The 72,089-nt window shown below is 41.6% G+C and overlaps 1 protein-coding gene across 2 annotated transcripts; it reads left to right on the top strand.

Annotated features, from left to right (window-relative positions):
* Window positions 1-15,920: 15,920 nt before the first annotated feature.
* LOC131255383 (exocyst complex component SEC10b-like) lies at window positions 15,921-64,120 on the top strand. 2 transcript variants are annotated; one of them, XM_058256079.1, is made up of 26 exons: window positions 15,924-16,051; window positions 19,084-19,166; window positions 20,749-20,862; window positions 20,966-21,208; window positions 21,298-21,372; window positions 24,232-24,333; window positions 24,932-24,982; window positions 25,097-25,202; window positions 26,412-26,531; window positions 26,627-26,718; window positions 32,719-32,887; window positions 32,976-33,052; window positions 33,199-33,297; window positions 33,396-33,486; window positions 47,051-47,136; window positions 47,245-47,418; window positions 48,090-48,143; window positions 48,246-48,374; window positions 48,520-48,612; window positions 48,698-48,844; window positions 53,949-54,046; window positions 54,142-54,226; window positions 54,899-54,957; window positions 63,086-63,184; window positions 63,292-63,375; window positions 63,500-64,120. In XM_058256079.1, exons 3-26 carry the CDS (start codon window positions 20,749-20,751, stop codon window positions 63,573-63,575), a joined length of 2,523 nt encoding a protein of 840 aa, XP_058112062.1. In that variant the 5' UTR covers window positions 15,924-16,051; window positions 19,084-19,166; the 3' UTR covers window positions 63,576-64,120. The 2 variants fall into 2 exon arrangements, with proteins under 2 accessions (XP_058112061.1, XP_058112062.1); XM_058256078.1 differs by lacking the exon at window positions 19,084-19,166 and having other exon boundaries at window positions 15,921-16,051.
* Window positions 64,121-72,089: the final 7,969 nt, after the last annotated feature.

The raw sequence follows: 72,089 nt of genomic DNA, 5'->3' as shown, positions 1-72,089 counted from the left end.
CAAGCCTCCAATAATACAGTAGAATACGAAGCCCTACTCGTCGGACTTAAGCTAGCAACCAACATGGGGGCTCAGCATCTCGAAATCTTCAGCGATTCACAATTGGTCATCAATCAAATAGCTGAAGCATACTAGGCCAAAAAGGAACGCGTGAAAGCGTATATACGGAAGACCAAAGAATTGATCAGAAAGTTTCAAAAATGCAGTGTGGCCCTGATCCCTTGGGTTGAGAATTCCAAACCTGATATGCTGCCAAAACTAGCCACTGCAGATAAAGATGACATTCCAATATCCGTCCCACTAGAGTTCCTTATGCGACCTAGTATCAACGAGATCAACCTCGCCATAGTACTTCTAGTAAGCTCGAAAGCAACTTAGATGGACCTAATCATCAACTATCTCAAAGAGGGTAAAGTACCCGAAGATCAGATGAAGGCACGTAGGTTGCGAACTAAAGTGGCCCGATACGCCATACTTAACGACGTTCTCTACAAGAAAGGTGTCACGCCCCAAACCCGGAAACCAAGCTTACAAAACTCTCAATCGCCGAATCCGGTGCCGATAGCCTCCGTAGTACCCCATTCTCGACTCTCAGCGCGTATCCACTAGATTCCAATCCTGGGATCCTACAAGGAGGATTTTCCAACGTACATTTATCTCATAAGAAGCATAACCATAAGTTTACCTAAATCACAAAAACTAACATCATCATCACATATCCACTAATATAAACATTTGAATACAATGTTGAAAGGGAAATACATATGTAAAAATCAAAGTGCCAGAAGTCAGCTACATGCTCCAAGCTCCACGCTGCTGCAACCTAACATTACCTACCCGCATCTATCGTGCATAAGCTTATAGAAAGTTTAGAGGGTGGTGTAAGTGTGTGTATAAGATGAGTGCCAAGTATACAACACAATGCCATAATCATATAATATCGAAAATACTAGTAAGATCATGAATCATACGATATCAAAGTAAAGCGGAAATACTGATAAGTCCGTGGGTTAACAATATCAGAGTACGCAATACAGATCAGCTATGCAAATGAGGAATCATAAAGAGCCAAATATCAAATACTGAGGATGCACTGCAATATACAATTCCTGATGAGTTCATAAATATCGTCAGCCGTATCTAGACCATATAAATGCAAAAATAAGTAATCTAAAATGCTAAATGTTGCTAACACAATTCAATATGCGGTGCGAATGAAATGACCTTGCTGGAGTGTGAAGTCAGGATGATAGTACGTAGTATCGCAGGCTATAGGGTCCATCACAAGGGACTTCTATCCAAACTAGTCCCATACCTAATTTGGATAGTTAGACACCATGTGGTAAACTCCTAATCTCAAGTTAGTCGCACGCCCCAACTGAAATCCTAGCCATTGTAAATGTACACGTAACCAACAGTTGCGCACCACCAGCCCGAGTAAATAGTGAATGAATGTATGAATGAGTATGCAACTCCTACTCAATAAGTCCACATATCAGTATTGTACACCTCTGGGATCATCACCGGGGTTTAGTACACTCTACATGCAAATCGTCGCCCACTGACGCCCGACGATGCAAGTGGAAGAGACCTCACTATCCGCCTGACCAGTAGTCAGCCATTATCTACCCGACACGTCGATAGCGGACACATTCACGAGCTAGTCAAACTCAGCCTAGCTATGCCCCCTACGCTCGGGCAGGTAAGGCCGCACCCCCTTCCAACCGACCACGACACAGTGGGAGACGCGGCATCCTGGTATTCGGCACTCAGGCGCTCATGTATCCACTCGGTCTCGATGTTGGGGCATCTCCTGGCCATGGAGGTGTAGGGACTTTCACCCACGGACATCGAAAGTGCCCAGATGCTCGAACAAAATATTTTCAGTGTCCCATCTAACCATCCATGACATGCCTATGGGGGCTACGACCCTGATGTCGTTAGGCCGTACAACAATCACCATCACACAATGTGAGATGCATGAGTCACGCAGTCCGATCATGCATCAATCCTGCACATACCATGTGCTCATGTGAAATAACTGCGCCTATCAGGGAGTCTCATAAACCATCTGTACTATGGCATATGCAATGGTCAATCACATCTCATAACAAACATGCAGATGATGCGTATGGGCATGTATCATGATGCTATGCTGTCACATACTCATAATCGGTATCAATAACTATCATCAACAATCGGCCTCGACAATGTGGACATTTAACCAACATTGCCTCCAAGTAGTGACCCAGATAGAGCCTAACATGTAGCGGACCCATGGCCTCACTCAAGGGTTAGAAATACAATACCATGGGCCTCCCTCAGGAGCTTAATACACATCACGATGGGCCTTTCACATGGGCCTAACATACATCACAATGGACTCGTTCGCTTGGCCCTCAAATGCATCATGATGGGCCTCATATACATCACATTGGGCCTTAAACACGGGCTGAATACACCTCACAATGGGCCTCAAATATGGGCCCCATATACATCACATTGGGCCTCGACAATCGGAATCGGCAATCGGCCACAATAATCGGCCTCGATCACTAATCGGCAATCGGCCACGACAAGCAGAATCAGCAATCGGTCATGACAATAAGAATCGATCGATAATCAGCCTCGATAATAGGAATTAGCAATCGGTCATGATAATCGGCCTCGATCACTAATCGACAAACGGCCACGACAATTGGAATCGATCGATAATCGGCCTAACCTAAAGGCCTAATGGAAGGCCACATGAGGACTTTCAACCGTAACTGCCCATCAATGTAGACCTTTAACCAACATTGCTCCCAAGGAATGGTGCTCATAGGGCTAATCGTTTAATGGGCCCACGACCTCATACAAGGGCCTAATATACATCATCATGGGCTTTCTTATGGGGCATATACACATCACATTGGGCCTCATTCATGGGCCAACATATATATCACATCGGGCCGAATCAATTGGGCCAATCAAATGGGCCAAGTTAAATGGGTCGGTACAAATGGGCCGATCAAATGGGCCGAATCCATGGATCGGTACAAATGGGCCAGTACAAATGGACAGAATCAATTGGGCCAATCGAATGGGTCGAGTCGAATAGAATGAGTCAAATGGCCGAGTCAAATGGGTCGGTACAAATGGGCCGGTACAAATGGGTCGAATCAATTAGGCCAAATAGAACGAGTCAAATGGTCGAGTCGAATGGGCCGGTACAAATGGGCCGGTACAAATGGGCCGATCGAATGGGCCGAGTCAAATGGGTCGGTACAAATGGGCCGAATCAATTGGGCCAATCGAATGGGCCAAGTCGAATAGGCTGAGTCAAATGGTCAGTCGAATGGGTTGGTACAAATGGGCTGAATCAATTGGGCCGATCGAATATGCTGAGTCAAATAGGCCGAGTCAAATGGCCGAGTCGAATGGGTTGAGTTGAATTGGCCGAATCGAATACACCATTCATCCATCTATAGAGATCATTATAGTGCATAAAAAAAATGAATCATATCCAAGGATCATCTGGACCATACCACAAATGGCAATGGTGATAATGGTTTCCAAAGTTATATTTCCAATGGGCCCACCATAGTATTTATTTTCTATCCAATCTAAGCATAAGGTCACAAAGACGTGGATATAAAGAAAAACAAATATCATATTGGTCCAAGACTCTATAATCCCAAGGGGTTTTTAACGATGGATGTTCATCCCACTGTTTTCTGCAGCGTGGTCCACTTGATATTGGATCTGTCTTATTTTTAGTCTCAAGCCGTGAGACGAGTGGCCCAAATAAATGAACGGTTGGGATATAACACATGCATCATGGTGGGGCCGTACCTGGCATGGCCAGTTTGGATCCAACAGCGTGGGGCCCACGGGCGCACCAGATGGATGGACGGCATGATATATATATACATACATCATGGTGGGTCCCACATCAGATGGGCCCCACAGCAGTTGACGTAAACACAACAACTTTTTAGCTGTGGAAGATGCAGCGTCAGCTGCTGTTGACGGTACAGGTGGGTCCCACGTAGGGCCCACCACCATATATCTTAAAGTACATATATATATAGGGAAACGCTCACCTGCGAACCAGTTCGTACGTACTACGTACGAACTTTTTTGGGAACCCATCATATGTGAGGTGGATCAAAAATCTGAACCGTTCATGTGAAGCAGCACCTCCTGAAACCCCCTAGGTCCAAGTTTTACTTTGATCTAAAACTTTGATGGGCCATGAAATCTGAAAACAGTTTCCTCCCTTGATTTGCATTTCTCTTTGCTATGGCCCACCAGAATATTAGATCGGGGTGAAAATTTGTGCTATAGGGTTTTATGGGATTCCGCATCACATGGACCGTTCAGATTTGACACTCATGGCACGTGTGCAAAGGTGCGTACGTGCATAGGTGCGCAGGGGAGCATGACTCTATATATATATATATATGTATATATATATATTAATATAATATAATATAATATACTCTAATATCATATATTATAATATAATATAATATAATATATTATATTATATTATATTATAATATAACATTACATAGATAAAAAGAGCCACCGTCCAGAGACCCTTGGATGCTCTGGACGGTGCTGATCTAACGCACCAAATCAAGTGGGTCCACACGTGTGAACCACCTCAACGTACTGGCCTTGTATAGATATTTTATATATATATATATATATATATATATATATATATATATATATATGTATGTATATATATAATTTAAATATTAACCTCTCTTCTTTCTCTTTTATTTATTTATTTTTTAAGGCTGCTTATGTGATTTCCCTTACACATTCCAACAGAGACTGGACGTCCAAGGTATGGATGCAATACCTTCGTCAAGGTGGCGTCCACGTACTCGTGGCTCACCAACCACATATATGTATAGAGGTGGCCCCACTCATACATGGTCCTCAAATGGACGGTGTGGATCTAATCCATTCATCACGGTGGGGTCCATATGTCCCAAAACGGATGGTATGGATATAATATATATGTCATAAGCAGGCCACACACTCGTCATCAATATCACCAAAAGAAAAGGAGAAAGAGAGAGAGAGGGAGAGAGATCGGTGTAGTGGAATGAACCTCGCCACTATAGGCCCCTCATATGATTACATCACATAAATCAAATTGGGTCTCATCACAAGTGGGCCATTAGATTAAAAATCAACGGTGGATCACCCACCTATCGGCCTTCTTCCTTAGTTCCTTGGACTCCTAAGCTCCTTGCCTTCAATTTTAATGGAGGTTGATGGAGATTGGAAGGTTGAGATAGGACATGAGGAGGTGGGCCACACTTAGTATTTGGGAGAGAGCTTGGACGTTTGGAATTTGTTGCTTGGGAGATTGTTTAAGAAAAATGAGGGAGAGAGAGAAGTGATGGGATGGGTGTTGTAAGGAAAGGGGATGGAGAGGTATGGATGTGTTTGAAATTTTGAAAAATGAGGGATGGATAGGGAGAGAGAGATTTGACTTAGGGAAAAAGAGTGATGGTTGCTTGTACTTGTGGTAGGTTGAGGTGGCATGGGGTATGGATTTGTGTACTTGACTTGATTTGATGTGACATGTCGTACAGATTCTCTCAAAATTCACAACGCGCAGTGTTTCTTCGGAATGAACGCTGGCCCACATCTCCTGGCCGGGGTATCGGATCGGTGCGCGAGTCGTGGCGTTAGAACCGCGGCGACGGCGTGGTCGTTAGGGTACGAGTTTCGGGTCAAGCCGACTTTGGTATGCATGATCCGGCTTAGGATAGCGCGTAAACGTCGGATATAGGTCAAGGGTTGTCGAAATTCGACCGAGAGGATTACGGAAGTCTAAGGAACGGTACAGACTAGGATACGGGTCTTACAAAAGGATTCTATCTTCGCTATCTCATATGTCTCCAACAAGAGGAAGCGGAGTACGTCCTAAGGGAGATCCATGAAGGGATCTGTGGGAACCACTCCGGAGGCCGAGCTTTAGCCCACAAGGTCACTCGATAAAGTTATCATTGGCCGGCCATCCAATTCGATGCTCGGCAATTCACTCATAAGTGTGATAAGTGCCAACACTTCGCGAGCATACCCCGATAGTCACCGAAGAACTCGCCCCTATCACCAGACCATGGCCGTTCGATCAGTGGGGAATCTACATTATTGGTCCTCTCCCGACTAGTAAGGGTCAGACCAAGTTCACTGTAGTAGCAGTCGATTACTTCACAAAATGTGTCGAAGCTAAGCATTGGCGAAGATAATCGAGCAAAATTGTAATGCCCCAGATTTTCAGGGGCCAAGTAGGAACTCGGCTCCCGAATTCCCGAGTGCCACGTATGCCCTAATGGGCTCCAAATTCCAATGCATTTTGGTTTATTTATAAGCAATGATGGGTTAGCAAACCATAAGCATGAGAATATCATAAAATATAAATACGGGCTGCTAAACAAGTAAGATATCCAAAATACAGTACCAAGAAAATTCAACTGGGAACTAGACCCACCCAGATAAATATCCCACGATAACTAAGGCCATGGCCCATGTATCGCGACCATCCAAACATAAACTAGAAGAAACAGTCAAAGTCTGGAAGTGCATCCACTCCTCATCATCGTCTGCACCGACATCGTCCAGCGCATCCCGCTCCACGGTACCTGGTTTTAGAACACCGTCCCAGAGTGGGAGTGAGTAGCTAACTCAGTGGTACCATTAGCAATAGACATACAAATTATCATGCATAGGATACATTTAATGAACAACAAGAAACATATAATCCTAACACTGTTGTTAATGCAAATGCATGGTTATGATATGATGCATGCTCCTCACCAACCAGCGCTCCCTTAAGCGACGACATCTAACGTTCGTAATGAAACAACACTCCCTCAAAAGCGACCTCGACTACATAATCGCCAACAAATATAATGCAATGTCGTAAAATATGTTAGCTTGGTTGATTAGTTAAATTCATTCGTCCAGCAGGTTGGGGAAACCAGAATACCCTTAGTGAGGTTATTGCCCTAATCCGATCGCGCAGCTCAAGGACCGTGATCATGTGACTCTTGCGACCCTTAGCCATATATATTGGGGTCGTCAATCCCGAAAGGAGGTATAAATAGAGACAAAATCAATTGGAACTTAAATGTCTCACTCGCGGTCACTGTAGAGAGGTCGTCACCCCAACACAGGCCGACAGCACGGGTACAGTATCCCAGACCACCGTTCCCGGCTCATGAGTCTAAGTGCTCAATGGACACTAAGGGGAGGCTCGTCACCCCAACGTAGGCCGACAGCATGGGTATAGTATCCCATATCACCATCCCCGGCTCATGAGTCTTGTGGGCCGTAGGTTACGATTAATAGTGATTGCAAAGGTCTTAGGGTACTTCGAGTTCATACAAGCATGATCAAATATGGTTAACGTACAAGGATGGCCGACCTAAGAGTCAATATGCCCCCACAAGTTGAACTATAAACTGAACGGCCTGAGACAATTTACAGCTTAACTAGTCAGGCCAGATTTACCTGTGGGCTGATCCAACAATGGGATTCCCAAATAATTTCTGGTTATTAGCCAATCCATGAGAGGACAAGTTCATACATGGATAACATAAATTCAGCAAATTCAGGAATAATTTCACAAATGGCAACAAAATCTATCATTCTAAGTATATAGATAACAATACACCAATCTTCACCAAACTACGAGGATCATGTCCAACATATTCCAACAATTGTAACAAGATGGACAGTAACATGCAAAGCTCCCCCCAAATTGATAGATTATGCATATCATAATCCAGCCTATACATCACATGGGTAGTCATATAACAATATATCGAAGTTTATCTTTCATGGATCAATCATGAAGCACTCAATTCAGTCGTACAACGAATATTAAGGCAAGTAACTCAACCAGTCAGCCAATTTACAACATTCCATGCCTTCACCCAAGCATAATTAATCACAAAATCAGAAAATCAACCACCAATCAACAATTAACAACATTTCATGCCTTCATTCTAAGCATAATTAACACCTAATCAGGAAATCAACAACCAATCAGCAACATTTTGGAGAAAATTAATTATTTATACCCTATATGAGCATGCAAATCAACAAGTCATATATTTGTGGGTATTAGAGCCAAACCCCTTCACATAATTTTAACAATTTGTAGTCTATTAGGAATCTAAATGAAATTTCAGCAACATGCACTAACATTGCATCACACACATTCATTAAACCTACGCTAGGCATGATACTCGGCCACCTAAAGGTAACGGTACACACCTATTGTCGACTGAAATCCTTTGCAAGCGTCTTAACGTCATTGGGTCCGCAAACTCGATGTGTCGGGGCCTTATGTTGCAAGAAAATGGAGGTAGGATGCATGCATGTAACTAGAATTAAAGGAAACATGATTTGGAGCCCTATCTCACCTTAGATTGGGCGGAATATCACTCCAACGGCAATTTGGGTTGGTGTTTTCCGGCAAGAGAGAGGTGTAGGTGCTGGGATTCCCAAATCCCAAGCACCAAGATCAAATGCACACCCAAAAATCCTCTCTATCTCTCCTCCCTTGCTCTCTCTCTCTCTCTCTCTCTCTCTCTCAGATTTCAGCTGCTGGAAATGGTGGAAATGAAAGAGGTTTGGGCATTAAATATCTAGAAATTAAGTCATTTAGCCCCGTGTTTCATTAAATGCCTCCAATGGCCTTGTGTGGCCCATATCGGGCTATTGGGGCTGTCTTGATGGCCCCCTAGCCCATCTAATTTATGGGATAGGTGCCTTATGGCCAAATAAAGGGCTGGGCAAAGTTTGACGGTAAACGGATGCGGAGTTTTACTGCAGCAGCCCGATTTGCGATTACTGTTCATCGTTTCACGATCAATTGTTAGATTTTATGGGCAAGGGGAGGGAAATATTTCTAGCCTATGGTGTAAATTAGGGTGGAATCCGATGGGTGAAATGTCCTACTTTATTTTCATAAGTGGCGGGGCCATTTGTCTTAAAATTCAGATTTTAGGCCTATGCTAAGGCGAGTTGCACTCAAAAGTGCTGACTTGATAGCGTGAATCGTCTATTTCCAAGCGTCGTCCGAGTCTGTAGTCCGCGATGGACCACAAGCCCAGTGAGATGGACATTACTCTATAATTTCGAAACTAGCAGCCCACTAACGAGCGGTCTAGAGCTTGTTCGGGTAATCAGGGCACTTCTGGAATAAATTGGATAGAGAGATTTGTTGGGCGCAGTTGTTGAGGTGTTGATTAACTAAGTTCACAATATGGCCTATTTGAAATTAGTGAAAGTGGAGATCTGGTCATAATCACTCTAAATCGTCAGTTTTAGGCTAAAAGAGTAACTGAGTTAATTTGGTCCATTAGTCAAGATTTGGGCCTTTTCTGACTCGGCTTCGGGTAGATCTTTTAATTTAGTTATGATTATCTTGATTAATCAGTGGTAGGTCGGTTAGATTTGGGCCCTATGTGAACAAATCATGGGGATAAACTTGATGTTTAAGTGATTGGTTGAGTTCATTGGTTATCTACGGTTGATCAATCTTATTTATATGGTTCTTTATCGGTACCAGTCGCGTGTAAGCTCACCTCAAGCGTCAATGGTCCGTAAGTGATGACGTGGCTAGTTATTAAAAAAAATTCAAGGATTTTTGACAAATCCACAACAGTGAAAATTTGAGGTGTTACAAAAATATCATAGATTTCGTCTGAAAGAACATCATATGCGAATTCAGAATTCCTCAGACCATTATCTTCGACAACGGGAAGCAATTCGATAATAAGTAATTCCAAGGGATGTACGATAACCTCGGAATTTGTAACGTCTACTCTTCGCCACAACATCCGCAAGAAAATGGGCAAGTTAAAGCAGTCAACAAAATCATCAAACATCATCTCCGAATTAAATTCGAGCATGCTAAGGGAGTATGGGCTGAAGAGCTCCCCAAAGTCCTTTAGGCGTATTGAACTACCGCCCGAACGGCTATTAGGGAAATGCTCTTTTCCCTAGCATACGGAGCAGAAGCAGTCACTCCAGTAGAAATCAAACTACCTACAGCTTGGATAGAGTCATTCGACGAACAAATTAATACTAGGCCAATGGTGCTGGGTCTCAACTTTTTAGAAGAAAGGAGAGAGCAAGCTCGAATCCGAACTGCCATCTGTCAGCAACAAGTGACACGTTTTTACAATGCCAGGATAAAGGTCAGAAGATTCCAAGCTAGCGAATTAGTCCTTCGAAAGACCTTCCAAAACACCAAGGAACCAGGATCGGGGACCTTGGGCCCGAACTGAGAGGGACCTTACGTAGTAACAAGTACGAGCCAACTTGGTTCATACCAACTAAAAGATTTGGATGGTCAGCTCTTGCCGCATCCTTGGAATGCTGAACATCTCAAGATTTATTACCCTTAGCAAATTAGCGTGAAGTTTATTGTATGACGAACAACTTCAAGCTAGTACTAATAAAGTTGTTACAAAATGATTCTTACCTGCTCAACTATGGTCGACCTATGAATTTGACCAAGATTCAACCCATGTTCGTCCTATTGTTTCGACCAAGGTCCGATCAAGGTCTGACCTATGTCCAACCAATCGGATCTAACCAGAGTTCGACTTGACTCAAGCCCGATCAATCTACTTAAAATTGATTACGATCTACTTAACTCAGAAAAATCTACAAAGAAGATTATTCCAAAAATGAACAGGTTTTTCATTGATAAAGCCCCGAAGGGTGCGTTTACATCAGTCAAAGCCCCGGAGGGCACATTTACATCAGTCTGCATTAACACAAAAAAGGGAAGGTATTGCAAAGCCAAGGAAAAGGGAAAGCCAAGGAAAAAAGCTTTGCAAAAGGATCCAATCTTCAAGCCCTAGAGGTCTGCTCAGGAACCGCTTCATTACTCAATGCGTCGGAGCCATACTCGAACTCGTTAAAGTTAGAGAGATCCAGCTATGGGAAGGCCTCCTTCATGGTCTCAATGCACTTGGCGTAGCCCTGACGATAGAGGGCATTTCTATCCTCATGTATGCCTAGGAAGACTGAAAACTCTTTCACACCATCCTCCTGAGCTTGAGCAAGGGCAGCTTGAGTTCCCGCCTTGAGTTTCTCGAGCTTCACCTCGGTCTCCCTGAGCTTCTCTGTGGATTCCCTTAGCTTTGCCCCAGCTTCACCTTCATCTCTGCCTCCTTTGCGGAAGCCTCTTCAAGAAGCTTCCTCGCGGCCTCTAGCTTGGCCTCCGCAGACGTAGCCCAAGCTTCCGATTGAGCGAGCTTTTAGTTGGTCTCGCCTACCTGCTCCTGCAGCTGAGCAACCTCAGCACGCACCTTCAGCATGCACGGGGCGAGTTGCAAGATAGAAGAGTTAGGTGAAGCCGAGCAACCGAAGACGAAGAACGACCTAACCTTGGAAGATGTACCTACCCTAAGGAGACTTGTCGTCGCGAACGCGAGAGTCGATTCCATTGAGGAGTTGAACAAATTTTTAAACTTCGCCTCGGGCACATGATGATCCGCCCAAGGGAGGATCTCCTCAACAGTTCAGCGAAGAGCCCTACGCTCCTCTTGCGCTCCAGAAGGGCGAGCTACCACTTCTGCTCTTGAAGAGCAAGGTTCCTCAGGAACTCCTTGCACCTCGACAGAGGAAGTTCTTTCTAGGACGACCGTCCCCACTGTTCCAGCAATGTTAGAGGAGGGCTCTACCTTCATTCCTTCTCCTTCCACCTCCACCACAATTGGGCAAGAGGGGCCGACCTTCCCTTTGCTCTTGGAGGAAGTCTTTTGCCTCTTCCTCTTCGGTGCTGCTAGCTCCTCTCGGGAAGGTGCTTAGAGCTTGGAAGCAGGCCTTAGCAGGGGGACGAGCTTCATGCATCTCTGCAATAAAAAAACGAAGAAAATCAGTTATGAAAATTTCTAAATTTCGAAGCTTGACCAAAGGTCTTACTGAAGTTCTTATTGGTGTGGGCGAGGTCTAAGCCCGACTTAAGGAGTTGCTCAGATTGGAGAAGTACTCTCCAAGACCTTTTCTCCTCCTCTAGAGATTTTGCCCCTTTTATCCAAGCAAGCGAACCACTGTTGAGCAAAGGAGCGTGCTTGAGGATAACGGTAACAAAAAGACATGTACGAATAAAGTTCAGCAAACTTCGAAGACCGACCAACCAAGGACGAGCTAAAAGGTAACTACATCTGAGGAATACTTACTCGGGTCAGAAAATGTTGTGGGGACCCAGTGCTAATCCGAGGCCAAAGGTAGGTCGGCTACCTCCCAACACCCATTAGCCCAGAACCACTTATCCCTCCAGTTTTTGTTAGACGATGGAGGGTCGGTAATAAGGCACCCTCTAGTCTCCCGCCAAGCAGAGAGATAATACCAGTCGGGTTGCAACTTGTTTGGCTTCAGTTGGTACAAATGGAGGAACTTTTCAACGATTAGCTCGAGTTGCTTTAGTTCGGACCACAGAACCTTGCAGCAGATTAAAGCCCTCCATCCATTGGGAATCATTTGTCCCGCCAGATTTAGGCAAGCAAGCAAGCGCCTCACCAGACCTTGCAGAGGGAGCCTCAGGCGGCATTAAAGAGCAACTTGGAAGATCGCGACAACCCCCTCTGGAGGCCGGTCAGGAAGCTCGTTTGGCGAAGAAATCTGAAGGATTACAGACTCGAGAATATGGTATCCCGGTCTGATCTGAGCTAGTTCCTCCTTAATGAGGGTCGAGGGCACGGGACCCCTCAAAACCTACTCGCCAACAGACTCTTCTGGGTCCTCTTCACTAGAATGGTCGTGCTCTACATTAACTGGTCTCTCTGCCGGGGACCGCTCCATCGCCCGTGATGCCGAAAAGTTGATGTCTGCCATCATCACCAACGACGACGGTGGGTTCGAATTTTCCATAGGCTACTCACCCCGCTATCGCCGCCGGAAGCCCCCTCCCATGAACTCAAAGAGTCTGACATGACGACTTTTTATAGATGTAGAGAGTTGCTGATTAAAAGGAGAAAAGAAAGGAGGAGGTGGCAAATAAAGTTTGAAGCTCACTAGGGAAATGGACACTGGGACGATGGTGAATATAGTTGCCGAAAATTGCCTGTTCTTGCTAGGGAAGACCACCTGATAGGGGAGGCAAAATGCAAGCAAAATCGACTGAGGGTTAGGACTTCCCTTATATAGGGAAGCCATGTGGCGACGCTTGAGTACGCCTATCAATGCCAGGTCCGTACGATGTCTCATCGACTACCCTCTCCTGACACATGGTGCGACCTCATGTGCTACTCGACCCTAATATCGAGTACTAAGCCACGTGTCGTGCCCTCATTAGTCTGTCACTGAAACGACGGCCTGACGCCCCACATGACCTCGAACCATGAAGCGACACGCCGTGTTCAGTTACTAACATGCCTCGAGCACCGTGCTGACCGCCATACCTGACATGACCTGACTTAAACTATGCATAACCCGACCTAGCTATACTCGACTTACTTTCCGAGCCTCCGTAGATCGGCTCAAAAAGTAAGGGGGCCTTACTGTTGGAGGAAAAAATAGATGGGTCGATAGGTTGACTTATGGAATGGACCAACTCAACAAACCAGCATAGACCCAATGAAATTTGAGCCTTAAGGGGCTTCTACATCTGAAGACAGGTCGGCCTTCGAGGAGGTCGAAGCAACTGTAAGGACGCTCAAAGAGGATGCAATTGTAAGTTCACTTAAATGGTCAATTGCCGACCTAACTTATAGGTCGACCATAGCTTGGTTATGGGTCGGCTATAGGTCGATTATAGGTCGGCCATAGGTCGGGCATAGGTCGACTATAGCTCGGCCATAGCTCGACTATAGCTCAGGATAATCTCTAAAAACAAGGCGTATGCCAATTCAACGGAAAGCTCAATATGGCTTACATGATCTTCTCTTGGAACAATAGTTCGGGAATCTCTCCGACGGCCCGAAGATCTCTCCTAAGATCTTCGAAGGATCAAATTAGATCCCAAGAACCCTCGACGACGATAATCTCGAGAGGATCCCAGAAAAATATTTGAATGGATTCGTCTCCAACGTATCAAAAACGACTCCTTACTACTGTCTTCCTTCTCCTATATATTGAGGTATCCCTATCCAATGTAAGGTACGAAAAACTTACCCTAATACTCGACTGGTGATTCTTTTCCCTAAGATTATCTCATTAAAAGACCCAAGGTCCTGACTTAGGCATCGAAACATCTCCTGTACAAGACAAGGTCTCCTTTGGCCATTGTTTTAGTCCATGCATGTCACGAAGGGTTAACCAGGGAGGGTCAGTCGAAAAACTGCATTAATATCTATTATTCCTTATCATATAATATTTACTTTTATTAGTCATTTACATTTATTATTATAATATATAGCAGTAATTAAGTAGCTATTAACTTTAATTGTAATTTGAGTTTACACGTGTCAAGTCAATTCAGATATCAAGTAAAGTTTTTTATTCAAAGATATGCTTTGCAATTGTTCTCCAGGGTTGGCCATAAAAATTTTATTTTTATAAAAGTTCTTTATAAAAGTCATAGTTTTTGACCAATTTCCGGATAACAAACCTCACCTATTGAAAATCTTATAATCATCCTAACAAACCCCATCTATTAAAAATCTTATGATCATCATAACCAATTCCCTGCAATTGGTGGAATAAGCAACTTATGTTATCCAACTTCGGTTATACCTGATCCATCTACACGGTATCTGCCCATCTTAGGGCTTGGATCGTAAAATGTTAGGTTTTAGTTGAGCCGTACATTCAATTCTGTCACGCGTGTCCAGCGTTGAAATAACAACAACACTAAAAAGGTTTTTTTAATGGTGCCCCTCAGTAAAAAATCTTTCCTATGGTGTGGTCCACATAAGATTCGGATCTCTTCAACTTTTCTGGCTTATGCCCCACAATGAGCTGGAAAAACGCATGGACGGCGGGATATACAATATATACATCAAGGTGGGCCCCACGATCAGGGCCGCACCGTATTGGGTAAGGGCGGAGCCGCACCTAATGCGCTCTTTTTTCTGGAAGCGAAGTGGCTGGTGTACCTCACATCAGCTACATAGCTGCTGTATGTACGTGTCGTGCGAAGACGAGCACTGACGCTCCGAGTTGTAGGAACGGTCTCAAGCCTTAAAGCTCCCCAAATGGATGGACGGTTTGGATATAACACAAACGTCATTATCAGTCCTGCAGAACTTGCTGAGGTCAATACTTCAGATATATAGCTGGTGTGAGGTACACCAGCCAATCCGCTTCCTGTGGAACTCACCAGCCAATGGATGATGGTCGGTGCTCTGCGGACCCCACTATTATGTATGTGATTCATCCATGCCGTCTATCTATTTTTCCATATCATTTTATGATATGAGACTAAAAATTAGATATATCTCAATCTCAAGTGGACCACACTATAGGAAACAGTGTTGAATGAGCGTTGACCATTAAAAACCTTTTGAGGGCATAAAAGTTTTAGATCAAGCTGATTTTTGTTTTTTCACTTCATCTGGCCCTGTATGACCTAATGAACAAATTGGATTTCAAATAAACATTACAGTGTGCCTTAGGAGGATTTTAACGATAGATATCCAATCACTATTATTTTCCAATGGTGTGGTGATAGATATCCAATCACCATTGTTTTCTTACGGTGTGGTTCACCTGAGACTTATATCTCTTTCAAATTTGGGATTGACCCTAAAATGATCTGTAAAAATGGATGAACGGAATGGATGAAAGACATATATCATGGAGGGACCCACAGAGCACCGACCATCAGCCACCGGGCTGGTGGCAGGCGGAGTAGCCAATCCGTTCCCCTTTTTTCGGCTGCCCGCCACCTCAGCTCGTGGGGCCAGCGACTCAGACGGCCAACTTGAGTATCTTCGCGCGAATGTTGGGGCTGCTTATTAAGCCTCGCCAGCATTGCAAACTGAAAATCATCTGCGAAACAGAAAAACCTCAGTTCAATCGAGATCTCCTCTGCCTGCAATTCCTCTCTCTCGTGCAGTCTGCTCGCAAGAAGGTAAACCGTCTGTTCATGTCGATTTCTGATTCCTTGACTAGCTCTTTTTTATTATTAATTTAATTTATTATTATTATTTTTTGGACTTGTAGCGAATACCCAATTGGAAGGATCTGAATTTATGCATGTTGGTATCGAAAATTCGAAGAATTCTATTACTATTTTGCCGAATTTATTTTCTTTTTCTATTTCCTTTTTTTTTTTCAGAGGTTGTTTTGGTCATTGTAGAAATATCGATGATACCGTTGTCATGGAAACGAGTGCTGTTGTTGATATCTAAGAATAATCGGTAGTTTGGCAATCATTTCATCTTTCCATCGGTAGAGTAGGGTCTGGATTTGATATTATCCTTGCTAAAAATGAGCAAGATCTACGCATTTTGATCCACTTCGAGGGTAGATCAGCCTCCTCGTGCAAGAAGCATGGTTTTTAATGGAAAATGCTCAATCAAATAATATTATTCATGCGTCCTTTAGTAGTCAAAGACTCCCACAATATTTCGCAATTAGCAAAACCAAAAGAACCAAAAATAGGTAAAATCTAATCTACCCACAATCACACACAATACTAATACCTCATATGATAACTCACATGCTACATGTCCTGCCAAAATAGGACTTATTCAAAATCATACCATCTAATCCCCATCTAGCTGGGTTTCTAGTCTCAAATCCTACCATTCTTCCCCCCTTCGAAGAACCTTGTCCTCAAGGTTTGATCTCCCTTCGATCCCTCTACCATCTCGATCTCCTCTTTAGCATTGCCATCTAGTATTATGGGATCGGCTCCTACTTTGGGCATCATTAGAGTAGTAATGAGTATCAGTTGGTCTCCTCGATGCAACAAAGCTGTTGGAGTTTCTCTTCCTGTATGCTTGCCAGGCTGCCAACATGATTGTGGTTGCCAAAGTAGTGGATTGAAACATTTGAATTTCGACCTTAATGCAAGCGCTTTTTCTTTCTGTCCTTCAACTCGCTCTAAACTAGTTTGGTCTCAAATAGTTCCAATCTATTGTAGTCTCACGAGCATGGCATTGAAATTCCTTGTATTCAATTGGTTCAAAACGTATGCACAACGGCATAGGGCCTTGATGAAGCCAACCCATGTTAATGTCGCATGTGTTTTCTCATACCATTGATACTACTGAACAACATCCCCCTCCATGTGGAAGGATGCTAATAGAACCCTCTAATCCTATGGTGTGGAATCTTTGCCAGCAAATGTTGGAAATTCGAGACATGCATACCTTGCTTGGATGAGCAATACACCATCTCTATTGGGCCACCGTTAGACCTGCTGGATTCAATCCTCATATCTCAACCGTTGCTTTGATCCATTGTATCCTTGATTATTGAAGATGCCAACTGCTCATATTGGAGGCTCATGGTAGTAAGGGTCTCTTTGATCTCTTGCAACAATGCCGAATGTTGCTGCACTTCTTCTTCCAACTTTCCAAATTTAGCCTCAATCGATTTCATGTGTTGAGCTCGTGTCACGTGCTTGGGCATCCTCAGGATTGATCCTTTGATACCAAATGATATGATCCTTGCTTAAGAATGAGCAAGATCTAGGTGTTTTGATCCACTTCTGATGCAGTGAGTACCGACCAACTCACAAAAAGCTCCAAAGCTGATGAGGAAGGACCGTTTTATCCCTATATGCATGCCCTACTAGGCAAACTCATGCGAGACCTCCTCGTGGACAATCCATGCTTTGCACGGGTCCTTGAATTGCATGGTCCCACAGTGGGCCTCACCTCATGTCCATTTTGCATTTCACAAATCCCATATCGTGGGCCACCCCACTCCAATGTGGAGATATAGTGCATCCCTGGAATCACACCAAGATGCTCCCGCATCATCACCTACGCCGGTGTGGAGACTCAAATATTGGGCTCCTGCTCTGATACTATTTTGATAGTAGGCAACCGACCAACGTACCAAAAGCTCCTGAGCTAATGGGGAATGACCGATTTATCCTATATGCAGGCCCTCCAAGGCAAACCCAAGCAAGACCTCCCCATGGGCAACCCCCGTGTCATGCAATTTAGGGACCCGTGCGAGGCGGGGTTTGCCCATGGGGAGGTCTCACCTAGGTTTACCTAGGAGGTCCTGCATATAGGGATAAACCGATCATTCACCATCAACTTTGGAGCTTTTGGTGTGTTGGATAGTACTCCTTGCATTAAGTGATATTAGAGCGGGAGCCCAGTATTTGAGTCTCCTTACCAGCATAGGTGGATGATGCTGGGGCATCGTAGTGTGATTCCAAGGATGCACTATATCTCCATGCTGGGTGTGGTGGCTCACGAGGTGGGCTGAGATGCAGAATGACCGTGAGGTAGGGGCTACTGTGGCACCATGTGATTCAAGGACCGGTGCGATGCGGGGGTTGCCCATGGGGAGGTCTCGCCTGGGTTTGCCTAGGAGGGCCTACATATAGGGATAAACCGGTCCTTCCTCATCAGCTCTGGAGCTTTTGGTGCGCTAGTCGGTTGCCTGCTATCAACTTTGAGGAAAGATCAACTTCCTACAACAAGCACTATTGGTAATGGAAAATGCTCAATATAATGATATTACTCGTAAGTCCTTTAATAGCCAAGGATTCACAATATTTGGCAACTAGCAAAATCAAAACAACCTAAATAGGTAACTAATTTAATCTGCCCACATTGACACCCAATCTTAACACCTCATATGAGAACTCACATGCCATGTGTCCTGCGAAAATAGGACTTATTTAACATCAAACCATCTAATCTCCATCTAGCTGGGTTTCCATTCTGGAATCCTATCAAAATTGTTGTTGGTGTTGATTTCCAATGTTGTAATTAGCTTATTGTCTGATTTTTCTTCAACTTATTGTGAATACCCAATTTGAAGTATCTTTTGGTATTGGAAATCAATCTAATTAGAGAGAAGATCCAGGGATTTTGTTATCGTTTTTTTCTGAATTTATTTTATTTATTTTTTTCTTTGCTTATTGCCAAGATCTAATTTGAGCATCATCACACATGCACTGTCTATGTTTAGGATCGGAATCCTAAGGTTTAGACTCCGTGAGGAAGTGATGTTCTCTTGAGCTAAAAGGAAAACTTCAACACATTTAGCCCAGAGTAAGTAATTCAGACAATTTAGCCATGGTATTCCATAGCGGCAACGATGGCTGTAATGGCCACCATCATTACCATTACAATATGGGCTATAAAGGCCATTATGTTTTTTTTTTTTGAAAAAACCTATATTGGCCCCGTAACGAGGCATTACAGGCTTGCTTTTCATAACGACCATTATAACCCTGTAACGTATAACGATGGCCACCGTTACTATTACGTAACTGTTTTTGCATACCTTGCATTCAGCTTCACAGATTTAATTGATGCATTAAACGAGGAACTGAGCTTCTCAACCAATGTTGAAGAACCAATAACCACACCTTTAGGATCCATAAGCCACTTTAAACGAATTTAATTTAATTTGTAATGAAAAATGCTGATCTATAATTAGATTCACACTCAACTACATCCCACAACAATAGTGAATATCACTTTCTAACTCTTCATGATGTAGGTTTCACCCCAAACATCAATTATGTACCTCACTAATTAGGTCATGGACAACAAGAATCTACTCAAAATGACTTTCACTACAAGATAATGGAGAAACAATAATTGCAACATCACCTTTATATGAAAATCAGCAAGTTTCCATAATTCAGGTTAACTTTTGGCACTCTGCAGCCAGGTGCCTTCACTTGACAACCAATGTAGAAAACATTCTGTTTTCTGTGAAAAACAAAAAAAGATTCTCCTCTTTTAAGGTTCAATCAGCACGATAGGTGTTTGGAATACTCCAAGATTTCTCTAGTGAATTATTCATGGATTTCACTCTGATATGATGTGACAGTATGAAATTGTGAAAGAGGAAAAGAGAAAACAGAGAAGATAAGAGAAGAAAAGAAGAAGAGGAGAAGGAAGAGAAAGGCGCTATAACAGCCTCTCACGCTCTCTCTTATTTTATTATATTAGGGCTTCGACTTATTTAACTTACAAAATTGTCCCCCATTCACTTAAATGCTCAAAAGAAAAGCCCATGAGCCTAAATTCTACCCCAAAGTATACTTTGGCCCAACAATAACAAAAGACCACTGGCAGGACCAAAATGGTCCACGAGTAGGATCACAACGATGCAATTCAACATGAATATTATAAGAGTGCTGGGAAGTGCGTGGTGTTATTGTGAGTCTTTGCCAAATCTGGTTCCAAGAACCTGTGTAAAAGAGGAAGTTCGATGTCAGGTAGGCAGCTTACTGTTAAGGATTCTACCAATCTACCATTTAAGAGCTAACCCCAAATTGTTGGGAGAAAGGCTAAAATGATAAAGATTATGATTTTTATTATTTTGAATAATTATATTGAAGTTATGTTGAATTTGACTTTTAAAAGACACCCTGATTGACATCCCGTATCAACATCAATGCATGTCTGTGTTCAAGTTACATAGTTTGAAAGGTTTTGGATATTCAATAATTTTGCTTTCATCTACAGCTGGTACATGTAAAATGACTACTGCTTTCCATGGGCTGTTCATTTCTAATTTGCGGAAATCCTTGTCAAATATGTTTAATTATTTCCTAGTTGCAAACATGGATCAGCCTTTGACCTTTCGAATCTCTTTATTTTTTCATACATGCACTAGATGAAAGAAAGTAAAGGTCGAATCAAGGGAGATAGAACAGGCACGGCTATTCCCTCTTCAAAGGCTTCATCTGTTAGTTCCCTACCGCTCATTTTGGACATAGACGACTTTAAGGTAATCCTTTGTAGATATTCACAGAACATGAATCATTTGCTAGTATATGATTAATCTCAACATATCTCTCTATGGAGTGGACGTGAAAGTTTCTTTTTTACAGGGTGATTTTTCTTTTGACGCATTATTTGGGAACTTGGTAAATGATCTCCTTCCCTCCTTTAAAGAAGAGGATGTGGATTCATTAGAGGGTGGACAGGATATTTTATCCAATGGACACCTACGAGGTTCATCTGAAACAACAAAATCAGCGAAGGGAGCCTCTACTCCACTATTTCCTGAAGTAGATGGTCTCCTATCTTTGTTCAAGGATTCTTGCAGAGAGTTAGTTGATCTTCGACAGCAGGTATACCCTTGATATCGTAGGCAATGGACAAGATATATACACTCAATTCATCTGTTTGAGTTGTTTCTTTATATTTTTTTGGTTTGAAGATTGATGCAAAACTCGATAATCTCAAGAAGGAGGTCTCTATCCAAGATTCAAAGCACTGTAAGACACTTTCTGAGGTTAGTACTTACTAGAAGGTGGTATTTTGCACGTTAATCTGGTGTCATCTAGTACCCCCTTTAGCTAACTTAATGCTTTTATGTGCAGGCTGACTGTGAAATGTAACTATTTTTAGCAGTGATTCTCTCTCTGTCTCTCTCAAAGCAACAATATTTAATTAAAAGCAAGCAGAGGGAGCTCTATCCATTAATACATCATTTTTTTTTTAATGGCAACAAAAATATTATTAACAAAAAGAACATGGATGCAACAACTGGCCACAACAGAAACAGCCGCTACAACAAAGGGAAGAAAAGAAGAAACAGACCCAAAAAAAATAAAATAATAAACACCCCTGAATAAAACAACAAATAATTTGCATCCTGGGTAATAATATTCCAATTCCTTGTGAGGTCAGAGAGAGATCCCTCTAAATTCATGGTAAGACATTGCCCAATTAATGACCAAAAGGAGGATCATTTGATTTACAGCTTCAACTGATTCCTATTTATCATTAGAATCTCTTTGATATCTCTATTCCGTATGCCCCACCTCATTGCTGCTGTTACCCATTTCCAGCCTACAATAAGAAATCAATAATCCCTATTGGTTTCTTTGCTTTTGGATTTTTCAAGGAGCTATCACAATGCATGGACCAAAGGTTTGTAAAGCATGTTTATGCACCTAGTTTGTGCTAGCGGGGCTCATGGTTCAATTATCTAATCCATTGGTATAGTTGGTGTAAGCAATGCATAGAGGGAACTTAGAAGTAGCATCAATAGGTAATAAGATGATGGAAATTAGACTTAGATGGTTAGGATATGTGCAACAAAGACCAAGAATTGTGCCGTTTAGGAGTGTGTTGGTACAATTGAAGGTTCTAAAAGGGTAAGGGGAAGAGGCTGAAAAGGAAGTGTTTGGAGGTAGTAAGAAAAAGACTTGACGACCTAAAGGTGTGATGTAATGGCCATTACGTAATAGTAACGGTGACAATCATTAACATGTTATGGGGTTGTAACGACTGTAACGGCTGTTATGGAAAAAAGACCCATTGGCCTTGTGATGGCCGTTATGGGCCCCATAATGGCCAGTTATGGGGCCAATACAGTTTTTTCCCCCTTGAATAAAAAGACTGTTGTGACCATTACAGCCTGTATCGTAATGGTAACGGTGTAGTGGCCACCATTACCGTTACAGTATACCATGCCTGTGGTCTAACTGAAGGTGTGGCCCTTGATCGAGTGGAATGGCAGAACAAGATTCATGTAGCTGACTCCAATTAATTGGGATAAGGCTTGAATGATGATGATGATGATGATTAGTATAGTAGGTGTAACCAAGGATGATCCATGCACCAAGGATGCCCCAGATTGAAAGATTCTGTCACGAAACTTTTTAGCATTTTCTTGATTTAATGTGAACCATTGTTATGTTTTCTTAACCGTCCATTTCTGGCCTCCTATTGAAGGATTTTAAGGCTTCTCTAGTGCTGGGGGTTTGGTCCATGCCGCCATCCATGGTGAGACCCATCATATCAACTTGTTGAATGACTGAACCATCAGTGCCAATTGGACAAAATGAATGCCAAAAGTACCACTGCACAGAAATTTGGCTGGAAAGTTGTATAATACCTCTTTCTTCAAGATCAAACCTAAACATTCTTCTGATGTCTTGAACAGGAAGTACTATTCAGGTTCATTGAAGGGAATGCACACAGGACTCACAAGTGAGATAGGGAAGGGGGCCTTTCCACATCTGTGCTAACATGGCATACATGTGAGAGATCCAGGCCATCAATCAGGTGGTTTCTATGATGAATATGCTCTCATCTGAAATTCAGGTGAGTCTGCTTAATTTTGATGTGGACAACTGGTCTCCTCTTTGAATGATCTGTGCTTCTCCCACCAGCGTGGTCAACCTAATGAATATTTGTTTTTGAAGGATCAACCTAACGAGTTGATCAGGCTTAATTTGGGCCAGTGCATATTCATGGTGGTCCTCATCTGATGAATGTCCTGGATCTCATGCACATATGCCAAGCGAGGATCCTTCACCATTTCACTTGCATGTCACATCGGAAAAGTTTTTGCTGTAGATGCACTTTTGTCTTTTGTGTACAAACTTAAGAGCATAACTGATATGCAGTATCCGTTAAAGGGATCTACTTATCCCACCGATTAATCTTTTTATTATTATTATTATTATTATTATTATTATTTAAATCAAGAACATCTAGGTTATCTTACTAAGATTGATTGAAAAGAATTACAACTGAATCAATAAAAAAATGAACTATAACCAAAGGTTCTTGCAGCAAGAACAACTTCTTGGAAAGAAATTAGGCATATTGTTGGTGGAGGTGAATTTTAAATACAAAACTTCTGCCACTATTTGTGATGCCAAATAGATGAGGCATGGTATTGGTGATTGTGTGCTAGTGGCGTTTATTTATCCTGCTGATAGAAGAACAACAAATTTAAATGCTCACATACTGTGGTTGTGCAGTACCTATGTAACATAGGTATGCATATGTTGTGGGGAATGTATATGGGTTAGGTGTTGGGTTCACTTGGCACCCAAATCTCAAGGCATGAAACACAACTATATGCTTAACACAACTATATGCTTAATTCTTTTCTTATGCAAACATACATTTAAGATATGTGTGAGTGTGCGTGTGTATACATGCATAATTTTTACATGTACTTTGTAATTGTAGGTGTTTTATCCATATCCATAGCCATGATATGTCATTAGTGTTATATCCAGCAACCTTGGGGGCTTTGAAGGTTCTGGGTGTTGTAGGTGTAAATGTGGTAAAGGATGAATTTTCTGATGTACATTTGGCTTAATTTACAATTTTAAATTCATGTTTTCAGCTAGAAAAAGGTGTAGATGGGCTATTTGATAGTTTTGCTAGGCTGGATTCACGTATCTCTAGCGTGGGACAGACTGCTGCCAAAATTGGAGATCATCTGCAGGTAAAACTGATTCTTTATGAGCATGGTATTAAAAAATGGTCACATAATGGCTGTAACGGCCATTACATAACGGTAACGGTGGGTGCTGTTACATAATATGGGGCTGTAACAGCCATTCTGGAAAAAATGGGCCATAATGGCCCTGTAACAGCCATAACAGTCTGATACATTTTCTTCCTTTGAAATTATTTTTTTTGACCATTACAGGGCCATAATGGCCCGTATTGTAACGACCATAAGGCTGGCCGTTATGGCTACTGTTACCATTATTGAATACCTTGTTTATGAGGATTGACCATTGAGTAAAAATTTTCCCCATTTTTTCCTTCTTCTGGTCTGGTTTTTTGAGGCCTCACCTCGTTAGAAGCCTGTGGAGACTATTCCTGTTCATGCCTGTTGGGGTGGCATCATAACCAGCTTCACTATCCAGCTGGATATGATTATTGAGCTTGTTCTGTTCACTCATAGTATGCATATTAGTCTTTGATTACTAACAATCTCTGGTGCCTCTTGTACTTTTTTACTCTGTGTTTTCATATGCACACAAAATTGGATTATGGTGCATGTTGATTTAATGAATTTGATTCTTGCTTATCAGAGTGCAGATTCTCAGAGAGAAACTGCAAGTCAAACTATAGAACTTATAAGGGTATACACATTAAATTATCTTCCATCTTGTATCTTGTTGAGCACTCTCTCTCTCTCTATCTCTCTTTCCCTTTACTGAATGCTTTATGCCATGTTCTAAACATAATTCCTGCAGTACTTGATGGAGTTCAATAGCAGTCCAGGTGACCTAATGGAACTTTCATCCCTGTTTATAGATGACAGTCGCGTTGCTGAGGCTGCTTCAATTGCACAGAAATTGCGTAAGATCACATTCTTTCATTGAAAAAAAACTACCACATATTCCCTTTTTGGACCTCCACATATCATTAATTCTGATGTTTTTCTTTTATCATTATGTTATGTTGTGCTTATCTGGTGGTAATCAAAGTCCATACACGTATCTTGTACCTGAGTGGTCAACTTTTCTCTGCTTATCCTCGAAAGGCACCCCTGTAGAGGATGCTTTGGTTGCGCTTTTTTTTTTCCTAGTAGTGAGGCACTTGGCAGGTTTCAGTATCAGACCAGGCGTTGTCAATCGTAAGGATGTAAGGTAGTACTGGACCTTTAGGCCCATTATCAGGACAACTTTGGACCATTATCAGGACAACTTTGGACCACAATCTGTGCCCCCCTTATCTTCAATTCTGCCATCACATATTAAATTTCCGGCAGAATGTATGTGTTGGTCTATGCGCTTGCATCCTTGTTCTCAAGGCTCTTTGGAACTTCTTTTTGAAGGGTAACTCCAAATATATATATATATATATATATATATATATATATATATATATATTTTAAAGTAATGGGAAAAGAGAACAAAGAGGATGACGACATGAGAGATCATCCAGCCAGTACAAAGAGGAACACCACCTCCCCCCCGACTCACCTGGAAAATCCCCAATGGGCAATCCCTATGCAATTTGGTGGCTCTAGCCTATTCCATCTACTCTTGAAAAACACTTGCGCTAGAGAAGCCAACTTGTTGTTGAAAGTCCTATTATTGTGCTCAAGCCATATACCACAAATAATGGCTAAGAGCAAGAGATGCTAAGTCGGCTTCCTCTTCTTTCTCGATCACGCAAATTTCCTCCGATTTGATTCTTCCCTTTCCAAATTTGCTTTCTGGATTCCACCAATCCAAATAGGCCCTTAGTGTCGTTGTTATTCGCGACAGCTCTATGATGATGATAGTGTCATTGTAAACCTGCACTGGCTGATCAATGCACATTTTAATTGTATCTGTCACTAAACTTGTTAGTTTGACAAACTACATTTGTATCTTATAAGAAAATGATATGCAACAAAAATTGTTTGCATGATGGCATGAAATAGAGAAGATTGGATATCTTTCCTTGTGTGGTTCCATTTCTTTTTCTAATTTATTCAAATCTAAATGAAATAAGTATTGCCTTGTACGACAGTTAGGCTAGCAGTTCATAACTATAGTACTATGCACCCTCTTATTTCAGGTGCATTTGCTGAGGAGGATATTGGAGGGCATGGCATCGCTGTGCCATCTGTTATGGGAAATGCAAATGCGAGCAGGGGTTTGGAAGTTGCTGTCTCAAATCTCCAAGACTATTGCAACGGTAACTTGATGACTGTCCATTGCTTCCTTTTTGTTGTTTGCTTGGTAAATGACACTTCCATTTATTGAGCTGTGGGTTTTATGTTTCTATGTCAGAACTGGAGAATAGATTATTGGCTAGGTTTGATGCAGCCTCACAGAGGCGAGAATTATCAACAATGGGAGAATGCGCTAAAATCTTGTCACAAGTAATTTCTGAAAATTATTCTGTCTAAAAATGTTATCTTATCCTGCTCTCAACATTTTCTTGTCCTTATCTATTTGATGGTTCGATGACACTTTAAAATGTTTTCAGTGTATTGCCGACTTGCAAGTTGTAGTTGTACCTATCTATATTCCTTGATTGAAGATGCTCACACAACGGTTACTGACAAGGGGATAGTGTATATGGAACCTTTCATGACATCGATGCAATAATACGTGGTATTTTATTTTATTTTTGTCAACATTTTGGTTACTTTAAGAGATCAAAAGGATTTTCTAATGTAAGATATGTCGGGGAAAATTTACTGTCCCATTTTTGCTTTTCATGGCTCAAGTATTGGTGGAGGGCCTGTTTCTGCAGAGAGGGAGATGGCACTAGGCACCAATCTCCAATCCATTTTGTTTCCTCTCCCACTCAAAACAAAACTAAAAGGGGGTATGTATTCACAACCCCAAGTGTAGGGTTGCGATGTAGTAATAACTTGTGAAAATGAGGTCGAATCCACAGGGACTAAACTTGTACGTATTCTAACAAGAACTAGAACTAGAAAAAGATCTAAATCTAAATATGGAATAAAAGAGAGTAATTGTGAAGAATTTATCAAATATCAAAAGTGAACTAGAGCGCCAAGGATCTACTTGCAGTGATTAGGGAGCCCTCTTACTTGATTCAAGTACTACAATTGGAATTGGAGTCTTATCCTATCAAATTGGAAGATATAACAATTAAGATCAAATCTGAACTTTCCTTGACCTACTTAATTCTCAATGGAGGAGAATTGTGATAATTGGAAGGGATTCTTCATCACCAAACCATGCCCATGGGACGATGGCCAACAACATGATTTACCAATCCCACAATCTCAAAATCAGGAAAAGAAGATACTCAAAACTATTGCAGATCTATTGTAATTTGAGTTACAATAAACCATTAAAAACTAAAAGCATTCCTTAAATATCAAATTAGAATCAAAGAAGGTTCAACATAAACATGAATCAAAGCAAGAGAAACATCCCATCACGTTACAATCTTCACCTCTTAGCTCTAGCTAAGAGGTTTAACCAACCATAAACATAATTGGACCAAAGTCTCTTAAGAAAAACATGAAAACAATTAAGGAAGAAGAAAAAAAAACTCTTGGCGACGGCTTCTCCACCCTTTTGCTCCACTCCTTAAACCCTATAAGATGCTTAGGAACATCCTAGAGAGTTCTATTTATAGTTGTGGAACTCCAACTTTCGCACTTAGTCGGAAAACTCTAGAAACCGCCTCAAATTTACGCAGTTTGCTAAAATAGACTTCACTCTGTGCAATTTTTCAAAATAGACTTCACTTTGCGCAATTTCACAGAATGACCCAGAGTTTTAGAATATGCTTTTTTAGGACGATTTCAGGATTCCTTTTCTTTACTTCAAATCTTTGATTCTCTTCATTCCTCACTTGGTTTTCTTGGATCGTTGGCATGTGAATTTTTCAATCTTGGTCTCCTAAGATCCATCCCTTGCCTTGATGATTCTTGAGCATCAAATCCATGCTTTTAGCACCATTTTTAATCAAAGCTTTTAAATTCTCCTTGCAACACAAACATGAGTAAAATAGAACATTACGCATTATCATGTTCATAAAATCAAGATATAAATGGGGGATAATATGCAATATTTGACCCTTAACAGTATCCTATCCAATTTGATGCCAATTGTGATGGCGAGTTCTTTCCCAAGCATAGATCATTCATTACTCGATAAACAGTCCCATTGTGAACGAATCAACCTTTCCCTCAAGTGCATACACCACATGATATGCGCCAGTGCACTAGAATGCAAGAGAGACATAAGAGAATGGGAGAATCTTTTTGCATGAACAAGAGCTCCCAAGCTTACAACTCTTTTTGGATGGTTACAAATCAGGAACCCTCCTTATAATAGACTTATGAACATTCTAGATTTCTCAATCAATGACTAGGATGGTGCCATGTGGCAATCATCCAACAGCCATGAACAATCTACAAACCTTCTAGAATACTTTAGTTTCTCTAGAGAACCCCACTAGAGAACTCTAGAGCACTCTAGGTATCTGCACACTATTCTAAACACTTCTACGATTCTCTACAACTCCCTACATATTTCTAGCTTACTCTAGAAGTATCTACACAACTCTACACCTTATGTACACTGTCTCTAGCATACATTTAATGCTAAAAAGAGCAAAATTTGGCTAAGTCCAAGACTTGGCCCATGAGAATGATAGGTTTCTAACAATCTTTCTCACTTATTATGTCGATACTCGTCGACCACTCGCCCGTGATCCTCCATGTTGGTTCCTCGAACTGCCACACTACCTCGTTCCATCTTTATCTCCCTCGATTAGTTGCAAGGCTGAGATCATCCCAACCTTTGCCTTACCCTTATGCACCATTAGTATCATGCATAGATGCTTCTCATTCAAGATGCTCATCACCCCAAGGTAGGGCATTGGAATGTCTTTCACCTTGTATAAGAAGTCCTTGCCCAATCTCACCTAGGAATCATCTAACAAAATGGCAGATAGACTGGTCTTGCCAACCCACCCACCAACACGTAGTTCCATGTCCTTTGCCAAGTTTTGAATCGATTTAGCTTCCGAGTTAATTGCCTTATCTTGCTTGTGTCCTTCACCAACATCAGACCCAATTGCTTTGCCTCCTCTCCCATGATGAAGTTGTCGGTCGACCTTCTGTCCACCATAGCCCTATTGGACATGCCATTCTACATACAAGAACTTTCGTTCAAGTGTCCTGGCCATGGTGTGCCGTAAAGGCCATTACGTAAAGGTAACGGTGGCAACCGTTACATGTTATGGGGTTGTAACAGCTGTAACAACCGTTATGGAAAAAAATGACCTGTAATTGCCGTTAACGGCACGTCACATCCCCTATAAAGGCCATAAGAGTCCCTTAATGGTCTATTACAGGACGTATATAGGTTTTTCATACTTTTTCATCAACATTACAAGGCATATACAAGTTTTTCGAGAGTTTTTTCAATAAATAAAAAATAAAAAAGAGAGACCGTAATGGCCGTTACGGGGCCGTAACAGCCGTTATGCCCTGTATCGTAAAGGTAACAGGGGTGGCTGTTACGGCCACCATTACCATTATGGAACACCTTGGTCCTGGCCTCCTTTGCCACTTGCCCTTGCATGCATGTGGGAACTTGATTCTCGGCCCTCCGTCCTCCTCCCCGACTCGAACTAAGCTTAAGGGCTTCTCATGTGGGTAGTTCTTATTGTCGTTGTCACAAATGAAGCAAGTTTAGCTCTTCTCTTAGTTGTTGGACTTGTCCTCTATAGTGTTAAGGAGTTGCACCAAACCCAATATGCATATCCCCATTAGATGTCCTCCTTTTCATCTAGCTTCGTAATTAGGGTGTTTAGACCCATCTCTTTGGGAATCGCTAGCGACACAAGTCCATTGTAGATGAAGCATTTCAGATCCCGTAACCTGGACTTGCTTGGATACATCCCATTTGTCCTTGTCATCCTTCTTGTCCCTAACACCTTTTTCATCTTTGCCGCCTAATGGCTTGCCCAATCCATCACATTCAGTGAAGTCCTCACTATGACTATCCCTTCAAGGTGATCGTTGTCCTGGAATAGTCACCCCCTATGGACTTAATCATGCTCTCTACCACTGCATTGCTGAAGCTAGGTCCTACACGCCCTAATATTGCAATTTCTGTTGCGCCTAATGCTACAACTTGTGTCCATGAAGTTGAACAGTTCCTTCTAGGGCACCTTGACATACTCGTGAATCGAGCCTGCCTACTTCAAACTTTATAAGTTTCATTGTGCCAAGTACTCAACATTCTTGGGATAGAATTGCTTCTTGATTTCCCTTTTGAAGTCATCCCAAGCGTCAATCATGCATGCTTTTCTTTCCATGTCCCACGGCAACTCGCTTCCACCATAGAGTCGCCGTGTCATTGAGGTACATTGCCGCAATCCTCACCTCTCCTCACTCATCTTCTAGTGAGATGGCCTCAAAAGTCCAGCTCCAGTTGTCATAGGAAATTGTCCAGCTTCCTAGTGTCCCTTGATCGGTTGAAGGTCTTAGGGTCCAACATCCATACCTTCGTTGCACCACCCTGGACATACCCCCGTTAGCATGTTGAGGGTCTCCAATTAGTTGCATGATCCTTCTATCAAGGTATTGCTTTTGCTTTGAATCGTGCTTTGTGCTCATGCTCCGGCTCCCACTTCCTAGTTGTTTTATACTTGCGAACATTTTAAAATAGATGCTTCCCTAGTCTCGACTTCACACCTCGTGCAACTAGTCTCCATCACCATATCCTGGAAGGCCTCCCTCTCTTGATGCTGTGTGTCGGCCAACAAGTTTAATGCATCTCGCCCTTAAGTTCCTCAAGCCCATTGTCAAGCTCTATGATGCTATTTCTCATCACTTCAAACTGCTCTTGCTTAGCGCCTATATCAAGCTCCACCAGTGCAAGCTATGCCTCCAATGACACCAACACATCATGGGACCTCTCCCTCCTTGGCCTATTGGCACCTACTCCCTCATTCCACATGTACTTGCTTTTTGTTGATCACCTTCGGTGCTGTTGTGTCTCTCCTATCCTGCATGCGTTACAACTTACAACCCCTTAGTAACCTTGCTTTGGATGGGCCTTAAATATGATTATACGCTCTTGGGCAAGGTATTTCGTAACGGTAATGGTGGCCATAACGGGCACCATCGTTACCTTTACAATATGGGTTGTAACAGCTGTTATGGCCCCTGTAACAGCTGTTATGGTCTTTTTCTTTTTATTATTGAAAAAACAAACCCTGAAGTACCTGTATCGGCCTCGTAATGGACCATTAGGGGGCCATTACGGCCTTTACAGGGGTCATAACAGGCTGTTACTGGGGTTGTAATGGCCTTTACAGGTCCTTTTTTTTTTTTTTTTTTGTAACAGCCATGACGGCCTTTACGACCCCATAACGTGTAACGGTTGCCACCGTTACCTTTACGTAATGGCTTTTACAGCACACCATGCTCTTGGGAGCATGACGATTAGCTACATGCCATTTATTTAATAGGAAAAGATTGTGGTAATGATTATTTGCTAAATTTACCACTCTACTTTTGTGGTTTGTAGTTCTTGGGTTAACAAATAAGAACATTGAACAAAGAAGGAGAATCAACTCAACAGGAGGAAAATACCTTTAGGAATTGAAGTGTAGCTCCAATAAACATGAAAACCAAGAAAAATAAATAATCCACCTAAAGTGTTTTAAACTTCAAATAACATTGATAGAATTCATTCCAACTGATGTTGCTGTCATCCATATCACCTTCTTGTTTCTCTCTGGTCCACTTTGATGTTTGAGATTCTATCATGTCCACGCTATCTGTGAAGACAAGCGCAACATCAGTGTCCCAATTTGCCACACTTAAAAAAAATTGTAATTTTATTATCCATCTATCTATCATGCAGCTCACTATATAGCAGTACTATGCAGTTCCTCACTGTAAGCATGACAAACATGTATGGTTATTGGGACTGTTGATCTGGTGGACCACATTGATTGAAGACCAAAAACCTTGGTGAAACATCTCATTGTTTTGAGTCTTGCCCATCGAATGTGGACCACTCCATGGTTTTAGCTTAACTATTCCTTTTCCCATGCCACTAATCAGATAGTGGCATGGTCCAATCTCCTTGAGTTTTCACGATTTGTCCCAACCATGTGGCTCACACAAAATCAACAGTCCTGACCACTATACAGAAGTATCATGTGTGCCACTGTGCATAAGTGCTATGTGTGCAATAGAGATGCTTAGGGCATGACTGGTAGAACTCCATGACACATGCATCATATGCTCATAGTAATAGCATCCTTAAATGTATGCAAATTAAAATTTCAGGATAAATCCAGTAAGCTAGAAATAGAATTTGACGATTAGGTGAAATTTGGTTTCTCACTGGTTAGTTTGTCAATGCAGTTTAACAGGGGTACTAGTGCCATGCAACATTATGTGGCATCTCGACCAATGTTTATTGATGTGGAAGGGATGAATTCAGACACCAGGTTGGTTCTTGGTGATCAGGGCTTGCAAGCTGGCCCTAGTAATGTTGCACGTGGTCTTTCTGCTCTGTACAAAGAAATCACAGGTTTTACAAATTGTTCCTTGACCTCTTTAACATTTGGTTAACAGATGTGGATGGTGGATCTGATACATTTGGGTGGTTTGTTTTTCAGAGACTGTGCGAAAAGAGGCTGCCACCATTATGGCTGTATTCCCTTCTCCTAATGACGTGATGTCAATCCTAGTTCAGGTATTCAGGATGTATGGTTTTTTGTGAATGTTATCTGGAACCCAAAATTTCAGGATTATGTCAAAGATATTTTTCAATGTATTGCAATTCGCAAGTATTTTTTATTTATTATCATTATTATTATTTTTTACTGTGGATGTTGGCAGCGTGTTTTAGAGCAGAGAGTAACAGCAGTTCTGGACAAACTATTGGTGAAACCCTCACTCTTGAACATACCTCCTGTTGATGAAGGCGGACTTCTACAAGTGAGTTGAACCTATTATAATATATTTTCCTGCTTCCCTGATACAAATCTGAAGTTTCCTAAGATGTTTACTTCTTGTTGTTTGAGGTGAGGCTCTAGTATCTTAGAATTCTAGCAGTGGCATATGAAAAGACACAGGAACTTGCTAAAGAGTTGAGGTCTGTGGGGTGTGGTGACTTGGATATTGAAGGTAATCTGATATTTTTTGGGATTGCGTTTTCCCTATATATATTCTGAAACCTCAATTTCTCTAGTTGCTCATTTGAAGTTTTTGGATGAGGTTGCTCTTTTCAAATTTAGGTTTATTCAAAACAGTTTGTTGAAGTTTTTGCCACTAGGAGCTATTTAAATGGCATGTGCATTCTACTAATACAACATGAAAATGACATATTTAAAGCAATCAGAGCGTGTCCCAAATTTCTAAGTCATTGATGCGGACATAACTAGTACTACATTGAAAAGGTAAGATTGCAAATTTATTAATCGTAAAAGTCTTGTGTGTATAGAAGTGGTCATGGCAAGGAGAACTAGCTTGCAAAAAAGCACAGTGAACCATTTCTTTTTAGCTGTTCCATTTGAGGGAAGCTGAGATGCTTGTGGCAGCAATACCCAAACTGTCAAAGGGAGATATGTTAGAGTAGGTGGAGGGGAAGTAAGGCATGTTAAGGGCAGAAATCCCTGTTGGAAATTGTGACCTTGAAGCCATCCTCTGTCATTTTTCTTCACTATGTATGTCTTTTGTCGTTACACCATGATAGTAGGATTCTTTTCTTGATGGTAGCCTTCCACAATTGTGGCCCATTGATACGTTTCCCTTATGGTCCATAGAGGGTGCAGTTGGAGAACGTCCCTGATGCTTGGTCAATGCCTACTAACATACCTCGCAACCTTTTGATCCTTGGATTCACGGGTCATTGGGCACTACGAGCTAATTAAATTCTTTAATGTATTCATGTACGGTTCGATCTCCCACTGAAGAGTGAAGACACTCATATATCGTATGTATGCAATTCAAGGGCATGAAGGTCTCTCACAGGAGCCTCCTCATCTTATCCCACAAAACAATCTTGGGTGTGCCATCGATGCTGTCATGCAACCCATAGTTGTTCCCACAATGCAGATGCATATACCTTATAAGCTGGATATTGAATATGCACGTTGGTTTGAATAATGAACTGGAGTAGCCCCTACATTTGATTCCTGACACAAAGAATGGTTATGCAAGGGGTTAACATTGTCATCCAGCTCATAGACGTCCCTCAGCAGAACCTTACGAGGGGGACCTCTTCTTCCTCGGAATTTTGCTCCACATCATCATGCGGCAGATTGTGAGGTTGCTGTGGTCGTAGTCAGTTCCTCCACTGGCATTCAAAGTTTGGCCATTTCCTTAGCTTGTTTGGCAATTTCCTCATATTTCATACCATTGCCAGTTCATCTGAGGGCCCAATGAATTCTCCTCCTCTTTAGGCTGGAGGCATGATGAAAATAGAAAGAAATAATATGAAAGGAAATTTTTTTTATCCGGAATTGCTTAGGTTCTGATACCAGCGGATGTTGCACCCATTTGGATCTAGGGTTGTTTAGTGTGAATCATAGCACAAGAGAAGGAAAACAATGCAAGTGAAGGTGACTTCTAGTTAATGATACAATGGTTGGCTCACTGGGTTGGTGTAATATGGTGGGACCCAGGGATAAACATGGTTCAAGGTTCTCTCTTTCACACATGCGCAAACCTGCGAAGAATTTTCAATAAAAGAAAAGAAGATGCCTTCTCTCCTACATAGAGAGGCCTTTTTATTTATAATCCAACCAATAGAAGCCATCCACATAAGCTTAACCATCATCATTATCTTAACCATCATGATCTAAGCTTATCCCAACTACTTAGGGCTAGCTAAACGAATCATGTTTTGTCATTCCATTCTAATCATATCTTTAGTTAAATCATAGGTCATCAAGTCTTTTCTTTCTACCTCCCCCATGCCCTTTTGGGCCTTCCCTTGGCCCTTTTGTATAGCCTTTAATTGGAATAGTCACTTCTAATCTGCGCAGCTCTTGGTCTCCAATTCTCATGGCCAAACCTTCCCTAATCTTATTGCCTATTGATGCTACACCTAAGTTCCCTTAGATGCATAGGTTTCTAATTATATCCTTCCTCGTCTTGCCATTCATCCGTCTTAACACCACTTCAATTTGGTGTTTCGACTAGTTAAGAAGTAAGAAATAATGAAAGTAAAAAAATTTAACACTGAAGAGAGTATCCATGTAATCTCTTATAAAGAATAGGATAAAATAATTGACCTCTTCTAAATGATTCTTGAAGTCCCCACTAATTTAAAAACATAAAATGAAAGCCAAGTAAAGCTTAAAACAAAAGAGAAGTAAAATTTGAATCGTAAATCGTAGGATTCAAAACATAGAATTGTAGGATTCATCTAAAAGGGATCCAAATTATTTCACTTAAGATTTTACTCGAATTGTAAATCGTAAATTGGAAATCTAGGGATTTGGAGACACTATTTTGGGGTGCTTCTTGGTCTCACATTACTCTTATGCGAGGTAGACGAAAGGAAAGTCAACAATCTGAGGACAATAATTAATGCAGGGGCATTTTCACACCGGGCTCGAGTGGGGTGGCCTATGGGATGTGGAGGCACACTTGGGGTGGGCGGCCAGCGGAGCTCTTGTGATTTGGGTCCATGTGAGGCGGAACTAGTGTTAGAATTATCTCCGATATTATCAAAATATCTCCTATATTATCTTTATTTGGAGCTCAGTGATATTGATAACACTAGTAGCGATACCGATAACGCTGGTAGTATCATAAATTCCAGGTATTAGCAATGTATCGCTAAGTATCGTCAACGTATCAATATTGCTAATGTAATCACCAATATTTTCAACTATGAAAATTGTAGGCGTCGTTTGTATTGCCAATGCATCAATATCGCCATTGTATCGCCAATATTTTTTACTATGTAAATTCTAAGTAATGCTTGTGTCATAAGTGCATCGACGGTATTTCAATAATATCACCTAGGTATTGATATCATCAAATTTTTGTTTATCAGAAAATTTTTTATTTCAATTTTTTTTTTTCATAGGCACATGGTTGTATGTAGTGTACAATTTGTCATTGATAATATTAATAATATTTTGATATTATCGATATCGCAACATGCACGATATTGAGACCACAATCTTTCGTTTCCTTTCCAATTGTTGATGATTAATATTGATGGATGTTTAGATGGTTAAATAGGGCGGATGGGATGGTTGGACTGATTTCTTACAACAGTACATGCTTTTAAGGCCCCATTGAATGGAAACTTGTTATATATGCATTCTTTTTTGCATTTTTTTTAAAAAAAAATCTAAATATGCAAATGTGTGCGTTTTAACATGTCCTGAAGTTTTGCTGAAAATTCCACCGTTTTCCCCACGTTTCCCGCATTTCCAGTTATCAAATGATATTATTGACGATATCGATATTGTTTCCGTATCCCTAGCCAACGAAACTTGTAGCGATATTGATATTTCGAACGCTGGGCGGAACCCATGTGATTTGGGGCCCATGAAGGGGCGGGACCCATGGATTTGGGGCCCACGAGAAGGGTTCGGTCGAGGACCTAACCCATGGATGTGGGGCCTGGGCTATGAAATAAAGGGATTAATTTGCCATGCCCTATTAGTTCGAGTTTTTAGAGTAAGTGGTTAATTGTCCTGCATCAATAATTCATTGTTTCGAGGTTATTTCGAGATTAAAAGTCAACATGGCCAAAAGTGAAATGTTGGGGGTGGGCCGCTCTGTGGAGGAGATTAATGGTTTTGCAGTTCGGTTCAGACGTACGACTAGCTCCTTCCCGTCCTCATATTTGGGGCTTCCCTTATGCATTGGGAAGCTGGCTAAGCATCTGTGGGATAAAGATTGAAAGATTTGAAAGAAAACTTTCATCTTAGAGGGGTAGACATCTTTCTTTAGGTGGGAGTCTGACACTAATCAAGTTGGTAATGTCCAATCTTCTAGTTTATTTTATGTCCACGTTCAAATGTCCAAAATCAGCGGTGGCTAAACTAGACAAGATCAAGCGATATTTTTATGGAAAGATTTGGAAGATAACCATAAATTCCATTTGCTAAAATGGGAAGTGTGCAAATTCGGGGGTGTGTAGGATTGCTCAGTCTAGAGTTAATGGACAACATTATTGGGAAAGTGGGTTTGGAGGTTTGGCGTTGAGGAAGGAAGCTTTTGGAGAGTAGTGGGTAGAAAATATGGAGTCAAGGAACGGGGTAGATGGATAAAAGAGTATTCTTTGTATAGGTCTTCATTATGGAAGACGGTGTCTCTTCAAAAAATAAAAAATAAAATATAGTTCTTGAAAATATGGGACTTTCACTTGGGAATGGAAAGAAGATCCGGTTTTGGGCAGGTTGTATGGGTCGAGAATAAAAGTCTAAATGTTTTATTTCCTCGTCTAGCAAGTCGCCATAGATGTGAATGTGTTGGTAGAAGAATGTTTATCCATTCAAGGTGAAGAAGCAATTTGGGCCCCTCCCTGTAGAAGAAATCTTAATGATGAAGAGGTAGAGGAGTTTCTAAGGCTCTTGGGTCTCTTGGCATCTTGGCATCCAGTACTTTCATAGGAAGATACCTTAATGTGGCTCATTGACAAATCTGGAAAGTTCTCGATGAAGTCTCATTACAAGAAACTAGTTTGCCGGGGGGGTTGTCCAACAAATTGAATACCACCCAACTCATGTTTGGTCTTATGGAGCGCCACCAAGGCAGTGACATTTGTGGGCAGAAAGGTCCTTGTCATTCACAATTTATTACGGCGTGGAATGATGATTCCAAACGTGTGCTTGTTATGCACTTATGCTACAATGAGGAGTTGGTCGACCATTTATTCATTCATTTATTCAGTCAACACCAATACCCATGCTTGAGTGATTGCCAAATAGCATCATTTATTCAAATGCAGGGTAATCACATTCTTTAAGCCTTGGTGCTCAAAAGCACCACACAGTGAGGAACTTAGATGGAAATAGGCATACCAGTAAAATGTCATCCCCACTTCGCCTAACCGTTAAAAAAGAAAGAAAGAAAGAAAAGTACCGGTTGGTTGTCACTGTGAAATGTACATAAGTTTTAGACATAGACGGGTGTTAATGTAGACACATTACTTGTGTTTCAAAGAATCCTTTTATTTGGAGCCCTTTGGGATGGTGGGGTTATCTATTGCAGAGCAGCATTTTATACGGGGTGGGATTGCACAAGACCTTCGAACTGATGGTCGTAAAAGACTGCATTATCGACTGATCTCAGTTGAAACTGGAGTAATTCCTCAGGTGGTAGCGATGGCAACGATGGCAAAGGTAGGTGGTAGCGGTGGTAACGACAGCAACGCCGATAGTAAAGGTGGCGAGGAACCGACCGACGACGGAGAGAAAGGTAAGACTGTAAGGGACCATCCCGGTGATTTCGCGATCGGAGAAGAAGGAGAGTGGAAACAAATTCATTCCAGGAAACACAAACGGCCTCAAAAACGTTACGGGAGAGGTAAATACGACTCATACCCTACCATCTTTGTAAAAGGTTATCCTTCTGGTTGGTTCCCTCTCAACCTCGAGAGAATCTTCGGTCGGGCGGGAGCTGTCATGGAAGTCGTTATGCCCAAAGATAGAGAATGGTCGATACCGAGGCTTCGCGCTCGTTCGAATGAGCAACGAAACTGAGTTGGCCAGAGCTGTTGAGATGCTACATGGCGTTAGTTTCGCTGGCAAAAAGATGTTGGTGCAAAGGGCCCGATTTGGGCCTGACCGGGGAAAATATCAGTCTGTTACTGTCGGCACCTCTACCCTAAAGCGGCCCCCTTCCAAATCTTCCACACCTTTCGACCCGGCTCCTCACAAATTGGGTTTATCTTTCAAAGAAGTGCTCATAAACTCCTCTAAAGCTTCTTCATCCAATCAATTGCAGAAAATGAATCCTGGGGATATACAGGATATCCATCACTCTGATAAAGTGATTCATCAAGCTGCCAAGGACAAACAGCCGTCGTACGACATACGCATTCCTCAAGACCGTTTCCTTCGATCTTAGTCTGAACTGCAGAACTCAATAGTGATAACCACTAAGCACGCTGCTTCCATCCCTCAGGTGCGAAGGTGGGTCGATGAGTGCTGCGGCATACAACCCAGTCAATACACTATTAAGCCCATCGGTTATGATGATCTCTGGCTCAACGTCTGCCCGAGTGTTAATCTGGATTCTCTCCTCATCGTAGGTGTGCTTCATACGAATGGGCCGGTGTCTAAAGTTCAAAAATGGGAAGACTACTCCATGTTTGGAATGGAATCCTTGTGGATTCTCATTTGGGGCATTTTGTTGGAATTTTGGTATGATGAATTTTTCATCCAAGCTGCATCGGTTCTAGGCTCTCTCATCGAGTTGGACCCAAAGACTAGGATTGGAGCGGAAATGGCTGTGATCCGAATTCGCGTTTGAAGACGTAAAGGGGATCCCCTCCCTCCTCATATCAGGGTTGCCGTGGAAGACAGGGTCATTGTCCTCCCCGTCCAACTGGAAATGATCAGCGAATCATACCCCAGGTGGGGGGGGATTACTGGCGAACAAAGGAGCAATCTCACGATGTCCCGTTGGTTCGACCTGTGGAAGGAGCATAGATTCAGGACACCCGCGGAGCACCGAATCATTTACGGGTCCCGCCAGATCAGCGCAATCGATTCCCGATCCCTCCCCAGGATCCGATGGAGACTCATGTGTTTGATCATGCCCTCTCCCTGCCTTCGATCTCGCCACGTGTCCCTCCCTCCACGTCCTGCCTTCTCTCAAAGGAAGTCGATTCTCATCTCGATGAAACGCGGGCGCTTTCGGAGCTCTCGGAGACACGTGTTCCCCATCCGGCCCTCCCCCTCGATCAAAGTTCGCCACGCGTCCAGCTGTAGGATGGCCGTTCAGTCAGTCCTCGCGACTTCCGTTCGGCCGACTCGCGCGCTTCATCGATTGTGCTAGGCTTTAATGCGGGTGTTGACACCGTCCCTTCTAGCAAGACACGTGCCTCGCTGTCAGTCGATAAGGCGGCGGAGAGTTCTTTTACCACGTTTGGTCCTGCGCCACATGGTTCCTTGTCCATCTCGCCCCCTATCTCGATGCACTCGGAGGCTTGGGACCCAAACACTTCGCCACGTTGAGTGGCTGCGATCTTTACAGGTGGCGAGCGTTCTTCCTCTTCGTCCGAGGCCTCTACTCCCCTCGACGTCTGTAGGTCCTCGGGCAGAGCTACCCTCCAGCACAAGACGTGTGGCCCCACCCCTGTGGTTGCTCAGGATCGCGTTCCGTCAGTCTCTTCATGTGGCCTCCCTGCGCCAAGTGTCGGGTCCATTATCGGGAATCATTCAATCTCTCCAAAGCATGTTTTCTGGGTTCACAATCCTTCGGATCCGAACCCTTGTAATCTCAACCTTTCTCTCATCACGAATTCGATTGCCCCGTGCTGGACAGGAGTCCCCTCCACAGACTCTCTACACCCTACTCCTTCCTCGTCGATTTTCTCAGCTGCGATTCACGCTGTCGACCTTCCCAATTGCTTGCACCAGCTCGGCAGACCAATTTCCCCCTCCATGGGGACCATCAATCTCAAGTTTCAGGCTTCTCCTATCTTGTTGCGGTGTAGAATCTCTCCTAGGCACTTCCTCGACCCGGAATGTTTGGAGCTGGATCAGAGCTCCTTGAGTCCGACAACCCCTCCTCCCCTTCTGTCTTGCCTTCGTCCCCAGGCTCCTCTCCCTGCTTTGGGTCCGATCACAATCTTTTGACACTCTTTTAAGATCAACCAGATTCAGAAGTTATCGTAGCTGAAACCCTGTAGGTCTGTATTGGAGACTCCTCTGCTGTTGGTCAGACTGCGGACAACCATTCTATCGATGACCTGAGCAGAGCTAAACTCAGCTCCACCATTCATAGGAAAAAGTGGATTAGAGATGCCATGGGTCACATTAGTAGGTACCTAGGTCTCTCTTTTGGCGATTGTCCAGAAGACTACCTTGCTCTCCTACACTGCGTGGAAAATCGTGGCAGGCCTTTATCTGATTCCAAGTCCTCACGTAATCATCGTGCCAGACCCAGGAGCAGCAGAGAACTGCTCTGACAGATGGTCTCTCTTAGGCAGAAATCCCTCCCGGGTGGGGGAGGAATCAGGGTTCTCGGGGAAGCTTGTTTGACCGATGAGGTTTCTCTCCTAGAATGTTAGAGGCGTCGGGTCTAAATAGAAGCGTCACCTCATTAAGGACATTTGTGATTGTTCAAATCCAGATGTGGTTTGTTTTCAGGAAACTAAGGTGTCGGCTTGCGATGACCATCTTATGAGTTCTCTCTGGAAGTGAAAAGATGTCAAATGGGTTTCCCTGGACGCTACCGGGAGCGCTGGTGGTATTATCGTTGCCTGGAAGTCATCCATTTGGGATCTTCAGTCCACTTGGACTAGTTCCTTCTCTGTTTCGGTGATTCTGCAACATACATCCTCCGGCTTTTCTTGCCTCCTCTCCTCAATTTATGGCCCCAATTCAGATTCAGGAAGACCTCAATTTTGGGATGAAATGTTGGAAACTCTTCTCAGATTTTCAAGGCCTATTTGCATAATGGGGGATTTTAATATTATTAGATTCCCGAATGAAAAATCTAACTGTCACGCTGTTACCCCGGTTATGGCTACCTTCTCTAAGTGGATCGAAGACCATGAACTTGTGGACCTTCCTCTGCTCGGCGCCTGGTTCACTTGGTCTAACGGTCGAGCTGCTCCCACCCTCTCAAGGCTGGACAGGTTCCTTCTCTCCACTGCTTGGCTCGACGCTCATCCTTCCTCTTCCCAATCTGTTCTTCCCAGAGTCACTTCGAACCACTGCCCCATCCTTTTAGACGTGGAGGACCTTAACTGGGGCCCCAAGCCTTTTAGGTTCGACAGCTCCTGGCTTAAGATCAATGGTTTCAAAAAGATGGTTGAAGACTACTGGACATCCTTCTCGGTTGAAGGCTACGCAGGGTTCAAGCTCAGCTCGAAATTGAAACTCCTGAAAGCTGCTCTCAAGGAGTGGAGACAAAGAATTTTGCGGCCAAGAGAAGGAAGCTGAGGCTTTGTTAGTGGAATTGCAAACAATTGATTCTCAGGCTTAAAGGACGCCCATGTCTCCAGGTTCTATGGTCAGAAGAATTCAGATTATCCAAGACCTGGCAGGAAGGGCTCTCCAAAAGGAAATCTCGTGGAAGCAGAAGACTAGAATTTCTTGGCTCAAGGAAGGGGATTGCAACGCTTCTTTTTTCCACAATGTCGCTAGTATGCATGCCAGGAACAACCGGATCAGCAGCCTTCTTATTAACGGCTCTCGAGTCGAAGACAAAGACAGAATTGTGGAGGAGTCTGTCCACTACTTTGCGGAGCTTCTCAAAGGTGATAACAAGCGCAAACCTTCTCTCGATCATCTCCCTTTTGCGAGGATATCGGATGAAGACGCTGCCTTTCTCGAATCCCCGTTCTCTGTCGAGGAGGTCAGTCGGGTTGTGGCTTCAATGGCGAGGGACAAGGCTCCTAGCCCGGACGGTTTCCCCATCCTCTTCTTCCAACATTTCTGGGAGGTTATTCAACAGGATATGATGGAATTCTTCTCAGAATTTCACGCCAGAGGCAAGCTCTCCAAAAGTCTTGGGGCCTCGTTCATCGCCCTCATCCCTAAGTCCCCTGGGGCCGCGTCTCTTAAGGAGTATAGGCCAATCAGCCTCTTGGGAGCTCCTTACAAGATCTTAACGAAAGTGTTGGCCAACCGGCTTAGCATAGTCATTAGCAACATCATTTCCGGGAACCAGTCTGCGTTCATTTCTGGGAGGCAGATTGTTGATGCCGCCCTTATTGCTAACGAGTGTCTCAATTCGGCCTCCAGATCGGGTCAGAAGTACATTGCCTGCAAGTTGGACATCGAGAAGGCTTACGATCACGTGGATTGGGTTTTTTTGCAATATCTCCTTAACCGCATGGGGTTCGACAAGAAGTGGAGTGGCTCGATGGCGGAGTGTGTCGGGTCGGCATACTTTTCAATTCTTCTCAACGGATCTCCTTTTGGCTTCTTCAAGAGTTCAAGGGGTCTCAGGCAAGGGATCCTTTATCCCCTTATTTATTCCTCATCGTGATGGAGTCCTCCTGAATGCTGCAGCAGGGCCAAGCGGAAGGAGGGCTACAAGGGATTCCCATCTCGGGTATGAGCGATCCAATAACTCACATTCAATATGCGGACAACTCTCTCATTTTCTCCGATGCCAGAGCTGAGAAGGTGGAAAATTTATGGACTGCCATTCGATGTTTTGAAGTGGTATCCGGTCTTCGTGTCAACCTGGTTAAATCCAAAATGTTCGGCATCAACATGGACAGCGACAAAGTAACTAGCACGGCTGCCACCGTCGGTTGCACTCCTGCTGTTCTTCCCTCCTTTTTTGTTGGCCTCCTACTTTGTATCGGAAGGCCTCCCCCTCGAAGGTGGGAGAAAGTCACCTCTCGATGTGAGAAGATGTTGGCCAGATGGAAATGTCGCTACCTCTCTTTAGGCGGACGTATCACCCTCATTAAAGCCTCCTTATCTAATCTCCCAATCTATTTTATGTCCCTCCTGAAGTGCCCAAGGGCGGTCCTTGTTTTGCTGGAAAACATGAGAAGAGATTTCTTATAGCGTGGCAGGGAGCTTAAGCAGAAATTTTCTTTGCTCAGCTGGAAGGAGGTTTGTAGGAACCGGTGTTTTAAATATCGATGATATTAGCTGATATATCCCACAATATATCTTGTGTCCCACTTGTGCGATACGAAACGCACAAGTAGTGCCGATATATCCCACCTATTCAATCCAGTTATCGTTTTCGATTTTCGATCCATGTTTTTGTTGTAAATCACGTTAAACCAATGTCAAATGGTTACAAATTTATGATTCTTTATATTTTACATGAAAAATCATGGATTTTGAACTTCGATTTCAAGATTTAGGGGAGATGGTCAAGTTGCGGAAAATTGAGAAAAATCAAATTTTCTCAATTTCTCGCAAATCAATTGCATTCTTTGTATCCAAACACAAAATTAAACATGAATGTAACCTAATCTAGTGATTCTTCTTTTGCTTTTGAATGAATTGCTTGTGTTTCCATACATTTTTTACGTTTATAAATGATACGAATATATTTTGAATATACTTGCATCAGTTCATTTGGAAAGCATATATATTAGGACCCCATATAAAGGAAACCCCCATTATGTGCAATTTTTTTTGGTAATCTTTTGATTTCAAAGTGTGTATTGATGTCTTTTTCAACAATCCCTGAATTTTCATTGAAAAATTCAACCAATTTCCCAATGTTCCCATGTTTCCCAACAACAACGATACATTGTGCGATATAACCGATATATCCCATGTGATAAAAGATACGTATCCGTATCCTAAGGGTGCGATACATTACGCGATAACGATATTTAAAACATTGGTAGGAACTTCCGGGACCCGGGGGGGTGGGCGGGGCAGGGATCCGAAATCTTAAAATCATGAACAGGGCGCTGATGGGTAAGTGGATCTGGCATTTGGGATCGGAATCAAGAAGTTTTTGGAACAAGATCATCAAGCTCAAATATGGTCTCTCAAACGATGGCTGGTGGATCAAAGAGTCCTCCATCATCGTAAGGCGTCCCCCATCTGGAAGGATATCCTTCACACGAAGAAGGAAGTGATTAGAGGCATTGTTTTCGGTCTGGGTAACGGGGAAAAAATTCGTTTCTGGGCAGGCATGGATTGGGGACTCTCCGCTTAAAATCTGTTTTCCTTCCATCTTTGCTCTTGCTTCTCACAAAGCAGCCTCTGTTGTGGACAGACTATTAGCGGCTTGCCAGTTTGGAACATAAAGTGCAGAAGGAATTTGTATGATTGGGAAATCCCTGATTATGTTGATTTGCTGACCCATCTTTCTACTGCCCGGCCTTCTTCTGAGAGTGACAGTCTGCGATGGAACCTCGACAAGAATGGGGTTTTTTCTGTTTCATGTCTTCCCTGTGGGCCTCCTCCTCCTCCCACCCTAGTCACGTTCCTTTTCTTTGGAAGTACGCTGTCCCTCACAGGATTGTAGCTTTTGGCTGGCTTGCAGGAAGAAAGAGGATCTTCACCATTGATAATCTCAGACGCAGGGGTATGATTCTCCCGAACATCTGTCTGTGCTGCATGCGTGATGCAGAATCGGTCAACCATCTCTTGCTTAACTGTTCGTTCATTCAAGTTGTTTGGGTTGGGATCTTCCGCTCCTTTCACATCTCCTAGTGTCTTCTTGAGAAAATCGACGAGTTCCTTCCTGCTTGGCACGGAGTGCGCCTCGGTAGATTAAAGACCAAGCTCTGGAGAATGGCTCTCCTTGCGGTTTGGTGGTTTGTCCGGGAAGAGCGTAACAACCGTTGCTTTTGGGACCTGGCAAATTCTACTGACTTTGTGCAGTCTAAGGCCAAAAGGGCTATTATTGAGTGGGCTGCTTGTGGCTCCTCTTTTCTTGAGTGTGATCTGCTTTTCCTTTCTTAGTTTTCTGATCGGCTCTCTCAACGGATTGTTGTTTCTGTTGGTGTTTGTTGTCTGTTGTTTGTTTTTCTTTTCTTTTTAATGAAATCGTTATCTTTCAAAAAAAAAAAATAATAAAAAAATCACCTGTGTTTCATGTAGTGGGATAAAGGATGGAATACCAAGATCATCATCTTCTATCATAGCCTTGTCCCAACTATTTGGTGAAAACTTTGACATGATTAGAATTATAGCCCCTTCAAGTGGTTTCTTATGCCACAATATTATTTCCCTTCAATGATCCAATGGTTCCGTAAGTACCACACAGAGAGAGAGAGAGAGAGAGAGAGAGAGAGAGAGAGAGAGAGAGAGAGAGTCACGCTCTCTTGTGCACCTTTTTACATGCACACTCGTGTGCAACTTTGCAAACGTGTCCTGGGCATAAAATCTGAACGGTCCATGTGATGCGGCATCCCATGAAAGCCCTAGGGCCCAACTTTCAAAAAATCCAAAACTCTAGTGGGCCACAGCAAAGAGAGGAGAAATCAAGGGAGGAAACTATTTCCTTTTGCATGGCCCATCGGAGTTTTGGATCAGGTTGAAAGTTGGGCCCTAGGGGTTTTATGGGGCTGCGCATCACGTGGACGTTTCAGATTTTGTGCTCATATCACGTCAGATGAGTTCTTAAAAAGTTCTCACGAGTTCTCATGAGAACTGATGCGCAGGTGAGCATTTCACTGTGTGTGTGTGTATACTTACATTACGCTTTATAAGAGACCGTCTACTGTCTTTATATTTATTGAATGTTTTTAGGGTGAACACTTTTCCACCGAGAATATGAATGGGTCCATCACGACGATGAAAAGGATAGCCACTGTCAGCTCTTTGTTGTACTGTAGTATTATGTCTCTTGATGAAATGGCCACTTAGTTCTTACACTATGCTTTATAATGAAGATCCTTCTTTATAGTTACTGAGTTTTTTCTTTTGGTTTTTTCAACTGATTCTCTTGTGCCAGAAAGAATGGGTTAAACCTTTACATTCTTTAAGCTTTGGCCATCAAACAGAAGTCGAGACTGTTGAGCCCTTTATCCTGTCCACACCGAATTTTTAGGTTTTTGTGGATGTTATTCTTTCTTTTTACGTGCTGATTGTACTCTCTCATGGTCCAGGCCTCACTGAATCCCTGTTTCTTGTCCACAAAGATGAGTATCCTGAACATGAGCAGGCATCCCTAAGACAACTCTATCAGGCGAAGGTTTAATGTCTTCCTATTGTTCATACTATAATTTTGATTTAGCTAAGTTTTTCTGGAGTTCATCCATTGCATCAACCTTATTCCTTGGTTTGCTATTATCATATGCAGATGGATGAGTTGCGTGCTGAAGTGCAGCAACAGCCTGACACAGCAGGGACAATCTCACGTTCAAAAGCAGGTTCACTTCTACCTTCACACCAGCAAATATCTGTTACTGTGGTGACAGAATTTGTGCGCTGGAATGAAGAGGCAATTTCTAGGTGCACATTGTTTTCTTCCCAGGTAAAAGTTGTCCTTGGATGACAGTTTCTTTTGAGTCTTGGAGTATATCCATAGCCAGAACCCATACAGACAATGATCTGAGTAATGATGGGCTACTGCATTGTAGCTCATTTTCTAGTACTAAAGAATTCTGACCTAGTTTTCATCATGAATGATGTGCTATTCTTTCATACATATCGGAACAACATGGCCTTTCTTTTCACCTTCAACTTGAAGAAAGCCTAAAAGGGTCTCTCTCTCAAGCTGAACTTGGTTTCCTGCCTTTTTTAAATGCATGGTTGACATTGTAATTCATGTCATGGAATTGTTCGGTGAAACATTTTGTCACTTTCTATATAGGTTTTTTGTGATATTGTTGTCAAAATTTTCCTTTTCTCTTCCAGTTTCTGCAAGATAATTTCTCCCTATGCCTATTTGAAAATTTCACCAAGTCTTCCTTTGTGATGGATTTTCAATTTCATAACTTTTAAAAGTCTTATGCTGTAGCATTTTACATTAGATAATTTTCTTCATGTTTGTGCTTGGGTAGTAACTTTTTTTCTGGAGTATATTTTTACAACCTGAAAGCACACAGATTCTGCTTCATGCATTTTGGAACAAACTAGTTGAGCATTTAATCTTTTGCTTATTTATTTCTATCAGTAAATTGATTTCAAGGTGTCATTGTCCAGCCTACTACTCTTGCAGCTTGTGTGAAATCAGTTTTCAATTGCTTGCTTGATCAAGTAAGTGTAGCACAACCATTCCATTTTTGTTGTTTCATTGAAATAGGGGCTGCTTTCATCTTAGCCATATTGGAAGTACTTCCCATGTTTTTCCATTTGCAGGTAAGTCAATATATAACAGATGGTCTTGAGCGAGCTAGAGAGAGTCTTAATGAGGCTGCAGCTTTAAGGGAAAGATTTATGATTGGCGCAAGTGTCAGTAGAAGGGTTGCTGCTGCCGCTGCTTCTGCGGTATGACAGTACTCCGCTACATGCCTTTTCTTTAGATGCTTTATAGATTAATGGTCGATCTGCTACCTGCTATTTAACAGTTCTATGCTTCCGCAAAATTTTAAAAATGTCTCCTTAGAGAATTGGAATTGGTGGTTATGTGCAGGCAGAGGCTGCTGCTGCTGCTGGTGAAAGCAGTTTCAGATCTTTCATGGTTGCTGTGCAACGTTGTTCCAGCAGCGTGGCAATAGTCCAACAAGTATGCGTACTTTGTCGAATCATGTGGTTCAGATGATATTAGGCCAATGAATTGAAATGGTAATGGAGAGGTTTCTTTATTGCAGTATTTTACAAACTCCATTTCTCGGCTTTTACTTCCTGTGGATGGGGCACATGCTGCTTCATGTGAAGAAATGTCAACTGCTATGTCCACCGCAGAGGCTGCTGCTTTTAAAGGGCTTCAACAATGCATTGACACTGTTGTGGCCGAGGTCTGTACAAATTACATCTAACAATACAATCGAATATCATGACATAAAGAGGTTTGCTCAAATACATCCCGATGTATTGCAATGTGATTCGTCAGGACTTTAGCCATTGGAATTGTTTTTTTTTTTTTTTTTTCAATGATCCAAACCGCTTATGTGGTAGGTCTGCCCCTGGAATATGCCTGAAAATTTCATCAATCTGAACATTTCAACCCTTTGATTACACAAAGGTAATGGTGACCATCCATTTTCAAACCCAAAGACCCAAATTTCAAATGATTCAATTGATCCAGTTTTAAGAGGTTCTATTTGCCACATATCCATCATACAGGTTGAGACTCATCGTATAAACACTAAGGATCATTGGAACACAATCTAGATTCGAAGGCTAAAGTCTCGACATATCACATTGCAATATTTTAAGATCTATTCAAGCAAACCTCTGACATAAATACGACCTTATCATTGCATGCATCTTGTGAAAGTTGTTCTTTGCTTGTGTTAACATATGACCAGCTAAAAATTTAGTAAGTAGTGACATTAGGTAGCCACATTATACCATCATATGAACCTGTCACTTCACAACATTTTTCTTGCAGTTATTTATCATGATCTTTTATGTGATTGACTTTATTCACCTTACACTATTTTTTACTCTACACATTGCACTGCATTTTGGATGGCCTGTTTCATGCTAGATGAACAATTTCGTCTTACAAGTCCTTTGAGCTGTGTTTCTTGGATAACTTTAGGGCCATTTGGTGTGCGGAAGTCGGGTTACCGTAGCCCAAATTCCACTGAAACCTGAGAGTTCCAACTTGTGGCGTGCTTTTGCTACTAGGAAGTCAGGTTCCGTCCAATCTCTACTTCCCCCAAATCCCACAACTCACAGCCCAAGTGAGAATGTGTGATGTAGAGTTACTGGAACTCTACTTCCACTTGTAGAGTTTCCATAGGGGAGTGATAGAGTTGTATGATACACATTATAAATGGGTTCTCATGTTTGAAAAGTAGGGGCACGGTTCAGCATCCCAGACCATTGATCTCTGGTGATTCATACTGTGGATAGAGCATGTCCAGAGAAGCTCTCAGATTGAAAGATCCTAGTAACCAATCTGTAACGCCTTGAAAATCGGCGGTCGAGCAGAAGCCCAACTCCCGAGTTCCAACACATCACTTATGCAACATAGATAATGATGATTAAATGTTGTTTGTATTAGTGCCTTAAACATAAATGGGATTATACCAAATCATCATATCATACTTCAGAGACAGTTAAATTACACAAGCGGAAGACTGTGATAAGTATATAAAGTATGTAAGTAATTGTGAGTCTCCTAAGTATGATCATGTTACCAGGTCAAATAGTTACAAGTATTGTTTCAAAATACAAAATGTCAAAATGTGGTGGTCCACTACAAAGTATAAGCCCTGAAGCCCCGTCGACCCGAACGGTCTATATAAACCCGCCTGAATACTGCATATATGAGAATGCCTCCTTATCATCCTCAAAGTCTGGCTCTGCCTCGTCGGCTGCGCCATCATCTGAAACTAAAACAGGGTCTGGTTGGTGTTTAAAACACTGTCCCGTAACGTGGGAGTGAGTGATAAACTCAGTGGAGCTATAAAGCAAAGGTTAACATGTTATCAATTGAGTCAAGCAGTAATGATAAAGCAATACAACCAAGCGTCCCTAAATACTCTGATTAATGCAAGAATGGTATGTATTAATGATGCATGCCCTTGCCTGCACTCCCTTTGCGATCTTTATCTCACGGTCGCGACATATCAGTCACTTCTTCAGTGCTCTACCCAACGCCAAACGGCACATGCATTGTGGTGCATGAGTGTGCTTACCAAGTTCTTATTAGGCCTTTTCATACAGCAGGATTTGGAAAACTAAGGTACCTCCCTTATATCAATTCCCAAACAATGATCCATTTTAGGGTCGTCAGTCCTAGTAGTCTCATACGATGATGCGATTACAGGTCGCTACAAAGGGCTCGTCACCTCAATGCATGCCTGGTTCATACTCTTGTTTATTACGGCAAGGCTCGTCACCTCAGCGCAGTCTTAGAGTATGCTCGAGGTCACTACGAATGACTCGTTACCTAGTCGTAGGCCGACAGCTCGAATACAGTGTCCTATATCACCGTATTCGGCTCACGAGTCTGGGTTGCTCACTGGTCACTACCGGTAGGCTCGTCAACCCGGCGTAGGCCGACAGCTCGACCACGGTGTCCCATACCACCATGTCCGGCTTATGAGTCTTAGCGGTTCGAGATACCAAGGGTAACGGGCTTTCCACTGGTGAGTTTGGTACCTTAGGTTCAAGCAGTAGCGTCCATACATGGTGAACATACATCGGGTCAATCGGGTTACTTGACGAGTTCGACTGGTACGAGTGCACATCGAGTTGATCGACATGAAGTGCGTAAGCACTCCGTATGGCCTAACCACTGTCGACAACCAAAGTACGACTCAGATTCATCGAACATGTCCTGTGTGGTGAAACAACCTCAGCCACTTATTCAGTGCCTGTTACCGATTACCTGGACTATACTGTAGTCCCAAACACACTCAATTCCGACAAGTAATCATATGATGTAGTCAAAGCAGTAACGAACAAGTAATTCAAATCCTACAGCCATTTGAGCAATTTATGAAATACACATAACATGAATTCACACATATGCATTTCGTAAGTAAAACAGACAACGTAGTGTAGGTACATGGAGGGATTTATATACATAACTAAGGTAGTTGAGAATCTTATCTCAACACCCATATAAAGTACATTTCACCAAATACTAACTCATACAGACATTTTATCAAACACTTATAATACACATATCACATACATAACATGAGTTGATTATAACATATATTTGGACAGATCCTTCTAATGAGGAGTTGTCACATACACAACCATCATGTAATTGCATTCCCTAGACATGGCAGGCACAAATCATAGTCCCATATTCATTCAGCCATTTCTACAAACACTTAGGCTACACACTACAACATACATGACGTATGTTGGCATAACATGTATTAGGGCAAATCCTTTCGCCAAGGAGTTGCCACAATTACATCAATCCTATATCTACGAGGACCACGACGGATAATCATGTCAAGCACAAATCCCAATTCCAAACTCATTCAAACATTTCAACAAACACATGGAATACACTAAACTCAACATAGTTCATATATATATCTGAAAAGCGAAACAAACATTGCATTTGGCATGTGAAATGGCACCCACGTCAGTTATAAATCATTAACTGGCATTGAAAGCCTTGAAAACTATAACCTAAACGTTTATAGTCCGCACCTTACCCCGGTAAATGCGTAACGAATTCAGTTTAGACACTAAATCTTTGTCAACAGTAGAATGACAACCTATAGCATGAAATAGGTTAGCTATTTCATCACTTACACTATTGGAAAACCTAAAATAGAATAGGGTTAGGTTTTCTTACCCAAGTACGGAGTTGGAATCGCCGGAAAAGCAATACAGGTGTGGTGGTTAAGCACGTGGAGTGATGGGATTGAATCCCAGGAAGAAACGCTGACTCCCTCTCTCACTTTCTCTCTTTCCTTCTCTTCTCTCTCTTAGGGTTTTCCAAATTCGTATGGAATGAGAGAGAGAGAGAGGGTTTAAGGCACTTATATAGGCCCAGAACTGATGGGAATGGCCCCAGGGCCAAGGTATACTTAGGTTATGTCCAAAGAGCGTCCGTTTCGATCCAACGGAGCACTTCTGGAGACCCCTTTTCTGCGTGCGGTCGGACTTAAGCTCCCTGACAATGGATCTAGGTTGAGTTAAGTTTTCAGTCCGATCGGATATACAGATCGACCGTGGCGGACCAGTTTCAGTTCAACGGTCACCAGTGCTCGATCAGGGCCACAAGTGTACTGACATGTGTTGAAAATTTTTCCTAATCCGAGGGTGTAATTGGGTCAGATTCCGACGGTCTGAATCCTTAGATTTGGCCTGCAAGTGAAACGACTCAATTCACTTAAGTCCCAGTTCATTTCTTAAAGATATTCGCGTTTCTCATACACTTTGCTCCGGGCTCAAGTTGTGCGTTTCTAGACACTATCAGGACTTGATTTCTGAGGTGGTTGTCAAGTCCAATAAAGCGGTCATAACCGTATAGTTTCGTAGCAATCGGACTTTTGACGTGCGGTCCAGGTTCGATACGGAGTTTCAAAGTGCTCCCAAGAGCAACTGGGTTTTGAGATGGATCCTAAGTTTTAAGGTAATGTAGCGTTAACGATTCTACACGTTTTGGGTCTTGCAGATCATATTTAAAGTGATTAGTGCTAATTTCACAAGTAATCTAGTTTAGTTAACTCTCGTTTAATTTTTAAAGAATTTGGTCCTGTGTGATTTCTGCCTGAGGTGATACTCGGGTCTTTGTACGGATTTTTCCGAGACGTTACACAATCTCAGGCCCTGTTTTTATTTGAATGTGAACCGTTATTTGATTTCTCCATTATTTATCTATCCGTCGAGTGTCGGCCTCATATTAGGAGGTCAAGAATGTCCTATCGACCCTGTTAAAATTAACTGGATAGCTGATAGGTACCCAGCCTGATTTAATTTTTTAAACAGGTCCAAAAATTGGAAGTGGACCCATTCAAATTGGGCCGGGTATCCCAAGTACCTGTTGATAGCTCTAGTGCTTCCGATATGATGTTGATGGCTCTGTAATTTTTCTGCAGATTTAACTGTGGTTGCCCTTCCTGCCAATGAAAACTACGACAGGCTGCAACCAGTGAAGGGAATTATTCCAGTTACCTGGATTCAGAGACTTGGATTTTCCTCCTGAATTGGATGAACTTTAATGTTTCTTTGCATCTATGACTCTTCGACTATGAATCTTCATCATAATTCTTGATTTGGTACTGCAATCTGCTACTGTTTTCATGCATGTCTGACCCACCCTCGAATCAACTTGACTACAAAAACAGTCTTGGGTGGGGTAGCTTATGATTAGTTGTAAAAGAGTATTGGGCACTAAACATGGGCTAGCTGTTCTGTTTCAGCCTCTAGTGTGGTTTAGTTTTTTTTCTTTTTCCTGGAACTTTTTTGCAGGTGGAGCGACTGCTGTCTGCAGAACAAAGAGCAACCGACTATAGATCACCTGATGATGGAAATGCTCCCGATCACCGACCAACAAATGCATGCACAAGGTTCATTCAACTGTACAGTATGGAATCTTACATTTTGAATGCGTGTGCATTCATGTACAACCAAGAGATTGCTGATTGTTAACCCCTTTTGTCAGAGTTGTTGCATACCTCTCCCGAGTACTTGATGCTGCATTCACTGCTCTAGAAAGTCAAAATAAACAAGCTTTCCTCACTGAACTGGTACAGTAATTTATTTCATTTGGATCTCTTGCAAACTATGAATATCTAGGATGCTATTGATAGGACTTAAATCTAGTACAAGAACATTTTCTTAATGGATCTATTTATGTATACATGTGCAGCATTTTGTACTTTAGCATGTATGCACATCTCTGGTAGATATCCACACACACACACACACACACACACACACATGCGCAGCATTTTTGTACTTTAGCATGTATGCACATCTCTGGTAGATATTCATATATATATATATATATATATATATATATATATATATATATATATATATATATATATCAAATCTTAGTTCTGTTAGAAAAAAATAGGTCAAAGTATATAACTTACGTTGCATTTTGCTTTGATATAACAAATTAAACACCTGTGTTCATACGCATATACTATATCAGTGTCTATTATCAAATGGCCTGCCTTGGATTGGTAAACACCGACTTCCCTGTACACATTTATGTTTTCTCTTGCATGCTATTGAAGCATCTTATGGCCGCAACTCTTGCTCAAACAGTTTGTTCATCTCTTAATTCTCCCACTTTTTATGTTTGGTATATTTTTGGTTATTGAAGTCTTATTTGCATTTCCACATTTCTATTTTCACATTGTCTATGACTCTTCTATTTATATTTGAAGTGGTGGTGATGTTAATTTTAGGGAAACCGCTTGCATAAGGGGCTGCTTAATCATTGGCAGAAGTTCACCTTTAGTGCCAGGTAAAAATTCTTACTCTTTTATGAATCTTGATTGTTAGTATTGTTGAGATTCATTTAAAATTAAAAACTATGTTGTAATTACGATAATGGCAAATAGCACAATTTCCTTGAGGTGGTCAGACTTGTAATAATGTTAAGTACTTAGCTGTTTTTTAATCTGTAACTATGATTCGTCTTAGCAATTGGTAGGAAAACCCCACACACAATGAAGAATGTGCAACCCCCTTCTTTTGCAAGCATATTGGCTAATACATAGCCTGTCTATGTGCCCAGTTATCCAGAACTTGATAGGAGGCTTAACTCCCTAATTTTTCTAACTACGGAGGAAGCTTAAAAGGCTCTACTTTCAAGTGTGATGCTCAAATACGAAATACCAAAGATCATACCCACCCCTGGAGAAGTACTCTTTAAATGGTTTTAGGTTGATGAGAATGGTCAAATTCAACTTTGTTGAAGTTCCTACTCAAAAAGGTTTAGGAACAACTTGCATGGTGTTGCCTCTATCGTCCTTCACAAATCGTCCAATCATCGAGCTCCCTGGATTACATGCAAATCGTCCAATCATCGAGCCTCCATCATTGTGTATTTTCAACACCTTGGCTTTTAAGCCAACCAAGTGTCACACCCTGAATCCAGCGTCCAGATACATACGCGATCACGACACCGAGCCTTAAGGCATGACTTAGGAGAAAGATTATTATTATTATTATTTTAATTTTTGAACTTCATTGAACAACCAGAGCCATTTTACACCAGTTGGCCAAAACTCTCCCAACCACTATCCAACCTTGGCAGTGGAAACATGTTACATACCCAATGTGCTCACCCAACCCGGTCCGATGATTGGGAACCCTTTTTATCGCAACATATGCCGTAGGCTTGTTACACCTCATTCTCCATCCGACCTTGGCAGTGGGGACCTCTTGCAACTTGTGCTCACCCCACCCAGGTCGACAATGGAGGACCCAATTGGTACCAAGTTGGGTTTAGAGACTCTCACCTAAGGAACCCCTCAATGTTCCTTTCTATTTGGCTTCATGGATTTGCAACCTAGGGGACTCAATTGCCCCTCTTGAATTTTCGGTGTTCTCAAAATATTCTTGTGGTTATAGCCATCCACATGCATGAGGTACATGAGTTCACCATTCTGAACCATCTCAAGTTTCTAACCATTCACATGAGCTCATAAATCCGAACCATCTGAAGGTTCTAACTGTCCATATGAGCTCACAAATCCAAACCATCTCAAGGTCTTAACTATTCACATGAGCTCACAAATCTGAATCATCTCAAGGTTCTAACTATCCACATGATTTCACAATTTCCAACCATTTTATGGTGCATATGTATGAGTTTTTATGCATGATTCAAGAGAGGTCTTTTAAGTTACTAAGTTATCAAATTGTAGGTTTACACATGATTTGCTACTTTAGTGAAGGGATAGTCTACATAGGATTCTCCATTCAATAAGAGGTTTAATTTGCACACACTTATGCATGCATGATTGTCTAATTTGTTGTACTTGTACACTTGAGAAAGAGCAACTTCTACAAACACAATGCACACTTCATGGGTTTAATTTGCCACACTACTAATACCCTTGAACATTGGTCTATTTTGCACATGCAACACATTCGAATAGTGGACTGTTTTGGTCAAGTGGGCCAACATAGGCAGTATTCATCCATGCTCAAGTGAACCAAGTTAAGCATCATTCACACATGTTCAAGTGAACCAAGTCTGGTTTGTGCACTTCTAACCAATGGTCAAGTGGGCCAACATAGGCAGTATTCACCCATGCTCAAGTGAACCAAGTTAAGCATCATTCACACATGTTCAAGTGAACCAAGTCAGGCATCATTCACACATGCTCAAGTGAACCAAGTCAAGCATCATTCACACACGTTCAAGTGAACTAAGTCAAGCATCATTCACACATGTCCAAGTGAACTAAGTCAAGCATCATTTACATATGTTCAAGTGAACTCAGTCAAGCATCATTCACTCATGTTCAAGTGAACTAAGTCAAGCATCATTTACATATGTTCAAGTGAACTCAGTCAAGCATCATTCACTCATGTTCAAGTGGGGACTGATTTAAGCATCATAAACACATGTTCTAGTGGGCTGATCTTAACATCATTACCATACATCCAAGTGGACTGATATAAGCATCGTAAACACATGTCCAAGTGGGCTCATTTAAGCATCATAAACACATGTCCAAGCAGAGCATCATAAACACATCCACCAAGTGGATTGATTTACGCATAAACACATGTCCAAGTGGACTCATTTAAGCAACTGATTTGGGCTCACTAGGCCATCCTAGGTGGCTTGCCACCTGTTGACTTGGATCATGCAAGGAGGAGAAAAAATGGGGAGAAGTGAGTGAGATGTACTCACTTGTTACCTCTCGTGCAGTGTCCCTTTGATGAATTGGTTAGGTGGCTTTAAGTTTAGCCTCTCTCTCTCTCTCTCTCTTCCAAGCTTGGGTGTGTGAAGGGCTAGCAATGGGGGAGTGGGCCTTGCTTATATGAAGAGAGAGAGAGGGATGGGAAATAAGGTGTGATGAGGTAAGAGAGAGGGATGGGAGGTAAAGTGTGATGAAGTATGAGAGAGGGGAGGGATGGGAGCTAAGGTGTGATGAGGTAAGAGAGAGGGGAAGGATGTAGAGAGCACGGAAGTGGAGATGAAATAGCATGGAAGAGGAGAGGGGTCCATAGGGGGTAGGTAGGAGTGGTTGGGTGTGGGAGAGGCCTTGATCTTGGTCAAGGTCAAGGTCAAGGTTGAGGGGGTAAGGTGTAAACCGGAGTGATGTGGAGGTATATGTGGGATGTAGGTCCCATGGTCAAAGTCAAGAGTCAAAGGTCAACAGTTAATGGTCAATGGTCAATGGAGGTTTGTGTAGGTTTGGAGTGTGAGTAGTATTGTGTAATGGGTGTGTCTGTGTGTGTGGCACATCAGTGAGAGTAGGTGTGTGTGGGTGGATGCATGTGTGAAGGTATGCATGCATAGTAAAAATTCAAGGTTATTACACCAGGCAACCACCTTACATACATTGAAGGTGCAACCTATTAGAAAGGCACATCCTAATGATGATCCAAGCAACTCAACTTTCTCATTTATTGTTCCTACCATCCATGGTCTGCCAAATATGAAAGATCTCACAAATACCATTGCGGGCAAATGTTAAGTGGAAGTTCCTAAGGAACTAATCACTCGTAAATGGAAGGAAAAAAAAGGACTCCAGACTCCAACAATCAGGCGCTGTTACTAGATTTAGTTGATGACCATGTCACTTGTTCGTCTGACTCTTCGGTTGCTCAATTTGTATATTCCAATTGCTCTTAAAAAGGCTACTCTCTCTCTCTCTCTCTCTCTCTCTCTCTCTCTCTCATGAAGCAATTAACAATGCTGTCTCATATCAGGCCTTCTCTTCTTCATATGAGTCTTTTCTTTCTATTCTTGATTCTTCTCATATTCCTTTAAATCTGATGGGTGCCCTAACTTTAACCAGGCGCAATAATATAATACTCAAGTGGAATTATATCATGGTTGAGGAAATAACAGCCCTAGAAAACAACGTTATATGGGAACTAATAGATATTCCTGGAGGGGAAAGATCGGTGAGCTGTAAGTGGGTTACTCTATTGATCATAGAGCTGATGGGCTAGTTGACAGATGTAAAGCTCACTAACTTGTGTTTTACCCAAAATACAGTATTGATTATTGTTATCGCCAAAATTTGGTCGAACAGATGTGATCAATTGTGGTGGCAAGCCCACCAGTGAACTTGCAAGAATAGAAAGAAGTAGACAATGGGGGTGCCAATCATAGCTATGGATCCTTCGATGCCTAAGACAGGTAGGTAGATTTCGGACTAAAAGATTCGAGCTTGGGTTTGTCTCTTACCTCCCTTCGATCACAGTGGGGGTACTTATAGGGTCCATCAGGCGGTGTCGAGATGTGTGCATCTTATGAGATTCTCGGGATTCTTTGGAAAATCTTATTTGAATATAAATCTTCCCCCGAATATACTATTGAGCCCACCTCGGTCGGCGTGATCTTTGGGTATAATCATATTAGATCTGTTTTCTTGGTTTGTGGCAGGATTTTCTCCGAGTTCCTCGTTCCGTCCCTAGCTGTGGTTGATTTACTCAGCTCGGGAGATGGCTCTTCCAACCGAGATCTGCCTAAAGCTGAACAGGAGTTGAGCTAGCTCAAGAAACTCACTCGAATCGACTCGGTTGAACTCGTTCTGACTCAACTCGTAATATGGTTCGGGTCAAGCCGAGTGCCAATAACCTTAGCTCGAATAAAATCGAGTCAAGTTCGAGCTTGGTTAGGCTCAACTCAACTCGAAACAGAGCTCGAACTCGACTCGCTCAAAATATATAATATATGTAAGTTTTATTTTTTATTATTTATTATTTTTTTATTTTTATTTTTATTTTTAAAGTAAAAGTAAAAAGTAAAAAACCCTAAACCCTTGCACCTGTCTCAGTTCTAACAATCTTGATTTTTTATCATTTTAATTATTTTATAATAATTTAGAAAATAATATTAACTCATGGAAGGGAGCAATAGAAGATGTATAATGAGAGGCTATCAGTTCCAGTAATATCTAGCTTTTTACCATTAACCCTGAGAATATGTTTATTACCTAAATATGAATAAGCAAAGGAATGAATAGCGTTAATTTTGAGAATATGTTTCTTACCAAAATGCAAATAAGCAATGGAATGAATTGTGTGAACTGCAGTCATGATTGGAAGTGGTAGAATCAATAAACCAAAGAGGGGACTAATAGGAGTAGAAAGGTGAGAGTTATTACCAGACAAGCCCATAGCAGAAATGGAGAAGATATAGCAGTGCACACAGAATTTCATACCAATTGTTGGATGCCTTCAGAAACAGTAGTAATATGCAAATCAGTGGCATCTGAACCATGAACCTTAGTTGAAGGTATCACATCTGATTCCTATCCATTGTCAATCAATCAGAATATCACTCACAACCTGATATACCTGCAAGTAAGCCTTTGCGGTTCTGAAGAATGAATACCAGACTAGGTTTTTCACAACATGCTGTGATAATGTGGCCTGGGCATTTGCAATATACTCAGAAGTTCTTCTTCTTGCAATGTGAAGAGATGGCCAAATTCATTACATTCAAAGCACTATATCTGCTATAGATTTCTCTGTGGTGTCTTGTCTCTGATCTGTTGTGTAGCAAGGCAGATTCAATATTCCTTTTTCCTTCAATGGAAGCATATGTTGCAATTCAAGTTTATTCACAAAGGAATTCCCCAAGTATTACATCTATGTGAGACATGGCAACCCGATTGAATGGGTTGTCCTGAGCGCCCTCATAATTTGGATGCAGTTTCATTAAAAATAAATAAAAATCCATTGCTCTCCTTCTTTCATTGACTTCTTTCCAAGACTTGATACTGCAATCCATCGGGACTTCACCCAATGTTCACAATATCGGTATCACATTACATATCACACCCTTGGGATATAGATACGTATCGATTATTGCATGGGATATATCATTTGTATTGGGTAATGTATCATACTTTTTGGGAAACATGGGGAAATTGATTGAATTTTTCAATGAAACTTTAGGGATTGTTTAAAAAAAAAAAAAAAAACCATGATACACGCTTTTAAATCATAACATCTCCAAAAATAAAAATAAAGAGTACACATTAGGTTTCCTTTGTATAGGGCCCTAAGTTGTGCCGTCTAACTGAACTAATGCAACTATATTCAAAGTGAATTCATAAAATCTATAAATGTAAGAAGATATTTATGAAAACACAACCAATTCATTCAAAAGCAAAAGAAGAAATCATCAAACACCTTTAAAATTTTCACATATATTAATTATTTTTAAAATAAATATATAATTATATTTTCGGAAAAAAATCATTAGGCACCTTTAAATGCTCAGAAAATGCAGCCAATTGACCACTGGTAGAAAATAATTTTCGAAAAAAATAATTTTTAATTAAAATATATTTGGTTTTGATATATATATATATAACATGAACATGTAGATCATGCCTCATACATATTTGATTTCATGTTTGAAGTGTAAAATTGCAACGAATTTGTGAAATTTTGAATTATCCCCAATTTCTCTCAAATTGGACTTGCGCTCAAATATCTAAATTAGAGTGTATGTGATGATCATTTCATCAAACACTCCTAAATACTTCGAAATTTGACTCAATTAACTGCTACTAGGAGTGAAATTTCTATATGTGTGTGCGCGCGCGCGCGTGTGGGAAATGGTACTATGAGGTCGACCTCATGGGCACTTCCCATGAGGTCGAGCTGTGTGGGCCCCACCGTGATGTGTGCCAAACATCTTACCCCATTAGTCAAATGCACCATTCCATGGTGGGCCACAGGCTTAAAAATCAAGTCAATCCATGACTTGGGTGGGCCACACCACATTCAACAGTTGAGAGGGGTTACCATCCCATTAAAATATTCATAATCATTTATTGGGCCCACCGAGATGTGGTTCACAAATCCAGCCTATCCATTGTGTGTCCCAGTTGGATGAGGGGTCAGACCAAGTTTCAGCTGCATCCAAAACTCAGGTGGGCCCCACCAAGTGATTCTAATTGTTTTAGGCATGTCTTCACAAGGTTTTAAATGGTATAGCACGCCTTAGTTCCGTATACAGCTGAGTTTTGGCATATCCCATAACCTAAAGTGGACCCATAAAATGCATGGTGTTGATGTTCGACACACATCAAGGTGGGGCCCACACAGCTCGACCTCATGGGAAGTTCCCATGAGGTCAACCTTATAGTACCATTTCCATATATATATATATATATAATTAAAAATAATTTTTTCCCTGAAATTTCACAAAAACATCATAAATCAGTAGATCAGGCCTCATCCTTGTTTCAATTCATGTTTGGAGAGTAAGATTGCAAGTAATTTGGTAGAAATTTTGGAAATTTTAAAATTTCCCAAAATTTTCCCAAATCGGGCCACTTACCCTCAAATCTCGAAATTGAAGGTTAAAAATCTTACTTTTCGATGCAAAACATGAAGAATAAAAAATCTCTTATGATTTTACACTGATTTATATGTTAAAAAAAGAGAGATCAAAGCGCAAAATAACTCACCTTTTGAGAAACGGGCCCAAATGCTAGAAAATCTTGATTCTGATTTCGAATGTAGGTTGTTCTCCCAAATCCAAGTAAAGGATGGACCAAAATCCACCCACAAACAGGTTAGAAGAGAGAACTGAAGAAAAATCAGATTTCAAGGGGTTTTGGGAAGTTCCCTTGTGGTTCCTAGAATTTTTCGACGATATTTTTCGGTACTCAATATCAACAGGTATTGTCAATACCAAGATTTTTTGTGAAAGGAAAAGTTGTGATATCACAATATATTGATGATGCATTGTGATAAAAGTGCGATATTTCGAACAATACACAGGATTGTTTCATTTCCAGCTGTATTCCAGGGATGCCAATGTTGACTTCACCCTTGCTAACAAATACATATTTGGTCCACAGAGTCATAAAACCTGCATGATACTCCTAATTATTTTTGCCGCCCTGTGCACAAGTAAAACATGCCATAATCTAAAACCTTCTTGCCAAATTCGATTGTTGGTATACCTGCTTTAGATAATCCCACATATTTGTGGCCGTACGGAACCCTTGCAGTGGGATCCCTATGTTTGTGTTCACTGAACTCAAGATCCATGAAATGATCTTAGCATTTTTTATTCTCCATTGTTGAGCTCCATCGTTTAACATCCTGTATATGTATGCACAATGTTTTGAACTGAGGGATAAGTAATTAGGCACTTCTTTAGAAAATAGTGTAAAATTGGTACACATAAAAGATATTTGTACGCAGAAAGTGCTTGTTAGACGTATTCCATGGTTCCTAGAAGGCTAGAACTCCTGTTACTTCCATTATTCGTAAATATACATCCACTACAACATAGGATTTCTGGTTGTTATTTTAAAGTCTATGATATTCTATCATAATGTTGATGTTCTATAGACTTATAGTATCAAAGTATGAGATTTGCCAGTGAGTTGACAAAACCTGCCAAAACTGAAGAATACCTTCCACAGTGGTGGCTTGCGGCTGAAGCGTGACATAACCGAGTATGGGGAGTTTGTGCGCAGCTTCAATGCCCCTGCCGTTGATGAAAAGTTCGAGTTGTTGGGCATGTAAGTGATAGTGGATCCATATATTATATACCTTATTTTCTTTGACTACATAGATGATGAATGAAATACAGATTATTTGTGCTTAGCTAGAAGTTTTGTGTTTTCAGCATGGCCAATGTCTTCATCGTGGCGCCTGAGAGCCTTCCTACTTTGTTTGAGGGAACCCCGAGTATCCGGAAAGATGCATTAAGGTATATGAATGATGATCATATGACATTTTCTCTCTTTCACGTATTTATTTTTTATTTTTATTTTTTAGAGTACTTGGGTTTCAAGAATATTAATTTCATGTTGGATCCGCTGTCTCATTTCCAGGTTCATTCAACTTAGGGAGGATTACAAAACAGCAAAGATTGCATCTAGGCTCAATACCTTAATGGCCGAGTCCTAGTTACACCGGAGCACCTGAAAGATGAATTGGTGGCTACAGTCATTTTGAAGTAGGAAACTATTGGGTTTTGGTGGTATTTTGGGAATCGTTAAATCCGAGCCCAGAAGAATCCAGTGGGTGTAATGGACTAAATTGATATGATAACTCAATCCGAGCCGGCCAGCCCCTATTAGTAAACCATTTTTAAGGGGGGGTTATTTGATGCTCTGGCTGCATATGACACTTGATATGCAGGCACTTATAAATTTTACACGTGGCATATATGAAATTAAACCAACTAAAATTTGGAACCCACTATGGCTAAGTTATGGTCTGAAAATTAGATTGATCAAACAATCCTAACCTCTGATTCTTGGACACTTGTTTTTTGAAATTAGACCATTGCAAATAAGATTAATATTTTGTTCATTGCACATCCAAAATGTTAGCCATACGATTGGACAGTTTAGTATGAATCACTTGTATGCCACGTGTGCAATTTCCCAGTAATTTCTGTGTCTCGTCCATCACACTGCCAGAGTATCAAAAGTATTTCTATTTTTTAAGGCATCCATTTGTAAATTTGAATTATACTTGTAGACTTCTGATTCTCATACACATTGAGGTTGGTAATGTCATGTAGTTGCTACATCATAGAACCAGTTTTGATGGTCCGCTCCGCACTAGTAGAAATGGGTTCTTTGGTGGAACCATTCTCCCGGTTGGGCAGGGTTGGGTTTGGGATGCTCCTGCATTTGGCTGGATTCCTGTTCCACCTTCTTATTTTTCCTGTGATGGGCAGTTACATCTGATGGTCCACATTTGATGCAGTCCAAATTGGATGGCTTGGATCATCTGATAGGGGAGATTTTGTAGATGTCTCCCATCACCGTATGAACATTTTGAATCACCAGAAGATGGACCCCACATGTACAGTAGCCATCCGAACCTTGTTCACCCGATATGACCCAATGTGCACTGCATGGGAGATGTGGTTGTTTATCTGGTGGGCCCCACTGTTTCATAGCCTAAAATCAGTATGGCCCATTATTCCAGCCATGCATATATGAAATGGATAAGGTAAAATATCCAACCTACAACCCAGATTCGACGTGCATGCAGCCCAGACCAATCCCATTTTCAGGCCATGAAGCATACAGATGGAGTCTATGTGATTAATGACACTGAGGCTGCACACTAGCCATATCAGCAGTCATGGTGAATAGGACCCTGATACTCACACTGGTGTCTGTGGTATGTTCACAGAAAGCAACGGGCACCTGATGCCGTGCTAAGGTGTGGCCTCTCAACAACAGTAAGTGGGGCACATGTGCGTGCAGGTGTAGGCCCCACTGGAAGGTACATGGCCTGGTGGGACCTTCAAAAGAGCAGAATGCAGCTTTGTGGAAGGGATATGTGCATTATTGCAGTTCCCCCTGCTGAGTACCTGTCTCAGTTCTTACTGCCAGTGAATCTTCTCTCTGTCAACAAAAGTACATACATGGGCATTGCTGCAGACACTTCTTAAAATTAGGGCTGTAACGTAGCTGGGTTTAGAGTTGTTTTAGGCCCAGATTTTGAAATCTTCGAGCCGGACCTATTATGAATTTCTTGCAATTGATTTGTCATGGAGCATCCCCATTTTATTAGACTGCAGAAATGCATTGAAAGAATTAGAATATGTGATGGGTATTAAGCCAAATGTACATGAGACCAGTGCATATCAACCCAATTCATCAAATTCACATGCCACATTTGGATCATTACTTAAAAATCACAGATATTGATAGTCTTAATATCTGATATTGTTGATCTTATCTCTTTTCAACCATCCATTGGTTGGCCGTGATGCTATGTTTCAAAGGCGTCTCATCCGTGCCATTTTTCAAGCTATTTGTCTTCACATGGGGCCACTATTTATAGGGTCTAGATCGATATACATGTTATACATGGTGGATGTTGCATTATTATTATTATTATTAATAAACTGGACCTTGAGCTTTAGAAATATGGGTAAGTTTATTAGTTTACATAACCAATGGAAATTGCAGCTCTCCATGGTTTAGGTTGTATCATCCCCATGGTTTAGGTTGTATCATCCCCATAAGTAAATATTCTACTGATTTAATCCAAAATAAGCAGCCGCCTTCTGGTACGGCTCATCCTCTAATGACTCCTCCTCTACTGTGGCGATAGCAGTCCCGGGGTCCCCAATGTAATTGTCCATCTTTGCACCTGTCTCCACTGTACGGTTGAACATTGATGAATAAGCGGCCAGCTCAATGTGATTTCCCCTCAAGATTACAAACCGCTGCCCTAGGACAGAAGTAACATAAAAATAATATGGCATACAAAATAGAGCAAGATGCAATCTCAATTAATGTGTGGATGTATGAGTGCACATCAACTGGGGATGCTCATCCAGTTGGTTTTTGGGCAAAGCCCATGCAATGCGGCCGATCACTAGCGAAAGTACACAGTACATGCGTAGTGCCAAACTCATCAATATGGCCAATCACCAGCGAAAGCACATATTACATGCGTACTGCCAAACTCACCAACATAGCCGATCACCAGTGAAAGTATATAGTACGTGCGTAGTGCAAAACCCATCAATGTGACTAAGTGCTATGTATGCATAATTAGGCAGATCATTATTAATCCATTTACAACCAGCAGTTTTAATGAAGCTCAAGGTCACTATGGGGAGCTCCTAGCCCAGCGTAGGCCGATGGCTCGGACATAGTGTCCCATGACTACCATCCCCGACCCATGAGACTACCTCCTTAGGGTGTGTATAGAACCCATCAACACGCGTCAATCAATTCTCAATGTAAGGGGACCACCACCGTATACTGACTAGGAATGAAGTATTGAAATCATTAAAGGCGATGACTAAATTGAGACGATATGTATGATTCAAATACGAGTAAACAACAGTAATAATAAATATTGTAAGGTTCATTCTATAGTTAGGTAAGTGGAATCACTCCATAGGTGGTAAACCCTATAAATCAACTGCCACTAATCATAACATCCATATTGGGGGTTTACTCATGTCACAACCAGTCTGGTTACACTCTAAATATAGACTCTCCTTTGGTAGAGGTTTCCATAAAGAGATTTCAATAGTATGTATTTTGCAACCAATGTAATAAAACAAAAGCATAGTATGGAAATCAGACATGATTAAATAACCAAAATAGAATACATGTACTCATATAATGCAAGAGTTACATAATCATAATTTATCAATTCTGAGGCATGTACTCAAGGAATTTAAACACATAATCATATGTTAAGTAACTAGTCAAATATCTTAGATAAGTCTAATACATATGCTCAAACGAAATAATCAAGTGTTAATATAAATCCAGGGCATGCTTTTAAATTAAGCTAATCGAGTGTCCAATTAACTCTAGGACAATTGATTAAGCAAGCTAATCAAGTATCTCGTTAAATGTTAGATAACTAATCAGATGGTTTAGTCATCTCTAAGACATGTGAATAGTTAACTAATCAAATATTTTAAACAATTCCAATCCATTGTAAGCAATTCAGGTACTCTAATCAATCTTTAAAACATAAGTTTGAATAAATTAACTAAGTGTCAAACCACTTATAAATCATAAATCCAAGCAACCAACCGAATGATTACTATTTATGGATTATCATTTATAATTACCGTAAAAGCTACCCTTAGCTCAGCTTGGGGATGGAAAGCCCAAGGGGAAGAAAATCATCAACTGGGTTTGTAGCTCCTCTCTTGAGTTAGTTTGCTGCGGCTAGCTAGCGGTCCAATACTGTATATGAATTTCCTAGAACCATTTCCAAGGCAAGAGTTGAATTAATAAGTTGGCAATTGGGCACGTTGACAAGGGCCCAACTACATGTGACCTTGGGCTAGGCTTGGCCCAATAATCAAGCCTAAACTGGGCCTGACCTCAGCCCCTCTGGTTGCCTAGTTGTAGCCTATATTGGGACCGATTAGGGCCCATAATTTCTGACCATGGATGGCCCAAAACGGGGCTGAACTGGGCCTGTTTTGGCCCAGTTGGTGGTCCAAACAAAAGCCCAAGGGGGGCTAGCCCACTGTAATGTGGTAAGGTGGGCTGAGGGTCTGGCCCACCTGAAATCCGTTTTGAGGCCACCTCATGGCTTATTGAAAGGCTAATTCTGGCCCATTTTCTGGACCAATTTCAACCTAGAACATGGGTTGGTTTTAGGCCCACAACTTGCAATAGTTGAAACCATTTTCACGACCCATCTAGAAGGCCATTTCTGGTCCGTTCCAAGGCCCAAATGGGACCTCATTTCGGCCCAATTAAGGGCCTCTTACGACCTGGATTGTGGCCAAACTGGAGGCCTAGTTTTGGCCCAAAACTCGGCCATTACTTGGCCTAATGAGGGCCTAGTTCTTGGTCCACCTACACAGCCGGGAAGGCTGGGTTTCAGTCCATTTATACGGCTATGGCGAAGGCTGGAACTGGGCTCTAATTTACTCTAACTACAACTCCAATAGCTATGTGTAGTAGGAAGGAAGAAATGAGGTGAGGGAGGCTGTTACCTGGCTTGCTCCGACACCAACTTAGTCAGCCCAACTCAGTGCAGCTACAACAACGGATGCCTGCAATGCGCATCAGATTAACAACTATGGTTGAAATGGAAGGACATGACCTATACCAGTTTCAAACCTTACCTGGTGTGTTCCTAGCTTCAGGATGTAATGAGGCCGCACCTCTACTCGACCGAGTCGAGCTAGAGACGGGCCGAGTCGAGCTGGGTAGCCCTGACTCGATCACTCAACTCTCTCTCTCTCTCTCTCTCTCTCTCTCTCTCTCTCCTTCTCTCTCTAGTGTGAATCCCGAGGGCAACAATGCCCTATTTATAGTCGTGGGAGAGAGACCACCAACGATTGGAAAAAAACTCCCCTAGCAATGGCCGTGATTGAAAAACAGCCATGCATAGGGCCCATCCACACTTTGGGATCCAGAAAAGCATGTTTTTAGGTCTAGTGAGGCCCATCTCATGATCACGTTCAGATGGGTTAATGGGGAAGATGATGTGGCCATTAATGGCAGATTACCGCCTCATGTATTTTGGCATGATCTGATCCGTTTGAGCGGACCAGATGGGACCTCTGATCAGCGTGGGGTCCACTTTTTGGACCAAAAACATGAGTTTCGGTTCATCTCATGAGAAAGTGCGATTCTCACTACTTTCTCATGAGATGAGATGCTCTTCTCTCTCATCTCGTACTACCTCACAAGGAAGGAATAGGATTGCCCCATGTGGCCCAGGAACGGCCAGGGGCGTGCCAACATCTGCTTCTCAAAAAGGAAGTTCTCCTTTTTACTTTCCTTGGTGTAGACCATTGTTCGGCTATTTCTGGAAATGAGATAGCGTGGCTTTAGCTGGAAGGTGGATGGCTAGGATGGCACGATCAGACCGACCGTGGGCCACTCATGCGGCCACAGATTGGCCCCACATCCCAAATCCCAGCCACATGCAAGCTTTTGAACAGAGCGTTGGCATAGCTCGCAGGGGATGACTTTCTTGTTATGTTCCCAAAGTCTTTGATTTTTCTATCTCTGTTCTCAGGGATTTCTTGATCATTTTCGTCTTCTTCTTCATTACGCGACATTGCATGGTATTGGTACCGTTGTTTTTTTTTTTTTTTCCTAAAGGAGAAATTATCTTTCATGATTTTTTTTTAAAAATTTTTTTTTTTTTAAAGAAGTGTTTCTCACCATGCAAAGGCTCTATTTATTTAAACGGGAATTGCAGTTTCGAATGTTAGGTAGGGCCCACAGATATCTCGTGATAAAATCCACTCCGTTCTTTTAATTATCCGACCATTCATTAATCTATTTATGCAATTATAGGATCATCCAACTATTATACACTTGATCAAGTCATCTAACAATTAATCATTAATCATGACATCCATGCGTTAAATTATGTTTATTTCCATGTATCCAACCATTTATCCATTTGTTAACATACCATCCATGCACCCACCTAATTATTTTACCCTTTTATTTTCTCTCATCCATTATATGATATCCATACGTAAACTTAATCATCCATCCATTGGATATAAAATCCAATCTCTAGGGTAATCATCTAAAAAGATGATATAACCATTCAAATATATAATCTTATGTAAATCCATCCATCCATCCACTAAATTTGCATACATCTTAAACATATTTCGTGATTGTGTACATCACTCATTCACAAAATTTACATACGTACACCACGATCATGTGTAGAATGTCTACCTCACATCTGTGCACAATCCATGCCTCACATGCATGCACATCCCACACATGTGCATGGTATGTGTACATCATGCAAGTATACCTCATGTGCTCCACACGTCCTCCATGCATGCCACATTCCACCCTTGAGTATAAGACGCCAACCCATGGCACCTTCTCACAATTATAACGATCGCTAGTATCCCCCACGCCTGACAACACATGCCACCTTCTCACAGTTGTAACTCCTCGGTTTTCCACACACCACAACACATTGCACTCTCTCACACACTTAAGATGCAATCCCATGTGACTTTTACCTCACACTCCACCATTGCCACACCAATTTAAAGGGAACCCACTCCCTCTTCTAGGCATACCAACTTAGGAGAGACGTTGCAAACGTTGAATGCTAAGATCAAGCTCACGGTAGTCTTTCCAGACTTTCGCTTATGTACACCCAGATCCATAGCTCAACTGGCAGACTGCGTGAAGATACCTCGCTTCAACACTTGAGGTCTTGGTATAAATCTCTAGCGGGGGTGTCTAACATGGAGTGTGTGTATTGACATGGATGTGTACTAACAAGCTTAACCCAAAAAAGAAAAAACATAGACTTTCACTTATGTCGTATAAATTTTTTTTTTTTACTTAGAGTCACTACTAGCCAGTTATCTCAGATTTCTACAATCTGTTAAACTCTGCATAATTCCTAAAAATCAGATAATATGAAAATTTTTTGTTCTAAAAATGACTCCTAATATGCAACGACCTAGGCTTGTAAGGGACCATGATGATATAGAAGTAAAGTTCTTGTTTACCTTCTCTACCCATATCAACGTATAATCTATACTTTACAGGACTCAACGAATTATAAGGGATTTGATTAGTCTAGTGTCGAATAGTGCAACAGATGGATGATATGTAATGCAACAGTGCAATGTCCAACTCAAGAGTTTAAATAAGGGATCGGCACAGGCGATCTGCTAGGATCTACTTACCTGAGAGATATAATAAAGAATTAGAAAATGGATATGGTTAGTAAGTTTTTTATGTGGCAAGATTTGTATGTCATGAAGCATACACTTGAATTGACTAAAGCAGCAAAAATGTTAAGAAGATATATGTTGATGAAGATACTTAAAATGCAATGATGATGAGAATGAGGGATGCAATGTCTAACTCAAAGTAGGAGCGATTCACCGAATCTAGATCAAAACAGAGGTGATCTACCAAACCTGTTTACTTAAGAAAGACAATAAAGAAAATAGAAAAGACCTCGATCAATCCGAGTTTCGTATATGGCAGGATCTCATCACTTCAAGCCAACAAAGGAAAATAAATAGCAGAAGAAACACCCTTAATACTCATTGAAAATTAAACATATGATATCAATCTCATTACTGAACTCGACTACCAAAAATTACATGTTTTATTAACAATATTAGTAATAGATGAAGATTTTCATACTCAAACTATATATAGCATTAATAGACATAAGAGCATATATGAACTGTATACAAAAAGGTTTAATACCAACTAAATATTTTGAACCAACTACAGAACAATTATGAGCAACTAGTGGATCAAAATTAAGAATTAAATACAAGTTATTAAAAGTAAATGTAATCAAGGAATATGTATCAAGACTAATTTCTTACTAATCAAATACTTAACAAAACCTATAATTTTAGGAACACCATTTCTAGAACTAATAAAACCATTTAATGTTGACAATATAGGACTTCATACCATAATATATGAGAAAATTTTAAAATTTGAATTTATTAATCATACAAAATTCAAGGATCTTAATCAACTAAAATCCTTTTTAATAACGAAATCAATTAATTTAATAACTAAAAATAAAAATATATTAAACACCTAAAATAAGAAATTCATCGTACCAAAATAGAAGACAAGTTAGAAGTGTTGGAGGCCTTGCACAAAACCTTAGGATCTAGCCTCCCTTAACAAACCAGAATTATGGATAATAAAGCAATGAAACCAATCAATGCATCAATCACACACCACACAAAAGCTTTTTACTTGGAAAACCCTCAAAAGAGGTAAAAACCACGGGACCTCGTTCAGATCAACAATCCACTATGAAGTAGAACGTTTACAACCTTCGTCACTCACGCAGGAGTGGATGAACAATGAAAGAATAAAGAAAACTAGATAGATCTCAACGATTACGAGGACGTAGGAGCGCTGAGATATAAACTGCACCGTAGATCACCTCCACGAGCATAACCTTCCTTCTATAAGC

This window comes from Magnolia sinica, chromosome 9 (assembly GCF_029962835.1).
Source record: "Magnolia sinica isolate HGM2019 chromosome 9, MsV1, whole genome shotgun sequence".
In the NCBI taxonomy this organism is placed as follows: domain Eukaryota; kingdom Viridiplantae; phylum Streptophyta; class Magnoliopsida; order Magnoliales; family Magnoliaceae; genus Magnolia; species Magnolia sinica.
Note: the sequence above shows the minus strand (reverse complement) of the source record. Positions and strands in the feature narration are given on the sequence as shown.

Coding starts and splice junctions, on each gene's coding strand:
- LOC131255383 (XM_058256078.1), top strand. CDS start 20,749: ATGAAAGAAAGTAAAGGTCGAATCAAGGGAGATAGAACAGGCACGGCT. Junction 26,532..26,626: donor TCTCCAAGACTATTGCAACG/GTAACTTGATGA, acceptor TTTCTATGTCAG/AACTGGAGAATAGATTATTG. Junction 63,376..63,499: donor ATCCGGAAAGATGCATTAAG/GTATATGAATGA, acceptor TCTCATTTCCAG/GTTCATTCAACTTAGGGAGG.